At 43.5% G+C, this 68,733-nt stretch overlaps 1 protein-coding gene across 1 annotated transcript; it reads left to right on the top strand.

The window, feature by feature from the left end:
* Positions 1–47,188: 47,188 nt before the first annotated feature.
* LOC141156626 (eukaryotic translation initiation factor 3 subunit L-like) lies at positions 47,189–65,010 on the top strand. Its single transcript, XM_073642819.1, has 15 exons — positions 47,189–47,208; positions 48,265–48,373; positions 48,524–48,572; positions 56,444–56,624; positions 56,784–56,863; positions 57,503–57,564; positions 57,657–57,726; positions 59,013–59,086; positions 59,205–59,376; positions 60,519–60,673; positions 61,578–61,748; positions 61,843–61,976; positions 64,094–64,267; positions 64,586–64,775; positions 64,930–65,010. Exons 1-15 carry the CDS (start codon positions 47,189–47,191, stop codon positions 64,963–64,965), a joined length of 1,677 nt encoding a protein of 558 aa, XP_073498920.1. The 3' UTR covers positions 64,966–65,010.
* Positions 65,011–68,733: the final 3,723 nt, after the last annotated feature.

Raw genomic sequence — 68,733 nt, 5'->3', positions numbered from 1 at the left:
CTCTCTCAATGCCCTGCACACATGGGCAAATTCTCTTCTCTTTGCCAGGGTAGCCGCAGAAATATCTGGAAAGACCTGCAGATTTTGAAATTCCTCAGGCAGCCTGGGGGTTTTCCTTAATTGGTATAGGAACATGTCCTTCGTAGTGAAGAAATGAATGCGTGCCAAGGTATCTCTAGGCAGGGTAGGATCTACGTGTCTGGGCTTCGGTGTTCTGTGAATCCTGTCCACCATTAATTCATTAGGGGCAACCTCAGGTAATACAGCCACCAGGAAGCGTCGCATGAACTCAGAGAGATCCTTATCTGGCACTTCTTCAGGGATTCCCCTAAGCCTCACATTGTTACGTCTGGATCTATCTTCTAAGTCATAAACTTTATCAGTGACTCGAGACATCTCTTCCCTGAGGGCCTCATTTTCATCTACCAAGGCATTGATCGTTCTGGCATATTCTTCCATCTTGTTTTCAATGTGGGAAGTGCGATCCCCTATGGAAGTAATCTCCCATTTTATCTCCTGCAACATTGCCTGCATATCTTCCCTCATGGAGGAGCGAATTGCAGCCAGAAATTCTTGCATATCTGCCCTTGTCATTGGTGCTGTGGGCTCATTATCCCTGCTGCTGTGTTTCACATTCTCTGCTTCCTCTCCCCCTGAGGAGTGTGAAGAAGTTGCAGGAGAGGCAGGTGACATCTTACTCACTGTTCTTGTTGTTTGTCCCCTCTGGAAGAAAGCCTCCAATCTTGCCGGGGATCCTCTTTTTTGAGACCTTCCCCTGGTCATCATGGGCCCTGGGTGTTCTGCCGCCACTGGCTGTTAGGTAATAGGCTGTAGGACGATGCTGTGTGCTGCTTTTTGCTGGTTTTAATCCTGGCTGGCTGGAGCTATGCAGTTAAGCTGCTGCCACCTTGTCTTGCAGGCCACACCCCCTGGTAATCTAATCTTGACATCCCATCGACTCTGTTGCAAATATTTTAAGATTTTTATGTAGCAGTACTGAGCGTTTATTACTAGTGTTGAGCTATACCTTCCGATATCGAGAAATATCGGATCGGATTAGATCAGCCCGATACCCAAAAAATATCGGATATCGCCGATTCCGATACCGGAAACCAATGCAAGTCAATGGAACACAAATATCGGAATGAAAATAAACCCTTTCTTTCCTTGTAGGTTAATTCTACATGAAGGAAAACAACTAAGAATAATGTAGAATGTATTGGGGGAGGTGGAGGAGACATTAAAGGCATAGAGGTTTAGCCCAATCAAATGGAATAGCAGGAATTAATATTTTTTTTAAGACGTTCGGAATTACAAAGATATTGACTATGTTAAGCTTTTTTATATTTTGTCAGATATTTATGTTTCATTACTTCCATACTCTTCACCTTCTTTTTTACTTCTCCCACACTTTCTCCTTCATCATCCTCAGCAGCAGCATCTTTTTCATCAACTTCTTCTTCACCTTATTCATCTTCTTCTTCTTCACCTTCTTCCTATTATTCTTTTTTTTCACATTCTTCATATTCTTCTTATTCAACTATTCTTCTTCTTCATATTCTACTTCTTCATCATATTCTTATTTGTGACCGGCATTGCTGTAATTGTTATCTATGAAAGTTTGAAGATTACACCTTCCGTTCTGCCTGTCACAAAAGATTTACAACAGGATTTGTCCGCGTTCAGTTTGGCCTGCAGCAGCAGGTCTTTTCCAGGGGCACCATGAGGAGGAACAAACTCACCCCATACACTGCTTAGTCTTCTTCTGCTTATAATTTAGATAATATCTTTTGCTCTGATTTTTAGTCTTATGCTTAATGTTCTGCTTTTTGTTCTGCAGCTTCTTGTTCTTCTGCTTCTTGGTCTTCTGTCTCTTGTTCTTCTGTATCTTGGTGGTTGTCTTCTTGTTCTTTGTCCTCTTGGTCATCTTCTTCAGGGTCATCTTCTTGGTCTTCTTTGGGGTGGTCTTCAGGGTCGCCATCTTCGGGGTCCTCATATTCGGGGTGGTCTTCAGGGTCGTCGTCTTCAGGGTCGTCGTCTTCAGGGTGGTCTTCGGGGTCGTCTTGGGGATCCTCGTCGTCTTCGGGGTGGTCTTCAGGGTCCTCGTCTTCGGGGTCCTCGTCAGGGAGATCCAGAGTGATTACCAAAAACCATTTCAAAAAGCTTGAACTTGGAAATGTAGCAGAAGGTACAAGAAGGCTGAGGCACTGCCTGGAACCAGCTGACGGTACTGGAACCTGGATGGGTAGCAGAAGGTACAAGAGCCAATGGAACTACCGAGGACCAGCTGACGGTACTGGAACCTGGTTACTAAGCAGGATGTACCTGTGCCAGAAACCACTACCAAGGACCAGCAGACGTTGGTGGAACTCGGATACCGAGAAGGAGGCACCTAAGCCAAAGGCACTGCCGAGAACCAGCTGATGGTACTGGAACTCGGATGGGCAGCGGAAGGTACCCATGAAAAAAAAAGTTGCAAGGCCGTGAGCCGGCCGGAGTTACCGAAACCCACAGTCCTACAGGGGGTGCTTGTCCTATTGGCACTATGGAACCAGCCTTCATTGCCAGATCCAGCAGCTCACATAGGAGTCACCTAAACTGCAGGCACCATAGAGTCGGCTAACCCAACCGCAACACGACAGGACAACGTATTGGAGGCAAAGTGACGTTGACACTACCTGGAAACAACTGGCATGCTGGAACCAGGATGGGCTGGAGGGAGTACCGGTGCCAAAGACACTGCAGGGAAACAGCTGGCGGTGCTGGAACCCAGGGTAAATACTGAAAACAGAGAGGAGCCAGACAGAGGCCTAATTGGAGCAACTTTAAAATCAGTGTTAGTGACAATGTGGACAGAGCAGGAGAAATTGCCGGACACACAGCAGGGGATCAGCTGACGTTACTGAACCCCAATAATACTGGAGAAATGTTGGCTATGCAGACAGCACTTCTGAGCAGCAACTAGCGGTGTTGGAGCCCAGGGATTACATTTCAGGTGGTAGAAACATGAACACAACAGGAGACCTGGATACTGTTGACAACCAATTATTTAATCTGGAAGAGGACTGGCAAAGTCATGCGAGATCCAGGCCTTGTTCATTTTCAGAAAAGTAAGCCGGTCAACGTTATCGGAGGATAGTCGCATGCGACGGTCTGTTAGTACACCACCTGCGGCACTAAAGACGCGTTCCGATAATACACTAGCAGCAGGGCAAGCCACCACCTCCAATGCATACTGGCTAAGCTCTGGCCATGTATCCAGCTTAGAGACCCAAAACTTGAAGGGGGAAGAGCCATCTGGGAGTACACTGAGAGGGCAAGACATGTAGTCTGTCACCATCTGACGGAAACGTTGCCTCCTGCTGACTGGAGCCGTCTGTGATGGTGTAGACATTTGTGGCGGGGACACAAAACTTTGCCACATTTGGGCCATACTGGTCTTGCCTTGTGCTGAGGCGCTGCTTCTGCTCCCTCTTTGTGCAGAGCTTCCTCCACTGCCTCGACGCACTGAGCTGCTTTGTAAAGCACTAGCAGCACTGCTCTCAGGTGGAATGGAGAACATGATGGAATGCACCAGTGTGTCTTGGTACTCCCGCATTTTACGCTCCCGGTTCAACGGTGTTATGAGGCTTTGTAAGTTGTCCCGGTAGCGAGGATCTAGGAGGGTGGACACCTAATAATCAGCCGTGTTGAGATTGTGGGCGATGCGGCGGTCGTTTCTCAGGCACTACAGCATGAAATCAACCATGTGCTGCAGACTGCCAACTGGCCAAGAAACGCTGTCCCCTGCTTGAGGCGTGATCTCTGCCTGCTCTGCATCACCCCACCCTCGCTCTAGATACTGACTACTAGAGCATTGTGTACCTCCATTCCTCTGGAGAGATGTCTTCCTCCTCCATTGACTCCTCCTCATCCTCCTCACAAAGTGTCCCCTGCCTAGGCCTTTGTGAGGAACCACGTTGCGCAGACTGTAGAGAAGCAGATGGCATTTGTGACTCCTCATCCTGCACCTCTTCCAAAACCTTCTCCCTTAGTGCTTGCAGTGTTTTTTCAAGCAGGCAGATAAGGAGGATAGTCACGCTGACTAGTGCATCATCTGCATGGAATAATCGAAGGCACGTAAAACGTGGCAGATGTCCTTCATAGAGGCCCACTCAGTGGTGGTGAAGTGTGAACGGCGCGCAGTGCGACTTGTTTGCGCCTGCTGCAGCTGGTACTCCATTACTGCTGCCTGCTGCTCACACAACCTCTCCAACATATGTAATGTTGAATTCCACCTGGTGGGTAGGTCACATATGATACGATGTTCTGGAAGGCGTAATCGGCGCTGCAGAGCTGCAATGCACGATCTTGCGATGCTGGAACGCCGCAAGTGAGCGCACTCTATGCGGACCTTGTGCAGCAGTGCATCAAGATCCAGATAGTCCCTCAAAAAACTCTGCACGACCAAGTTGAGCACATGTGCCAGACATGGGATGTGAGTGAGGTTGCCTAGGCCCAGAGCTGCCACCAGATTTCGGCCATTGTCACATACTACCATGCCTGGCTGGAGATTCGCTGGCACAAACCACACGTCGCTCGGCTGCTTGATGGCATTCAAGAGCTCCTGCGCTGTGTGGCTTCGATTCCCCAAAGAAATTAATTTCAATACGGCCTGTTGACGTTTGGCCACGGCTGTGCTCATATCGGTCGTAACAGGTGTTCACGGGTCGATGTGGAGGTAGACCGTGACGGCTCCTGCAGCGCTGATTCAGAGTAACTGGAGTACGAGGAGGAGTCAATGTCTACAGACTGGATTCCTGCAATCCTTGGAGTTGGCAGAACACGTACAGCGCCACTCTCAAGATCAGTACCCGGCTCCACAACATTTACCCAATGGGCAGTGAGGGATAGGTATCGTCCCTGTCCACGCATCGGTGGTCAGGTGGACCTTGCTACTGACAGTGTTTTGTAGCGCATGTTTAATTTTTCCCTCCACATGCTGTTGCAGGGCAGGGACGGCTTGCCTGCTGAAATAAAAGCGGCTGGGCACGTTGTATTGTGGGACTGCCAATGCCATCAAGTTACGGAAGGTGTCAGTCTCCACCAGCCTGAATGATAGCATTTCAAGGGACAGTAGTTTTGCAATGCCAGCATTCAGAGCCTGTGCTATGTGGTGGTTTGCCGAGTATGGGCGCCTTTTCTCCCATGCCTGTGCTAACGATGGCTGTAGACTGGCCTGGGAGTGTGAGGATGACAGGGAACGTGGTGCTGTGTGTGGAATGACACTGTGTCTCTGTACAACAGTGCCAGAGGTTCTTCCATGGCGATCCTGTGAGGAAGCCGAACCAGCTGTGTGTGAGCTGGAGGAAGAGGCTACAACACTAGCTGAAGAGGTGGTAGGTGGCGCTGTAGGTTGGCCTAGGTCTTCAGTGTATTTTTGTAACTCCACCACGTGCTTGGTCCGCACATGTTTCCACATATTTGTGGTATTGAGGTTGCTGACACTTTTCCCTCTTTTCACTTTCTGATTACACAGCTTGCAATTGACAAAGCAAATGTCATCTGCAACTGTGTCAAAAAAGGACCAGGCACTGCAAGTGTTGGGAGCGCCAGTTTTGGGTTTTGGAAGATGCATGCTCCTAATGGGTGCCGAAGTGGAGGCTATAGGCAACCAAGTCTGCCCCCTCCCTCTCCCTCCTTTCTGGGCCGTTCGGGGAATCTCTTCCTCAGAGCTGCTCCCACCACCTTCCTGTACCTCACGCCATGATGGGTCAAGGACCTCATCATCTACACAACCCTCTTGAAACAACTGCTTCTCCTGGGTAGTCTCGAGAGCACAGTACGTACCAGAAAGTGGCACCTGAGTCTCATCATCAGATGCGTACTGAGGTGTGCTGACCATAGGCACTGGCCCTCCCGCCTCTTCAGATTCAGAGAGACAAAGCAGTTGCGCATCACTGCATACTACCTCTTCTTCTAATTCTAGAATTTTGCTTGGCTGGCCCCCTCTTTCCAAGCCAAGAGATTCAGAGAACAGAAGTAGAGATGGCTCCTGTCCAGGGCTCTCTGACTGCCTGGGCAATTTGGCAGGTGGTGAAGAGACAGATGGGTGCTCTTCAGTGCTCAGGACCTGAGAGGATCTGGAACTAATTGAAGTCGATGCGTTAGCTGCCATCCAACCGACAACGGCTTCAATTTGGTCCTCCCGCAGCAGTGGGGTAGAGCGACCTCCTACAAAGCTGCGCATAAAGGACTGTTGCCTGGTAAAACTGGGGGATGCTGAGTCACTGGTGCCCGCAGCAGGCACAGAATCCCCACGCTCATGCGCCTTACTCCTTGCCTTCTTCATCTTGGTAGACTGATAAAGATAGGCAGAAAAGTACTAAGGGCTTAGTGTGCTTATACCTGAACAGCTGCTAACAGGTATAAGAAACACTAATTTTCTAAAGTGTGGACTAGACTTTAATATGAGCTAATGTGGCCTACACAACTGTAAAGTGGAGTGTTTGGTGAACTTTATTTACATTTTTTTTCACAAAAAGACACTGGATGTGCCCAAAGATGTAAAACCGATAGTATCACAGACTTTTTGTAGCTATTACAATGCAGGAAGGTAACCCACAATTCAATAGATGAGGCTACAAAAAATATGCTAATACTAATCTGGCTGGGGCTGCAGGGCACAAGGCTGCAGAAAGGCTCCTCTATCTACTCCTATATAGTGTTTTTGGAAGCAATCTAGCTGGATACGGATGGAACCACACTAATAGGAGAAATCAAGAAAAATGAGCAATGTATGAGACAGTGACGCACGCTGAGCGGACTACAACCGGACGTGGCTGCAGAACACACTACAGCGTGAGCTCCACTCACACACAGAGACCTCGCAGACAGCCGTGAACAGTGCAGAGAACTGTGCACTAGCACTGAAAATATAGAAAAATCTTTAAATGAGAAGGTGTGTCCAAACTTTTGGCCTGTACTGTATGTATGTTATATATATATAACACTTAAAGGGGTTGTGCCACCACACACTTTGCTGCTAAAAGCTCCTTAACAGGTATAAATGTTCACAGAAAATGTTTAGTTTGGATAACTCAAATAATTAACACTATACGACATTACAACTTGACAGAAAACCTTTTTATCTCCCTAAAAACGGTGTTTGCGCTCATTATTTCCCCTCCCGAAAACTCTCTATGCGTCTCTCTCTATACATGAGCAAAAAGGATGATAGGACTCTGGTCCAGTGGCCAGGTTGGTAGTCCAACAATAAAATAAGTGCCATCATGTAGTGACACACACAGTCCCAGGTTACGAATTAGATTGCTTCTGTGGGTTTGTTCATAACACCAATTTGTAGAAGTTAGAATATGGCCGGCAAAAAAAAAAAAAAAATTCCAAAATCACCTGAGCGCTGACTTCTCCAGTCACCCCGCTGTCCGGTCCTCTTCTATTCACCATTGTGCACCGTACCTCTGGTTTCTTCACTATAGGTCAGGACTTACAGCCGCATCCAGTCCTCGGAGATCACTGCGTGTTGTAAGGTTGGGAATGCAAGACGCGCGCCAACATCTTATGTTGTGCCGTGATCTCTGATGTCTGGAGATGGACAAAGTCCTGACCTATAGTAAAGAGACCGGAGATGAGATGCTCAACAGCGGAAAGAAAAGGACTGGACGGTGGGAAGCGGGGTGGCATAGGGATGGTGAGCAATGAGTTATTTTTTTATGTTTCCTATCATAAAGACGAGTTGCGTGTAAGCCAAATGTTCGTTAAGTAGAGGACTGCCTACATATTATGTACCAGAAAAATATATATACACATTTACATTATATATACATACATACTCACACTTCTATAAACTCATATCAATTTCTAATACATTTTTACTTACTTTATTGTGTAGTCTCGTGGGACTTGAACCTATAAATCTCCAGTCTGCTTGTACTATATACACTGCAATTTCAACAGTATCGCACTATATAGGTGAAATCATGATCTCTGACTGGGCGTCATCATTTGTCAGGGGATAGTCAGGAGGCCCCATACACATTAGCCTGATGGATAATCCTGCCAATATTAGTGGGTTTGGATGACCCTACTCTAGTGTGCTAGTGTGTATAGGGGCTTCAACCCTATCTATATCCCTAATCCAAACCCTAAATCCTAGTCCTAATCCTAGTCTTAATCCTAGTCCCAATCAAAACCCTAAATCCTAACTCTAGTTCGGGTTAGAAAATGTTTGTAAAAATGTAACATTTTTTAGGATAGTGATTCTTTTTTGTTTTAATGGACATTTTTTTTTATTACACTGGGGAAACCCTCACAGCAAGTCTGTCTCCCCTCTCACAAAACTGCAAGGGAAAGAGGAGGCAGCCGCTGTGGGAGGACTGGCAGGGATTGTGGAAGAGTTGTGGAGGCAGTGAAACCCTCTGGCTTACTTGTCTTCTGAGTGCAGAAGCTGTGCTGAGTTTGTCCTCATACACAGGCAGAGCAAACTCTGCGATCTCGGTCTCTGCTTCAGCATAGCACAGCAGTCAGATGACAAACTCATCACAACTGCTGCACTCCGCACTGTCAGTAAGGAAAGAAGCTGCTGCCTATTCACTGCCTCTGCTCCTGGCTCCAAGAAAAGGGTGAAGAAGAGGCTAGAACTTGTGAGGAACGGAGGACATATTGGAGGAGAGCCAGGAGCATCAGGAAGACCGATAGTAACGACCATTGGGAGAGGTGTGAAAGGAGAGGTAGGGACCTGCGGAGCTGATTCAGTGCAGCAGGCAGCGCCTTTCTTGTCGTCTCACTCGCTGCTGACAGTGCAGAGCTCGGTAGTTGTGAGGAGTTTGTGCACTGGCAGCTGTGTTCTTCATAGTGCAGCCAAGATCTCTGTCACTGCCTGGGCAGAGTGCAGCAATCAGAGGACAAACTCTTCACAACTGCTGCGCTATGCACAGACAGCAGAAGAAGACAAGGAAGCCGCTGCCTTTACTGATCATTTCCCACTGCAAAAAAAAAAGCCGGGCATGAGGGTGCAATACTGGTCATCATAACTGCTGTGGTAGGTGAGAAGGGGCGACTCTCCTGCCCGTGTGTGCTGGGAACGTCACTCTATAGGCACTTCAGACGTTCCCAGCACACATCGGCTTTCAGTCAGTTGTATGAGATCCAGCTGGCTGACTTGTCGAGGGATCCTACTGCATAGCACAGGCCGCCATTTCAAAGAGAGAGAGGGATCTGCGCATGCCTGGCCAGTAGAAGAGGGTTAGATGGATGGACAAAGCAGATAGTACTTCTAACACTAGAGGGCGCCATATTGAACATCATAAGTACATATCTTTTAAATGGAGCATCATTTTTAATACATTTAAATTACAAAAATATTTATTTACAAGATGTCTGCAGTATTAACAGCATGTTGTATCGTGGCACAACCCCTGTAAAGCTTTATTTATTCCCTTAAGGATATGAGGAGTTAAACTTCTGGGAACTGTGACAACACTTACCCTAGACGATACATGGCTGCGTATATCAGTCAGGCTGCAGCAGCTGATCGCATCAGAATGAATATATATATACACCCCCAATTCGTATACATTGAAGCAATGTCTGGCCTGATCATGTGGTATGAAACAGGAGGATTTTATACATTTAATGTTGGCCTGGCCACCCCAAGTGCAGTACATTAATGTATTAGTGAGATAAAACCTACCTTGGAGCAGCCCTTTAAACAAGAATATGTGACAAAGATCTATTTTCTTCAGCGATTTAGTGCCGCTTCATTACAATAGAATTATGATCAGTGTGTGAACCATGGCAGGACTCTCTGACAGCCACCTGATGGAGTTTGCCATCCACCATGTCATCAGTGGCTCGCTGTACTTAGTCACTGTTTAATACTACTCATTGCAGCTCTACCGGATTATCACAGCGGTAACTAAGCCGGAGCATAGCCAGAAATCAGAGGGACAGAAGGCCACAAATACACAGAGGAAGCAGATGTGCTGTAATGATGCACATATATAGTATATAGATGATTGAGGTAAAGGAGTACCTGTGTCCAGATCATTTCCATTGACGGCTTCTCGGAACTTGCGAAGAGCTGTTAGGAGATAAATACATTTTTTAACAAAGTATGAAACTGTTAATGGGTGGTGGAAATATATACTTATATTCACTCTGTGTCTCTAGATTTAAAGAGGATCTCTCAGCAGGTTTAAAGTAACCAGGTTTTTTTTCTTCTAAATTATAATATTTCTGCAGCTCCTTTGAGTATTTTGGCTTTAGGGATTATTTTTATTTATTTTTTTTAAATCTTCCATACAGTTCCAGAAATGTGAACCTCTTTATTAGTGCGGATATGCTTGGTCTTCACCAATGGAACGTGGCGGACATGACTCTGGAGGGGCGAGGCGGGAGGTTAGGCTGTTCTGTATAATCACCGAGCACCGCCTCCTTGGAAAAACAGAAAAAGCAGCAATAGAACTGTGGGAAATAGACTACCGAGTACTCAGGGGAGCAGTGAGAATAAAAAGTGCAAAAACTGGTTACTTTTCATCTGGTAACAGGTCCCTCCAAAAATCAAAAACAAGCGGATTGCCATAAATGGAGCATTTTGTATTTGGGACCTTCCCTGATCTTATAAATAGACGGGCTGCAGCACTGGCTGATTACATACAGCCTCACATGAGAGAATATAAAGAAAAAAAGCAATTGTCAATCCACAGCAAAACCTGAATATATTACAGCAGGTCTGGTCACCTCAAGTGCAGGGCGTTCCCCCTGCACAGGGCGGCTGACAGGCGGCGTTCCCCCTGCACAGGGCGGCTGACGGGCGGCGTCCCCCCTGCACAGGGCGGCTGACGGGCGGTGTCCCCCCCTGCACAGGGCGGCTGACGGGCGGCGCCCCCCCTGCACAGGGCGGCTGACGGGCGGTGTCCCCCCCTGCACAGGGCGGCTGACGGGCGGCGCCCCCCCTGCACAGGGCGGCTGACAGTCGGCGTCCCCCCCTGCACAGGGCGGCTGACGGGCGGCGTCCCCCCCTGCACAGTGCGGCTGACGGGCGGCATCCCCCCTGCACAGGGCGGCTGACAGTCGGCGTACCCCCCTGCACAGGGCGGCTGACAGTCGGCATACCCCCCTGCACAGGGCGGCTGACAGTCGGCATACCCCCCTGCACAGGGCGGCTGACGGGCGGCGTCCCCCCCTGCACAGTGCGGCTGACGGGCGGCGTCCCCCCTGCATAGGGCGGCTGACGGGCGGCGTCCCCCCCTGCACAGGGCGGCTGACAGGCGGCTTCCCACCTGCACAGGGCGGCTGACAGGCGGCGTCCCCCCACTCCACAGGGTAATTGTTTGCAGTACACTGACTAGTGCCCCATACACGTCCTGTATATATAGTGTAAGCTCCTGTGAGCAACCTGCACAGTGTATAGGAGGGATTCTCTGCACCTCCAGCAGTGACAGCTGCAGCAGCTTACCATAGCTCTCCCTGGCCAGTGGGCACAGCCTGTACCGATGCTGCCGGTGGGACTTGACGCGGCCTCCGGGACTCCTCCAGGGTTTCTCGGGCTCTTCCCACAGCACTCTCAGCAGCTCGGGCACCCCCAACGCCAGCTCTCCGGGAAGAGACGACTTCCCCTGCTCTTCAAGCTCCATTCGCTCCACGGGTTCCCGTCAGTCCACCAGGCCACAATCACCATGACGACTAGCGACCCCAGCCAATCAGCACCGAGGAAACGTGACGTTGAACGTTCTACGCACAGAAAAGCCCTGTTTGCAGAAACAACCAATAGGAAGGCGTTACGTCAGACTTATTTACATACTGTGTGTGTGAGTGCTGAGACTAGACGAAGAGTTACACCACCCAACCGCTAGGGGGAGCCTTCCTTAAGACCGAGCTGCTTTATTCATGTACATTCCCGGATGTCACCTTATCCTTTTAGGCTATGTGCCCACGATGCAGAAATGAAGTAGAAAATTTCTGCAGCGTTTCTGCATCTCCCTGGCAGAAAAAACGCATGCGGATTGTACATGCGGATTGTACATGCGGATTGTACATGTGTTTTTCCTGCCAGGGACATGCGGATGTGAAGCGTTCTTCACTTGCATTTCTGCATGCGGGTTGTCAATCGCTTTCCAAGCGATTTTAGCATCACTTGGAAAGTGCTTGACAACTTGGTCACACTATATAAATTCATGCAACCGGCATGGATTTATATAGTGTGACCGTAAAGAATGGTAAAAAATAAAAAAATCTATACTTACCTTCTGATGGCCCCCGGTGTCTTGCTGCGCTCCTGTGCTGGCTGTCGGGAGATCTCTACTGAAAGACCTGCCGTCACATGACTGTGAGGTCACCGCAGATCCTTCAGTCCTTCGCGATCTGCCGGCAAAGGAGAACAAGCACACTGCGGGCCGCCAGAAGGTGAATATAATCTTTATTTTTTATTTTATTCTTTTTTCCACAGGTACAATGGTACCCAGGTCTGGATGAGAATCTTCTCTCCTCCAGACCTGGGTACCATAGAACCTGTTAAAAAAAAGAATTAAAATAAAAAATAAAGATTATACTTACCTTCCGATGGCCCCCGGTCTCCTCAACGATGTGTCCGGTCTGTTGTATGGTTCTCGGTGGTGTGAAAGGACCTGCCATAACGTCATTTAGTCATGTGACAGGTCACGTGACTGCTGACGTCGGCGGTCTCGTGACCTGTCACATGAGTCAATGACGTCATGGCAGGTCCTTTCACACCACTGCGACCAATACAACAGACCGGACGGAGCGGAGAAGACACTGGGGGCCATCAGAAGGTAACTATAATCTTTATTTTTTTACCATTTTTATTTTTTTTTTAACTATTACTTGGTCACACTATATAAATCCATGCCGGTTGCATGGATTTATATAGTGTGACGAAGTTGTCAAGCACTTTTCCAAGTGATGCTAAAATCGCTTGGAAAAGCGCTTGATAACCCGCATGCAGAAATTCATGCAAAAACGCTTGACAAACGCTTCTACCTGGCAGGAAAAACGCATATAAAATCCACATGCGCTTTTCCTGCCAGGGAGAAGCTGAACAAATATGCAGCATTTCTGCATCGTGGGCACATAGCCTTAGGCTATGTGCCCATGATGCAGAAATGCTCCGGATTTTTCCTGAGCGTTTCTGCATCTCCCTGGCAGAAACAACGCATGCGAATTGTACATGCGAATTGTACATGCGAATTGTACATGCGGATTGTACATGTGTTTTTGACGCGCCCCCTGGGACATATTCCTTTTTGAGGGGAATACCCGGCACCGGATCAGATGGGGGGTTGTAGTCTCCGAGCGGCTGTGACCCGGCCCCGTGCCCAGGGCGTCAAGCTCAGTGTTATGTGGCAGTCCTACAGATGTTATTAAGAGTTCTTTTGTGTCGACTACGCCACCCGTTGTGATGCGGTCACTGTGGCCGCCGCTGCAGCAGGGTCCGCTGAGGCTGATGGTGGGTGCGCAGCTTGGTGGGATAACCCCCAACGGGAGGGGTATAGCCTCAGGGAGGACAGGTGCAGAGGATGGGGGTTGTGGTGGTGCAGTGCAGACGGCAATGAAGACAGAGTCGGGTTGTGCAGTTAAGGGTGTTTACTTACTGCAGATGTTGTACTGGTCACTCCAGCTGCTAGTGACCACCCGAGCCGTGCTGCGTCCACCAGGTCCTGGATCCAGCCAACCCCCAAACAAGTCCGGAGCGTGGCCCTGAGCTCTCTTTCTGTCCCGTTCTCTGGCCGTCCCCACCAGTGATCCACCTAGGTCCAGCTCCCTCGGGCCTTCTGTTGGGACACCCTTGGCCTTGGGTTCCCTGACCCTTCATGTGGTGTGCCTTCGGGGTGGATGTGATGGGTGGCCGTGGCAGATGCTGCCCACGGCCTCCGGTCTCTGGCTAGGGTGTGTTTTCTGCCCCCACCAGCTTGGGTTCCGGTACCCTGTGCCGACTCCTCACCCGGTGCTTTAATTTGGGTTCTTGGGTTCTCTCTGTTCTCCCCTCTGGGTACTCCTTCTCTGCTCCTCTCTCACTCAGGGTCTCTCTTCTCCCTTGCTGCAGGCTGACTTCCTCTCTGCTTGCTGTCTGCTCCTCTGCAGCTGTCTTGCTGTCTCCAACTGACTTGTTCTCTGCATCTGACCCTGATCTTAGTTGGTGCCCACCTTATATACACCCTCTATGTGTGAGCTCAGGTGACCAGCACCCAATGAGCTCCTATCTTTACCCAGGCTGCTCCCCCTATCTGCCCCTACACTACATGGGATGTACCACCCCCCTCCCACTCCAGCCAGGAACAGACTCGGTCGTACCTGCACATTTCTAAGTGGGAGTACCGTCGGCCTGTTCCTCGGAAATGGGATGTGTGTAGTGCATGCAGCCTACCGAGCTCAGATCCACACTCCATCCTTACCCGGGAGTGGAATATCACACCTCTGGGTTGAGGTGCAATACCCCTGTAGCAGCCAGGGACATGCGGATGTGAAGCGTTCTTCACTTGCATTTCTGCATGCGGGTTGTCAAGCGCTTTTCCAAGCAATTTTAGCATCACTTGGAAAGTGCTTGACAACTTGGTCACACTATATAAATCCATGCAACCGGCATGGATTTTATATAGTGTGATAAAGTTAGTTAAAAAAAAGAATAAAAATGGTAAAAAAATCGCCGATGTCAGCGGTAGTGTGACCTGTCACATGACTGAATGACGTCATGGAAGGTCCTTTTACACCATCGCGAGCCACCGGTGAGCCAAGACGTACGGATAAAAGACCGCGAGCCATCAGAAGGTGAGTATAATGTTTTTTTTTTATTTTAAATTCTTTTTTTTTTTTACAGGTACTATGGTACCCGGGTCTGGAGGAGAGTCTCCTCTTCTCCAGACCCGGGTACCGTCCGCATATTGAACCGCTTAATATCCGCATGTGCACATCTAGTCATGCGGATATTAAGCAATTTAATGCAAGTCAATAGCGGCAATTGCGCCGCGTGTCCGCAAAATAATTGGTAGTGATGCAGATGTCATGCGTTCCAATGCAAGTCAATGGCGGCAAAAACACTGTGCTTACGCAAAATAATTGGTAGTGCTGCAGATTTTTCTGCAATGATAATCCGCAGCGGAAATTTCCGCAGCATGTGCACAGCACATGCGGATTATCATTGGGGAACATGGCAGGCCTTCTACCATGCGGTTTTTAAGCATTTCTGCGGCGGAATTGCCGCTGCGTAAACGCTTAAAAAACGCATAGTGGGCACACGGCCTTATAGACTTATTATTGAAGGGGGCTGTCTCACTTCTGAAAGGAATAAAATTGAAAATGCTTGTAAAAATAAGGAACGTTACTATTTATTTATTATTAAAAATCCTCTCCGTTCTCAAGAAAGTAGGGATTTTTTATTGTATACTGCTGGTTACCTAGATTACCGGCTACCTCTGCAGTCTATCAGAAGAGGCCGGTTTCCTAGGAACTGCAAGCACTGCTCTGTCGCTGTCCACAACCAGCTGGCTCCTCCTGGAAAATGGACGTGTGCAGAATAACAGCACGTTTCGCCCTGCATCTCAAGGCTGTGTTCACACATAACATACTGGCAGTAAATTTTCTGCTGTGTTCCTCAATGCAACCACAGTGGATGTGATTTCATGAAGCCTCATACCCGCTGTGCTGCGGAACTGTCCACTTTTGGGGGCGTTTTATTATCCCTACAGAATTCTATGGGAAGTCAGAAAAAAACACATGGAAAACCACAATTGCATTTTTTAAATGTGAAATATCAATGTTTCTGCACCCAAAAAAAATAATTTAAAAAGTGCTGTCAAATCTGCACCCAAAAAAATGGGAAAACGCACTAAAAAAAGCAAGAAAACGACAATAAATAGAGCAGATTGAAATTATGTTGTAGCATAGGCGTCTCTGCCCCCTGCCAGGCTGAGACGCCGTCCCCCCTACCGCCGCGGTTCTGCTCCGACGTCTTCCGGCCTCCCTGCTGCTGCTGCTGCTACAGGTGCACGCAGCTTCCCTGGCACTGTGCTTAGGGCACGCGCTCCCTCCCTCATAAAGGGGCCGCGCGCGCCGTCCTAAAAAGTCCCCGACCAATGGCCGGATGACTTTCTCTATAAAAGGTACCTCCTCCAATATGGAGGTGCCCGTGCAACGTTGTTGTCTGTTATACTTACTTTGCTTCAGTCCTCAGGACCTCTGCAAGTCAGTCCAGTCCGCCAGTCTGTTCTTCAGTCCAGTCCGCCAGTCTGACTACTTTCCAGCCCGACAGTCTGCCTTCAGTCCAGTCCACCAGTCTGTCTATGGGCTCTGTCCGCCTGCTTACCTGGAAGCACCTGCCTGTTACCTGCCGTGCCGGCTTGCCTGCTTACCTGGAAGCACCTGCCCTTACCTGCCGTGCTCGCTTGCCTGCTTACCTGGAAGCACCTGCCTGTTACCTGTTGTGCCCGCCAGCTTGCCTACCTGTCTGGCTATCAGCCGAATCAGCCTGCCTGTCTACCCGGACCACCCGTCAGCCTGCCTGCCGTGCTCTTCCGCTGTACCCGTCAGCTCCTGCCTTCTGACCCGTGGGAGTCACCTGCTCTCATACAAGGTCGGTCCCAGAGTGGCACCTGGTCCCTCTGCTCGGTCCCTCCCTGGTTCACGGAGTCGACTGAGCCGCCGTGCGACCTTGGTCAGGCCGAGTAGATACTTAGTCACGCCCCTCTGGTCCCTCCTTGCACCGCAGCACAGAGGTTCCACCACCCGGATCCGTAACATATGTATTTTGGTTTGGACCCTTGTGGAAGCAATGCAGGAAAAATTCAGCGTTCCTGCAAGTGTGAGCACAGCTCAAAGGCTACGACAGCATGTTGTGGCCGCGGTGTGGTTTTATTTTTTTATTTTTATCCCTTTAAGGACTGAGCAACTTTGTACACTAAGGAACGAGCCTCATTTTTACAATTCTGACCACTGTCACTTTATGCGGTAATAACTCTGGAAGGCTTCAACGGATCCCACTGATTCGGAGACTGTTTTTTCGTGACATATTGTACTTCATGATAGTGGTAAAAAAATTTCGATATGAATCACGTTTATTCATGAAAAAAATCTGAAAGTTGGTGAAAATTTTCAATATTTTGCAATTTTCAAACTTTTAATTTTGATGCCTTTAAATCAGAGACATGTCACACAAAATAGTCCAAATAACATTTCCCACATGTCTACTTTACATCAGCACAATTTTTGAAACATAATTATTTTTTGTTAAGAAATTATAAGGGTTAAAAGTTGATCAGCAATTTCTCATTTTTCCAACAAAATTTACAAATCCATTTTTTTTAGGACCACATCACATTTGAAGTGACTCTGAGGGGTCTACATGCCAGAATATATCCAAAAGTGACACCATTCTAAAAACTGCACCTCTCAAGGTGCTCAAAACCACATTCAAGAAGTTTATTAACACTTCAGGTGTTTCACAGTAAGGGTATGTGCCCACGATGCGTTTTTCATGCGGAATTTCCGCAGCGTAAACGCTTGCAAAACGCTTGGTAATCCGTGCCCCATGATCCCCAATGAAAATCTGCATGTTCTGTGCCCATGCTGCGCAATTTTCCGCAGCGGATTATCCTTGTGGAAAAATCCGCAGCATGTCCATTATTTGTGCGTTTCTGCATGCGGATTTGAGGTCCCAATGCACTTGAAAAACGCAAGTCAAATCCGCATGTAAAAACGCTGCAAAAATGCGTCTAAAATCCGCAAGCGTTTTTGACTGCCAAGAACATGCAGAAACGCTGCAGAAATTTTCTGCTTCATTTCTGCATCGTGGGCACATAGCCTAACTGAAGCAATGTGGAAGGAAAAAAATTAACATTTAACTTTTTTTCACAAAAATTTTACTTTAGACCTAAGTTTTTTATTTTCACAAGGGTAACAGGAGAAAATGGACTCTAAAATTTGTTGAGCAATTTATTCTGAGCATTTCGATACCCCATATGTAGGGCGAAATTACTGTTGGGCGCACAGCAGGGCTCGGAAGGGAAGGAGCGTTATTAGAGTTTTTGAACTGAAAAATTTGCTGAAATCGAGAGCAGACGCCATGTCACATTTGGGGAGCCCCTGATGTATCTAACAGTGGAAACCCCCCACAAGTGACACAATTTAGAAACTGACCCCCCCCCCCCCAAGGAATGTATCTAGATGTGTGGTGAGCACTTTGAACCCAGGGCTATGGAGTTGGAGGCGGAGTCGTGGAGTCGGTGTCCATTTTGGTGGATTCTTACTCGGTATAAAATGGACCGACTCCTAAAATATATAATAAATTGAGTGCAGTAGTACAATGCAGAATGTGCTGTAAATGTTTTCATAAGAATTTGGGAAAATTATGAAATGTCCTAAAAATGTCCTTTCTATTCCTGATCTAAGGATCTTTGCTTTTAGTTGAGATGAATCTGTGCTGCACTTTATGCACATGCTCAGTAGTGAGGCCGTGCTGTGGGGTCGGAGTCGTGGAGTTGGAGTCAAGAGTCAGGGAAATTGAGAAGTCAGAGGTCTGGCTTACCGACTCCATAGCCCTGCCTGAGCCCCCAGGTGCTTCACAGAAGTTTATAATGTAATGCCGTGAAAATAAAAAATCACATTTATCCAACAAAAATATTCATTTAGCCTCAATGTTTTTATTTTCACAAGGGTAACAGGAGAAAATGGACCCCAAAATTTGTTGCGCAATTTCTCCTGAGTACGCCAGTGCTACTGATTTGGGCGCACAGCAGGATTCGGAAGGGAAGGAGCATCAGTTGACTTTTTGAACCCAAAAATGTATGAAATCGAGAACAAAAACATCATGTTGCATTTGGAAAGCCTCTGATGTGCCTAAACAGTGGAAACACCCCACAAGTGACCCCATTTTGGAAACTATACCCTCCGCCCATGGAATGTATCTAAATGTGTGGTGAGCACCTTGAACCCCCAGGTGCTTCACAGAAATTTATAGAAACAGAAAAAACTGTCCGTCACTTCCAAAACAAGAGATAGGTGTGTACAGGTGCTTACTAGGAGCAGCTACTTCCATATACAACTAATAAACAAAGTAGCACACTGCAACGCTAAGTATGCGAACAAGAAATATATGAAATTTGAATAGCATTACTGCTGTAAAAAATAGAAATAAATGGGAAATCTTAGCGCATAAATTGACCAATTCATGTGTACCTGGTAGACACGGTAAGGTGTTTCTCGTCATACCAGGAACCTGCCTGTGTGAACTCCTCTCTAAGAGACATAAGTCTGCTTGTGTATGGGAAAGCAAGAACCTGCTGCAATTGAAACCGCCTGTGGCCTAGAGGTGGAGTGCTCAGTCAAAGCTTATACATGACGAGAAACGCCTTAATGTGGCTACCAGGTACACATGAATTGGCCAATTTATGCACTAAGATTTCTCATTTATTTCTATTTTCTAGAGCGGTAATGCTATTCAAATTTCACATATTTCATGTTCGTATACTTAGCCTTACAGTGTGCTACTTTGTTTGTTAGTAATATATGAAGGTAGCTGCTCCTAGTAAGCACCTGTACACACCTATTTCTTGTTTTGGAAGTGCCGGTCAGTTTTTTCTGTTTCTATGTATAAGCTTTGAGTGAGCACTAAGCCTCTAGGCCACAGGTGGTTTTAATTGCAGCAGGATCTTGCTTTCCCATACACAAGCAGGCTTATGTCTCTTAGAAAGGAGTTCACACAGGGAGGTTCCTGATATGACGAGAAAAGCCTTAACGTGGCTACCAGGTACACATGAATTGGCCATAGTCCCAGAAATTTATAACGTAGAGCCATGAAAATAAAAAAATCAAATTTTTCTCACAAAAATGTTCTTTTAGCTCCAATTTTTTTATTTTCACAAGGGTAACAGGGGAAAATACAATTTTTTGTGCAATTTCTCCTGAGTGCGTCAATACCCCATATGTAGTCAAAAACTACTTTTGAGGCTCAGTGGAAAGCTCAAAAGGGAAGAAGCGCCATATTGGAATTCAGATTTTGCTGGAATGTTTTTAGGGTGGATGTCACATTGGTAGAGCTCCTGAGGTGCCAGAACAGCAGAACCCCCTCCCCCATGAGTGACTTAATTTTACAAACTACAACTCTCAATGAATGAATCTAGGGGTGCAAGGAGGATGTTAACATCTTATGTACCTCACAGAAATTTATACCATTGGGTGGTGGAGAAAGAATAATTACATTTTTACCGCTATGTTTTAGCCCCAAATGTTGTTTTATCCCCAAATTTTTAACTTTTATAATAAGCTAATAGGAAAAAATTGACCTCAGTGTGTTGCACCAATACCATACATGTAATCTGGAAATACTTTTCAGGCACAGTGCAAAACTCAGAAGGGAAGGACCGCCTTATTATAGTCCAGATTTTACTGTTATGGTTTGATGGTGCCATGACCCAGTGGGAGAATCACTAAGGTGCCAGAACAGCAGAATCACCCAAAAGTGACCCATTTTGCAAACGACACATCTCAATTAATTCATCTAGGGGTGCAGTGATCATAATGACACCACAGGTGCCTCACAGAATTTTATACCATTGGGCAGTAAAGAAAAAATAATTACATTTTTGCCACAAAAAAAATATTTTAGCCCCAGATTTTACATATATAGAGAGAGAGTGGCCACCATATTATTACACTGTCTGTTTTCAGAGTACACCCCCCCCCCAAAAAAAAACATACACAAAATCAGTGCTAGCTACCCTACCCCCTTCACCCCTGACTCTACCACCTACACCGCCACGTCCACCTCCACCTCCTCCTTCATTTGGCCCTCCGCTTCCTGGTTCAAGATTATTTTCTATTTTTTCTTTATTCTCAGTAATTTTAAGTCATTTTCTTATCCACTTGTTTTCTGGCAATTGTCCTGCTCTTACCCCCATTTAGCTTCCTTTTGCAGCCCCCTAGCCCTTACTATGACCATTTTACAGACATTTTAGCCCCTTCACAACAAGTGCCGTATATATACGGCATATGTGTGTTGTCTCCCCCTTTGATGCGGGCTCCAGGGCTGAGCCCGCATCTTTCCCAGCACATGACAGCTGATCTGATCAGCTGTCATGTGCCCCTAACAGCCTGTAAGGTGGAATCAGGATTACCCGAGGCTGTATACATGTTGAATGCCGCTGTCAATCTCTGAAGCGCGTCACTAATCTCACCCATCGGCGTGCCTGTTACATGATGAGGGGCGCCGATGGGTTGGCATGACAACCCGGGGTCTGCAGGAGACCCCTGAGGTTGTCATAGCCGATCTGCTATGAGCGCTGCCCAGTGGTAGGCGCTCATAACAGATGAGCATTCTTGTTACAGGACTGAAGCCCTGCTACGTGTAAAACAAGCAATCGGATGATCGAAGCTTCAAGTCTCACATGTAGACTACTGAAGCAAGTAAAAAGTGTAAAAATGTTTTTAAAAATATTTTAAAAATTGTAAAAATATAAAAGTTCAAATCACCCCCCTTTCGCCCCATTCAAAATAAAACAATAAAAAAAATGCACACATTTGTATCGCTGCTTTCAGGAACATACCTGATCTATTAATATATAAAAATAATTAATCCAATTGCTAAAAGGCGTAAAGATAAAAAAATAAAAAAGCCAGAATTACGTTTTTATGGTAGATGTAACATTGCGATAAAATGCAATATCAGGTGATTAAAAGATCGTATCTACCCCAAAATGGTATCAATAAAAATGTTAGCTCGGTGCACAAAAAAATAAGCCCTCACCCAGCCCCAGATCCCAAAAAATGGAGACGCTATGGGTCTCGGAATATTTTTTATATTTAATTTTTTTTTTTACAAAGTTTGAATTTTTTTTCACCACTTAAATAAAAAAGACCCTACACATGTTTGGTATCTGCAAACTCGTAATGACCTGGAGAATCATAATGGCAGGTCGGTTTTACCATATAGTGAACATGGTTTAAAAAAAAAAACAATTGTGGAATTGCACTTTTTTTTTCTTTTTTTTTGCAATTTTGCTGCACTTAGAATTTTTTCCCTATTTTCTGGTACACAATATAGTAAAATCAATGGTGTTGTTCAAAAGTACAACTAGCCCCGCAAAAAAACAAGCCCTCACACGGCCATATTGACAGAGAAATAAAAAAGTTATGGCTCTGTGAAGAAAGGGAGCAAAAAAACGGAAAATGGTCCAGGGGTTAAAGCACTGAAGTTCAGGTCCCCATTGACTTCTATTTGGTTCGAGTTCAGAGTCAAGTTCGGGTCAAGTTCTGGTACCTGGACCGAACTTCCAGCTCAAGTTCGGCCAAACCCGACAAACCTGAACCCTAATAACAGGATGACTAAACACTGCTACAGTGGGGCACGTTCTCCCACTTAAAAAGATGAGAGGCCGGTAATTGACATCATAGGTAGACCTCAACTATGAGAGACAAAATGAGAAAACAAATCCTGAAAATCACATTGTCTGATTTGAAAACAATTTTTTTTCACATTTTGGTGGAAAATAAGTTTTTGGTCAATTACAAACAAGCAAGATTTCTGGCTCTCACAGACCTGTAACTTCTTCTTTAAGAGGCTCCTCTGTTCTCCACTCATTACCTGTAGTACTGGCACCTGTTTGAACTTGTTATCAGTATAAAAGACACCTGTCCGCAACCTCAAACAGTCACACTTCAAACTCCACTATGGTGAACACCAAAGAGCTGTCAAAGGACACCAGAAACAAAATTGTAGCCCTGCACCAGGCTGGGAAGACTGAATCTGTAATAGGCAAGGAGCTTGGTGTGAAGAAATCAACTGTGGGAGAAATAATTAGAAAATGGAAGACATACAAAACCACTGATAATCTCCCTCGATCTGGGGCTCCAAACAAGATCTCACCTTGTGGGGTCAAAATGATCTCAAGAACGGTGAGCAAAAATCCTAGACCCACACGTGGGGCCTAGTGAATGACCTGCAGAAAGCTGGGACCAACGATACACAGGCTACCATCAGTAACACACTATGCCACCAGGGACTCAGATCCTGCAGTGCCAGACGTGTCCCCCTGCTTAAGCCATTACATGTCTGGGCCCGTCTGAAGTTTTCTAGAGAGCAATTGGATGATCCAGAAGAGTATTGGGAGAATGTCATATGGTCAGATGAAACCAAAGTAGAACTGTTTGGTAGAAACACAACTCGTCGTGTTTGGAGGGGAAAGAATGCTGAGTTGCATCCAAAGAACACCATACCTACAGTGAAGCATGGGGGTGGCAATATCATGCTTTGGCACTGTTTCTCTGCCAAGGGACCAGGACAACTGATCCGCGTACATGAAAGAATGAATGGGGCCATGTATAGTGAGATTTTGAGTGCAAACCTCCTTCCATCAGCAAGGGCATTGAAGATGAAATGTGGCTGGATCTTTCAGCATGACAATGATCCCAAGCACACCACCAGGGCAACGAAGGAGTGGCTTCATAAGAAGCATTTCAAGGTCCTGGAGTGGCCTAGCCAGTCTCCAGATCTAAACCCTATAGAAAACCTTTGGAGGAAGTTGAAAGTCCGTGTTGCCCAGCGATAGCCCCAAAACATCACTGCTCTAGAGGACATCTGCAAGGAGGACTGGGCCAACGTACCAGCAACAGTGTGTGCCAACCTTGTGAAGACTTACAGAAAACGTTTGACCTCTGTCATTGCCAACAAAGGATATACAACAAAGTATTAAGATGAACTTTTGTAATTAACCAAATACTTATTTTCCACCAAAAGTTGAAAAAAAATTCTTTCCAAATCAGACAATGTGATTTTCAGGATTTGTTTTCTCATTTTGTCTGTCATAGTTGAGGTCTACCTATGATGTCAATTACAGGCCTCTCATCTATTTAAGTGGGAGAACTTGCACAATTGGTGGCTGACTAAATACTTTTTTTCCCCACTGTATAACATCAGGAATGGTGTGACCAATCACAACCTTTCTAGACATTTCCTATTCGAACATCAGAAGGACCCCACTAACCTCACATTAATTATAATAGAGCAAATATCAGAAAATACTCTCAACAGATTACAGAAACTTATCAACAGAGCATCATATTGGATTTTTAAATGAGCCACGTTCGCCCCCGATGGACTAAATGAATGCATTGAAAAGACAATGATTCCTATGTCTCGTCCTCCTTCCCTCCCCATCTCCTTTCCCTTTCTCTTAATATGCGTTATTGGCCTTTCAACTGGCTATTAAAACAATATATTATTATTACATCAGATTCAGACAAATCTACATGTTCTATCACCTTATAGTACTAATACAGTATATTTTATTGTCGGACACTTTTTTACTACATTTGGGCATGATAAAAAATTCTTATTATATGCAAATTTAATTAATTCTTTCTGATGTATTTTGTTTCATCGCCAAGGTCGGAGCTCGTTATCCAGCAGCTGGGGCTTTCCTTCACACAGGGACTACAACCAGCAACATTGTCTCATGTGGAATCCTATCATTCGGAACTGAATCTGTGATGCACCCTATACTCACTTTTAACAGGACTTTTTTGGGGGGATCGTAAGATAATCCTTTAGAATTTTATATTTCTACATTTATTGTTTGTATTTGTGAATGTAGTTTTTTATCTGTATTAGTAATACAGTTCAGGTCCTTATTACAACTTTTTGTTTCAATCAACAAGCTTCACATTGTGCAATAAGGCACAACCAAGCAAGCAGCTTTACTATCAACATGGAATTTTGTGATAAAAGGAGTGTCATTAGGGATAAATTAATGAAACAAACAATAGGTGATTGTGCACCTGAGATACAACTGGCTGACTACTCACAAGTTAGGCAACTGTCGGTGATCAAATCCTTGACAACCCTATTTACCGAATTAGAGGACTTATGCAAAGTAGAAATACAACATACTATAGATGCAATCTTTCTTAGATTATATATGAAAGAGAATATTATTTGAGATTTCCCTTCTCATCCACTTTTCAGGATGATCCCATATTCACCAAGGATTGGGATCATTTTATGAATAAGTGCTGCCAAAGTATGATAAATAGACTCACTATTAAACGTGGATGCATTGCTCCTGGGGCGACTAGCACAATTAAATCCATCAAAGATCAACTGAGTGCGTTCATTGGCTCAATTGACTATCTGCGTTTAGATAGATCAGTGACTCTTCGGTTGGTTAAACTAGACAATTACTGAGAAATCATGAAGATTTTAATTGGGTCGCAACTATCACTGGCAATCTGATCGAAACAACAGATTACCCAAGAATATGATTAATATCTCTGAGTCTAATAGATGAATGTTCCCTAACACCAAAAATACTTCTGACCCCTTGAAAATAAATTTTTTGGTAATGTCAATATCCCTAGAGTCATTCCTATGAGTCCTCTTAGGGGTTTTCATCCCAAAGATCATAACACTTACAGGTCTGACAAATCTCATTCAATCCCTAACTAAAGTTGGGATGGATTGCACAGCACATTACAGATTATAACCAGTAATCGTTTCAAAACTTACCTTTCTTGTTCTAGAGTTTTTTTCAATTCCAAACATATATCTCATGGTGCATCAGGCTATCAGAAGTATCCTTGTGTCACGGGTGTGTCAGATGTGACAGACAGTCGCTCTGCAGTTGGCTGCAGAAGATCTCTTAGTTTGGCATTGCAGACACCTTCTTAAATCTGTCTTACTTTAGGTCCCAGTGGCTACCTCCCTCCTGTTCTGATTGACACCTGGGCCTGGGTGTTTAAAGACTTTCAGTTTGCTACAGGGAGGTGTCGGTGATATTCACATGTTCCCTTGTGAAGGCTTGGAGCTATTGCAGTCTGCTTACTTCCTCGCTGGTGCTTGGAGGATGTTTGGTGTAATCTCTCTGAAGTTGGCTCAAGCTAAGTTGCATCCCCCTGTTTGTCTCCTTTGTTGTTTTTAGATGTTAGTGGGGACTGACCAGTGCTCATTCCCCCTTCCCTATCCAGTGCCAAGCTCTAGGGAGATACAGAGCTTAGGTTTTCTCTTGGGCGATTGGTGAGGAATCAATATAGGGATGGTAGGGGAGACAGGGTGAGATTAGATCAGCCTAGGAGGTCTCCACTTCCCCTTTCCTTAGTGTCTGGGCACCCTTCCCCTCATCCCTTTGTATTGCACTTTGTCTTTCCTACACTGTGCATGACAACTTGCAATAATGCAATTCCCTCTTCCTCTTGTAATATCACTAAGAATGAGGAATTATTAGGGAGACAACCTCTGTCCCCTTCATCATCGGAATCCACAGCAACGTAGATCTTACTGTCACTATGGGGGATAAAGTATTAACACCAGATTCTTACCCAGCCCCCTCCCATTAGGTGGTTCCCCTCCTGAAACGAACAAGTCACAAGGTGCACCTAAAACTATCTGTTTAGAATCTGCCTTTCAATCCTCCATACATAGTGTCTCTGCATGTAGAGAAGTTACACCTTCTCTCTATTCTCTCAATAGTTTACCACCTATATCAGCATCTCAATTAGCTCCTAAAGTGGATGGTGATTCCCACAGAAATCCAGGCAAAGCTCCTAATACCCTTATCATCCTTCCCTCCACATCAGCTCCAAGTGACCCATTTTCCCTTTCCGATTGGCAAGGTAAAATACCCACTTTTTTTTTCACTTGCTATCAACCTCGAATCCCAACAGGTCGTTAAAAGAAAGGAACATTTAGAGGCAATTGAGGGGGTGAAGGAAGAGAAAGCCCCTTAATGGACCCTCCATCCAACAAAATCAAAAGCAACAAAATAGAGAATATTCAATTTACCCCAATACTATTAAAACCGGAGTAAGTAGATTTATAGAACAAGGGACTTTACTATTGTCCCACCACAAAAGCAGATACCGTACCTTTGCATTATTCTTGGATATGAATAACTTCGTCAGAAAACTCTTACTAAACAGACATTTTCTTATCCAAAATAACAAAAAAAAATTGCCACTAATTTTGATTTGGAACCCTGTGTAGATGTATAAATCTAACTTATCTACAATCGGGGAAGTCATAAAGAAACTTTCCATCATTTAATATTAACCCCTTAACCCCCGAGGGTGGTTTGCAATTTAATGACCAGGCCAATTTTCACAATTCTGACCACTGTCACTTTATGAAGTAATTACTCTGGAACGCTTCAACGGATCCCCCTGATTCTGAGAATGTTTTTTCGTGACATATTGAACTTCATGATTGTGGTAAAATTTCTTCGATATCACTTGCGTTTATTTGTGAAAAAAATGGAAATTTGGCGAAAATTTTGAAAATATTGCAATTTTCAAACTTTTAATTTTTATGCCCTTAAATCAGAGAGATATGTCACACAAAATAGTTAATAAATAACATTTCCCACATGTCTACTTTACATCAGCACAATTTTGGAACCAAAATTTTTTTTTGTTAGGGACCACATCACATTTGAAGTCACTTTGAGAGGTCTTTATGACAGAAAATACCATTCTAAAAACTGCACCCCTCAAGGTGCTCAAAACCACATTCAAGAACTTTATTAACCCTTCAGGAGCTTCACAGGAATTTTTGGAATGTGGAAGAAAAAAATGAACATTTAACTTTTTTCACAAAAATGTTACTTTAGACCCAATTTTTTTTATTTTCACAGGGGTAACAAGAAAAAATGGACCCCAAAATTTGTTGTGCAATTTCCCCTGGGCACGCAGATACCCCATATGTGGGGAAAAAACACTGTTTGGGTGCACGGCAGGGCTCGGAAGGGAAGAAGCGCCATTTGACTTTTTGATTGTAAAATTTGCTTGAATAATTAGCGGACGCCATGTTGCGTTTGGAGAGTCCCTCATGTGCCTAAACATTGGAGCTCCCCGACAAGTGACCCCATTTTGGAAGCTAGCCCCCCCAAGGCACCTATCTAGATGCATAGTGAGCACTTGGAACCCCCAGGTGCTTCACAAATTGATTCGTAAACATGAAAAAGTGTTTTTTTTTTCACTTTTTCATTTTTACGAATCAATTTGTGAAGCACCTGGGGGTTCCAAGTGCTCACTGTGCATCTAGATAGGTGCCTTGGGGGGTCTACTTTCCAAAATGGGGTCACTTGTGGGGGAGCTCCAATGTTTGGGCACACATGGACTCTCCAAATGTAACATGGTGTCCGCTAACAAATTGAATGGAAAATCGGCTCAAATTGTTAGCGGACACCATGTTGCATTTGGAGAGCCCCTGTGTGCCCAAACATTGGAGCTCCCCCACAAGTGACCCCATTTTGGAAACTAGACCCCCCCCAAGGCACCTATCTAGATGCATAGTGAGCACTTGGAACCCCCAGGTGCTTCACAAATTGATTTGCAAAAATAAAAAGTGAAAAACAACAACACTTTTTCATTTTTATGAATCAATTTGTTAAGCACCTGGGGGTTCCAAGTGCTCACTATGGATCTAGATAGGTGCCTTGTGGGGTCTAGTTTCCAAAATGGGGTCACTTGTGGGGGAGCTCCAATGTTTAGGCACGCAGGGGCTCTCCGAACGCAACATGGCGTCCGCTAACAATTTGAGCCGATTTTCCATTCAATTTGTTAGCGGACACCATGTCGCGTTTGGAGAGCCCCTGATGTGCCTAAACAGTGGAGCTCCCCCACAAGTGACCCCATTTTGGAAACTATACCCCTCAAGGATTTTATTAAGGTGTATAGTGAACATTTTGAACCCAGAGGTACGACACAGAATTTGATAACATTAGGTCATCATATTGAATAAGTTGTCATTAGTCTTAAGCGCAAGTGCTCGCTACTTGAGTTTGCATCGGGTACTCAGGTATGCACCATGTACTGCGTGTGCTCCAGTGACATGCCCAAGTCCCTGCCCCGCATGTTTCACGGTTATTAGACACCCAAAAAAAAACATGCGGGGATCGCTCGTGCATGGCAGGCAATCCCCGTAAAGTTTTTTTGGCCGCGAAGCATATGGGGCGGAGACTCGAGCATGTCACTCAAACACCCACGATACTCAATGCATACCCGAGCACCCGATGCAAACTCAAGTAGCGAGCACTTGCGCTCAATACTAGTCGCCATATCGTCATCTTTTTTTCTTACTTTTGAAAAAAATCCCAACCCCATCACAACCCTAACCCCAAACTCAGCCCAACCCTAACCCGAGAGTTAATTTTTTACGCCGTTCCTCGTGCGGTATAAGTGATTAGACGACTTTATTCTTCGGGTCGGTGAGATTACAGTGATACCAGAATCATATGTGGTTTTTATGACTGACAGCTGTCACACACTAAAAGACGCATTTTTTGTAAAATCTAGTTTTTGCATCGCCATATTTTGAGAGCTATAATATTTCCAGATTTTGGCAGACAGTCATGTGACGGCTTGTTTTTTGCGGGATGAGTTGACGTTGTTATTGGTGCCATTTTTAGGCACGTGACATTTTTTGATCGCTTTCTATTCCATTTTTTGGGAGGCAGAATAAACAAAAAACAACAATTCAGGAATTGTTTTTTTTGTTTTTTAATTCTGTTCCGCGTGTGGTAAAATTGATAAGGCAGCTTTATTCTTCGGGTCAGTACGTTTACAGCGGTACCACATTTATATCGCTTTTCTATGTTTTGCACTTTTACATAATAAAAGCAATTTTATAGAAAAAAATATTTTTTAGCATAGCTTTATTCTGAGAGCTATAACTTTTTTATTTTTCGGCTGATGGAGCTGTATGGCAGCTTGTTTTTTGCGGGACGAGATGACGTTTTCAGTGGTACCATTTTTATTTATATTCGTCTTTTTGATCGCATGTTATTCCATTTTTTGTTTGGCGGTATGATGATAAATCATTGGTTTTTGCTTCGTTTTTTTTTTTTTTTTTTACCGTGTTCACTGAAGGGGTTAACTAGTGAGACAGCTTGATAGGTCAGGTAGTTCCGGATGCGGTGATACCAAATATGTGTACTTTTATTGCTTTTTTTTTTTTTTTTTTTTTTTTTTTTTTATAATATTTATTGATGGGTACATTATATTTTTATTTTTGACGGATTATTTTTTTTTTATATTTTTACAATTTTTTTTTTAGTTTTTTGCTTCGATCGCAGCATTGCGGGGGTTAATGTGCTGGGAGCGGTGCAGGACCGCTCCCTGCACATAGTACCGGGTGTCAGCTGTGACAATCAGCTGACACTCGGCGGCGATCGCGCCCGCACAGCCTGTGTGCGCGCGCGATCGCCATGACGTACTAATACGGGTCTGGCTCTTAAGTCCCAGGGCACAGACGCGTATTAGTACATCTAATGTTGTTAAGGGGTTAATGGAAATTAGATCTTTCTCTCAAAATATAGGCAAGGATAACCTCAATCCTAGAGAACGGTTGGCTCTTAAAAATCTTAAATCCAATGAACAAATTGTGATACGAGCTGCCGATAAGGTGGGAGCGTGGTCATCATGGACCGGTCAGCTTATATTAATGAAGCATTAAGAATTCTGGGTGACTCATTATCTTCAACTTTCTCAACATCCTTCTTATTTGTACTATCAGGAATATCTTAAATTGATAGAGACAGCTAATCAATGGGGAGTATTCAATAAAAAGAAAAGGATATTCTCTTTATTAAACAATATCAAATATCCCATTCTTATTTCTTACCCAACGTCCATAAAAGTCTCTCGCATCCGCCTGGTTGTCCAATCATATCAGGCATTGATTCCATTACAGCTAATTTGTCACATTACATAGATATATTTTTACAGCCTTATGTTATGGATCTAGCATCTGTGTCACCCCAGGTCTGGATGCCACAAATATTAAAGGCAGTGTCTGAGAGCAGGAGGGAGGTTCCCTGGTCAGGGACCATTAGCATGCAGCACCTCCGGTCCCAGGCCAGTAGGGGGAGCAGGCTGCCCCTATAAAAGCTGGAACTGGGGCAGGGTTAGAGAGACCAGAACCCACTTCTGAGGTGTCCAGAAGGGTTCTCAGTGAAGAGGGACAAGTCAGCAGCAGCTGAGGAGTCCGGGAGGCAGAGGAGAAGCTGCGAGCCAGGGACAGAGGCGACGAGAGCCGGTGCTGGCTGAGAGAGGCACACAACCGGACATTGGGGTCCGAGGCTGTCAGGGTTGCAAGCCCGGCAGCAGAGAACCAACCCGCGAGGGATTTCAGGTCCCTTGGCCTAAGAAGCCTGGAAGCTCCGCCACACAGAGGGACCGGTACAGCACAGAAAAGCAAAAGGTACCTAAGGCCCGAGTTGCAAGCTATACAGGCGAAGTACACGGCCAGCTCAGGGACGTGGGCTATCACACCACGAAAAGGGGGATAGTCAGCAAGGGCAGAGAGGGAACGGTAGGCCTACCCACTCACCCTGACCAGTAGGGCTAGCCCGAATGCTGTCAGACACCCAGGCCCATTACTACCCGGTACTCCTGTTGGGTCATTAGTTCTACCTACAATAAAGACCCTGGACTGTTTGAAGCAGACTCTGAACCCTTATTATTGCGGCCTGCACTATCACCCCCAGCATCCACATGTGCTGCCCTGAGGCTACACTCTTCCCGTGGGGAGTCATCCTATCCCTGTGCTGCACACCAACATCAGCCTCAGCGGTCTGCCTAGCAGCGGCTGTCATCCCTGACCGCAATCCACTGGTGGCGTAGTCGGACATTCATAACTCTCCAAATAGACTGCCATAGCATTTGGTCTGACCACCCTGAGCCACGGGATCGGGTTGCCACTACTACCCCCATCATCGCACTGAAGCCCGGTTCCGGGTGCCCCACGGCCCAGGGGGCGAGTCACATCCTATTTACGTGATTTGTCCCATTTAATAATGGAACATAATCAACGTAATCTTCCCTCCAATTACTACTTTTTCACACCAAATGTTACTTCTTTATATACCAATATTAAACACGAATTCGGATTATCAGCCATTGAGTAGTATCTCAAACAAGATATTTCCCAATCTGATACACAAGTTCAATTTATTCTGCAAAGCATATTATTCATATTGAAACATAATACTTTTACTTTTGAGGGTGTGTCCTATCAGCAGTTGAGGGGCTGTGCAATGGGCACTCGGTCCGCCCCGTTATTCCAATTTATTCATGGATCATTTTGAGTCTCTACGCATCGCCCAGTCTCCCTTGCTGGTGGGCCACATCCTATTTGAGATTGACTTAGTTCCTCCCAAATTTGATCCATAAAGATCAGGTCGATTTTGTGTTACATAGGCAGGCAGGAGACAATACCATGCGTACTGTAGACTTGGTTGATGATCTTGGAAGAAGTAATCGGTCTAGTCTTTTGCTTAGTCTCGATGCCGAGAAGGCATTTGATCGGCTAAATTGGCCTTTCTTATTTGCCTCTTTGGAAAGATACGGCTTCTCAGGCCCATTCCTTCAAGCTATACATGCTCTTTATTCGTCGCCTAGTGCCGTTCTTAAACTTCCCCATGTTTCCTCCTCACGTTTTAATACTTTCAAGCAGGGATGTCCCTTATCCACCCTCCTGTTAGTGCTTTGCATAGAGCCATTGGCATCTAATATAAGAAATAACCCTAATATTCAGGGTATTTCAATAAAACAAAAAGAGTTTAAGTTGTCTCTTTTTGCAGGAGATATCTTACTCATTTTCTGCAACGTACAAATTTCCTTACCTAATCTACATACTACTTTGATGGAATATGGTGCACTTTCGGGATATAAGATAAACACTACAAAAACTGAAGCTCTCCCCATTAACCTAAGTTCCTCAACAGTAAATATCTTACGCAAAATGTTCAAATTTGCCTGGAAGGACACAAAGTTTAAATATCTTGGTGTCTTTATAACTGGGTCCTATGATTCCTTATATAAACATAACTTTCCAGGCTTTTTCAAGATATCAAGCTTTTACTCTCCAAATGGGCAAAGCTTCTCCTCTCAATTTTTGGGAGAGCAGCTGCTGTAAAAATGACCATTTTGCCTAAATTTCTATATATGTTAGAAACTCTGCCTATACCAATTCCATGTCTGGTTTTAAAGAAATTTAAAACACATCTCCTGAATTTCTTTTGGGGAAACAAGCGTCATTGCATTGCAAAAACGGTCCTCTTTTCCCCTTTTATAGTTGCATTGCTTGAGTTACTGACTATTGATGTTTGAGGTTAATTTGGAAAACTTGGAAAATATTTTATTCACTATATATCAGAGACTTTCGTACTGGTTTTTGCTAAAACTCTTCACTGATGAGTCTGACTCCTTGTCCAACATGATATCCCAAATTTATAACATGTATTAAATAGATGCATTATTGTTTGGCTATGCTAAAATAAACAAATGTTAAATAAACAGTTAAAAAAAATGAATCCTCAAAAATACAAATTGCCTAAAATTGTGCACAAAGTATATAGTGGAATAGAAAAATAGTCTATAACTACGACATATAAAAAGTGGCATCTTATAATGAGATGAAAAGAAGAAAAAAGATCTGGAATATAAAAGGATTACTTTGATAAGGGGAAGAGCTAGTAAATTCATAAAAAAATTATATAAAAAATTATACTATTATTATTCCTGATGTATATGGGAATAAATTTAAAAAATCACTAGAAGTCGCCATGAAGTTCTCTGCCGTTTCTCTTGACTCTAAACGGTCACCCATGATGCCCACATCAGTGTATAGAGCAGAGCAGGTCTATGAGCCGCCGCCAGGCAGATGCAACCAAAGGGTTCCGTCACCTCTGGAATCACCTGCACACGACCAACTGCCGTTTACTTTCAACTGTCGACTGAAGCACTCGGACGAAGTCTACAGACGGGAAGATATTTATGAGAATGGCGTCTACTGGACATGGACAACAGAGCCAAGAGAAGCGGAAGAGAGAAGATGACAGCGTGACCGGATTCAAGAAGATCACTAACAAGAGGAGACGTGTCAACGGATTGGAGGAGGCAACACCGGGATCCAGCCCCTATGCCAGGCTTAACATCAGCCGCTTCAACATCCACCAGGTCCTGGGTAGGGGCGCCTTTGGCAAAGTAAGTCCTACATCTATTTTTATTTATTTGAAATCTGAAGTTGTTATTATATCCCCATCTATTGTTTTCTGTTATCAGCCATGTCATACTTTGTTGTTGCTTATTGTACTGTTCTTCTGTGAGATGACGTATAAGACATCACCATAGTTAGGTCTGGTGCTTATATAACGTGGTATTCTTCTAGTTTGGATGGTTGATCTCAGTTGTAACAGATGTAGGGGGCGAGGGGACATTGTTTTATTTCCATGTCATTGTCAATATCGGCTCCTATCAGGCTGCCATATTGTATATACATTGGTCTCTGTGTTTTATTAAATCTAGATAGACAAGGATATTTGTACCACACTAATGCCAACTCAAAGCATGACAGTTGGTGCTGATAGTATTCTATGTAGAGGGGAGGGAGGAAGAGGGAGAACCTAAATACAGAACTCCTCCCTCCACTTTCCCCCTCCTCTCCCATCAATCTTACATAGAATATTATCAGCACCAACTGTCACCTCCTATGTCAGTATTGTAAAAATCTGTCTTCACGGAATATAGTTTTTACCAAGAAATATAGAATTTTGAAAACTGAAAATCAGTCCTGGTGGAGAAAGAAGCAGATTTCTCTGAAAATTGCTTATTTTCATGTGTATTATTGATTTATGAAATAAAAATGATGATTAATTATTAAGACCTTTCCGTAGCCCATTTGTGGAGCAGACAGTGCATTATGCTGATACATACATTTGCTCCTCTACATGGTCCTGATCACTTACATTCTGAGCGACCACTCAGTTTACTCATGTGCCTTGTGTGCTATAAAATCCAGATCCCTTCCACCCACTGCAGACACCTTCTAAGTCTTCTCCATTTGTCTTTCTCAGGTGGTCCTGGCATCAGTCCCCAGCCGTAACATCCAAATGGCTGTCAAAATGATCACCAAAAAGGAGGACAATGAGAGCACCATCATGAGAGAGCGGCAGATACTCCTGGCGGCCAGAGACTGCCCATTCCTATGCCACCTTTATGCCGCACACCAGTCTCAGCACATGGCATATTTCATCACGGAGTATCTGTCCGGTGGCAGCCTGGAGGATTTGATCAGGATGTGCGGCTGCCTGAACATCGGCAATGTCAGGTGAGAAAAAAAATCTGAGGTCAGGGTGCAGCTAAGCGAGTGCTGGAAGGGCATAAATTTAGGGTGCTGGATGCAGGCGGTGGGGTGCCATGGTATTTAGGGATTGTTAGAGAAGGGTTTGATGACATTGATACTACACTCTGTTCTCTCCATCAGATTCTACACAGCAGAGATTGTATGTGGCCTCCAGTTCCTCCATGGACACAACATCGTCCACCGGTAAGCAGAACTCTCCTCCTTCTCTCTGTCCCCTTTACATTCTGGAGATATGGCCCTCAGCTTTCCTGGTGTCCTGCCCCCTATTCTACCTGATATTGCAGGGACCCATTTTCCATCTCTTCTATCACTGAACAGAATTCTTATTTTCTTTTTTTATTGCAGAGATATCAAGCCAGATAACATCATGTTGGATGCAGATGGCCACATCCGTATTATCGACCTTGGGCTCGCCCAAGATGGCGTCACCTCCTCCAAAAACATCTCTGGAGTGACGGGCACTTTCCATTACATGGCCCCTGAGGTGCATCGTAGAAAACGATACGGCGCAGCAGTGGACTGGTGGAGCCTGGGGATTGTGGTGTCCAGGATGGCAGCAGGACGATCCCCATTTTACAACGGCCCCGTCAAGCAAATGGCTTTTAAAGCTATCATCAACGAAAAGCCAAAATTTCCATCTTGGCTTGATGCTGACGTGAAACATCTCATCAAGAAGCTGCTGCGCAAAGACCCTAAGACGCGCCTGGGTGTGAGCGGGAACATCCGAAAGCATCGATTCTTTACGACCATTGGCTGGGAGGATCTGGAGGAAAGGAGAGCAGAGCCACCATTTTTACCATTCAGGCCAGTTCTGGAGAACCATCATCTGCAGTGGCCGGAGCATGCAGTCCTTAACCCCGTGGCCGGATTTACGTACGTGTCACCTAGCTGGGCCCGGTAAGGATCTCCTGATCTGGGGATAACTCCCATCATAACTCACATTGTGGTAATCATCATCATCCATCTTGTCTTTTTTCACTTTTTCTGCCAGTGACTCGATGTCTCTGTTTTTCTTAGGTGGCTGAAAAGATCTGGACTGTGAAAGAATCCACGACCATCTGGTGAGTGACCGCTATACACACAGGACACCTATTATATGATGACATTGTAGCTGATGTTACATTGTGGTATGGTCCATTATAAAGACCTAATATAACAGAAGATCCGGTTGATAGAATATTTCACGTCTTCCTCTTATGTTTTGCAGGATGAGCCCGAGGCAACTGCCCAGAACTTCATGCCTCCTGTCTCTGCTGCTGTACGTCACCTCGGCTGCCCTTCAACATCAACTCTCTCTCTACCATCTTCATGTCGGACCACGGCCATTGTTTTGCTGCCCCAGACCCTTGACTGGGCCTCCTCCAATCCTGGGCTGGCATCTGACACCCTTCCAGCCCAAAGATCTTCTACCCCCAGGAGCGGCCTGTGCTAAGTTTCCATCTGTTGAGTTCAGGAAAAATAGCCCTGGGGCAGCCGAGCAGCAGAATGTACGGAGCGACCATTATCCCTGAACTCACCTTAGCACAGGCCTGGTAAGTACCGCACCCATCACACATCACATCACCCACACTACATGATCAGTACAGGCCCCCACACTACATAATCAGTACAGTCCCCCACACTACATAATCAGTACAGGCCCCCACACTACATAATCAGTACAGGCCCCCACACTACATAATCAGTACAGGAACACATAGCACACAGTAGATTTCGGCACATAGATATAGGACACAGATCGGCTTTTGATCCTGGGATTTAATCTGATCGCCATATTTGGGGTCAGGAAGGAATTTTCCCCCCTGATATGAGGACAATTGGCCTATTCCTCACAGGGGGTTTTCGCCTTCCTCTGGATCTACACGGCCTTAAATAGGTTTAGTATAATAAATTAATAAGTAGATTCACACACTAGTAGCATAAGAAAAAAAAGTTATAAATAATAAAATTTTCTTTGTTTATAAGAAAAATTAGTTCCCATGAATATAAATGATAATTAGTCCAAGTAAATAAAAATTATTTACATTTTTTTATTTCACACTTACATTACACAGGTTAGGTATCGGCCTTTGATCTTGGGATTCATTCTGATCGCCATATTTGGGGTCAGGAAGGAATTTTCCCCCCTGATATGAGGACAATTGGCTTATTCCTCACAGGGGGTTTTCGCCTTCCTCTGGATCAACACGGCCCATAAATAGGTTTAGTCTAATAAATGAATAATTTACACATATACATGATACTAAAATATAAATTAACTCCATCTTTAAATAAAATCTTTTAACCCCCTATATCTTTGTGTTTGTCGTTATTTCATTGGACGTCCTTGTTGTTATTATTATACTGCCCCCTATGTCTTGTGACCGCATACACATTAGGATGAATTTGGTTGAACCCCCCGATATCGTAACTATCCTATGATGATAAATAAGCTAATTGCTCTGATTCCTGGGAGTGTCGGCTCCGGAGCAGGAGATGCTGCTGCCCCTCTCATTACAGCTAATAAATGAGAACAGTGATCGGGGTGCCCCCTCTAATTACTCAGAATTTCCTATTAGGACATTGGAAAGAATAGGTTTCCTAAAGCAGACAACAATTGCTGTATAATAGTGGACAGGCTATGTTACAGTGTGAAAAGGAGGCAGGAATTCGGCAGAACCATCCAGCGATAAAACCTCGATTTATTCAAAACCCATTAAAAACAGAAGCATCTAAGGAAACCATGTTAAAACCTGACGCGTTTCTGGCACAACACAGGCGCCCTTGGGCATAGTCGCCCTATGTCACTGAGTGTCAGGGCAGCTGGGAACTATTCAGCTCACAGAGCATTGCTTGGACTGGAAACACTGGATGCAGCACAGCGGGGATGGTGGATCTGCTGCAATGCTGCCCCCTGCAGTCAGGACCCCCATATCATGGTCGCTCCTTCGATCAGATCCTTCATAGAACCTGCATGCAGAAGGAGAATCCCCTGTAAAGAGGTGTCCACAGCGAGAAACGTGATAGGAGCAGTTATTGTGTCATTTCCTAGTGATCGGTATTTGGGAATGCAGGATAACAAGCAATATGGCCGCCTTTACCGATCGTACAGGGGGCATCACTAAGCTCTGATACACCCTGCATAGTACATGGTGTAATGACACGTCCCTTCACATTACTGACTTAGTTGAGTAGATTTCATATTACAGAGTCTGGGAAAGGTGAGTGACAGGAGCTGTAATGGCGGCCATATTGTGTGCCGCAAAGGATGAGATTCCCCAGTGCCATGTAGCATTTATGTCCGGAGACTGCCACCTACTGTCTAAGCAGAACCCTGCGGAACCAACATGAAGAGGAAGAGTTTTAGGGAGGAAGAGTCTGGACAGAGCACCGGTGTAACAAGCCAGAGTATACCCCGAGTGCAGACTATACCCGGGGTTTAAAGGAGTTGTCCACTACTTTTACATTGATGCCCTATCCTATCCCATTCAATTGAATAGGAGGCTGATGTGCAGTACACCGCGGCGGCCACTACCACTTGACAGCGGAGCCCCGCAGGTGAGCACTTCCGGCCAGAGCCTCCGATAACAGCTGATCGGCGGGGGTGCCGCATGCGGGACCCCGGCCGATCATACATTGATGCCCTATCCTACGGATAGGGCATCAATGTAAAAGTAGTGGATAACTTCTTTAAGAGGCCTAGGCCATTTCGTATCCCCTCAGGCCGGATTACACCCCATGTATATCAGCAGCGGTGAGTGATATACACAAGAATTACTTAATTTTTCAACATCTTAATGGGGGTTCAGGTTTGTCAGGTAAGTTATGTGAGAAGGTAACTGACTTAAATCCTAAAGTTCTAAACACATAGAGGAGGAACTCTAACATCTGAGTCACTACAACCAACAGGACACATCTCAGATGATAGACTTCTCAGTCACATTGTATTGTAAGATCAATCTTCATCATGTGATTAACAACACAAATACCTACATGGAAGTCAGTATTAAGTGATTAAAAAATGGCACCTAAAATCTCATTTACAAGGGCTCATAAAATAGAGGGGTATATTCTGGAGGGATTATAGTTTGGCCTAGGCTATTTTATACCCCCCGGTATAGTTTGGCCTAGGACAGTTTATCCCCTGGGGGGTATATTGTAGCCTGGGGGGTATAGTTTGGCCTAGGCTATTTTATACCCCCAGGTATAGTTTGGCCTAGGACAGTTTATCCCCTGGGAGGTATATTGTAGCCTGGGGGGTATAGTTTGGCCTAGGCTATTTTATACCCCCAGGTATAGTTTGGCCTAGGACAGTTTATCCCCTGGGAGGTATATTGTAGCCTGGCGGGTATAGTTTGGCTTAGGCTATTTTATACCCCCAGGTATAGTTTGGCCTAGGACAGTTTCTCCCCTGGGGGGTATATTGTAGCCTGGGGGGTATAGTTTGGCCTAGGCTATTTTATACCCCCAGGTATAGTTTGGCCTAGGACAGTTTATCCCCTGGGAGGTATATTGTAGCCTGGGGGGTATAGTTTGGCCTAGGCTATTTTATACCCCCAGGTATAGTTTGGCCTAGGACAGTTGATCCCCTGAGAGGTATATTGTAGCCTGGGGGGTATAGTTCGGCCTAGGCTATTTTATACCCCCAGGTATAGTTTGGCCTAGGACAGTTTATCCCCTGGGAGGTATATTGTAGCCTGGGGGGTATAGTTTGGCCTAGGCTATTTTATACCCCCAGGTATAGTTTGGCCTAGGACAGTTTATTCCCCAGGGTATACTCTGACCTGGACCAAACTATACCCGGGTTTAATCTGGATGGAGTATACTGTGGCCTGTTACACCAGGATCGGAGGTTATGTATGCGTTAATAATACTCCCTGCCAAGGACACAACAAGAACAAAGATGTATGTAAAGACCGGGATCACCAATAAAGTAAAAAATATATTTGCGGAATTTTATTAATATTGACTGAACAATCAAAAGTTAAAAAAAATTAAAAAGCATAACGCTTTAGCATTATATCAAGCCACAATATAATATTGTTCTTCAGGCTATTTTTGGGAATTGTGCCAACAGCATATTATATTTATATAATTTGTGAGGATCACGTTATATTATGTGATTTTTGAGTTCTAATATTTATGGGATGTGTTTTATATGGATATATAGTTGTATTTACTGGTGACATTTATTGGAGGATTGGCTGAACAATATTATGTTGTGGCTTGATATAACGCTAAAGCGTTATGCTTTTTAATTGTTTTTAACTTTTGATTGTTTGTTCAGTCTATATGAATAAAATTACGCAAACATATTTTTTACCTTATTGATGATCCCTATCTTTACATACATCTTTGTTGTTGTTGTGTCCTTGGTAATTTTTTTTGTATATGTCGGGTTGAGCACCAGATCATAATATTTGGGTGCTGCGCTCCATTTCTCAAACTCGTAATACTCCCTGCCAGTGGCCGCGGCCTCGCTTCCATACACTTGTATGTAGAGAGGCCGTGCCCACTAGACGGCCTCGTCACTACACGGGGTGTGGTACATACTAGTGTATGGAGCGACACCGCACACACCAGGCCAGGATATGTATAACTCATACGTACCCTCCGGTCCCGGGTCTGAAACGGGGCAAATGCCCACAGCGCACAGTGCGAGCTCTGGGGGATTCATAAGTCTGCAGTCACACAGAGTAACTGCAGACTTATGGGTTTTGACTGGACAATGCCTTTAACATATCTCCCAACTTCTGAACAACGGAAAGAGGGATTGATCATGAGGCGCTCATAGCGAATTTTGGCCTCACCCCAATCCACGCCCATTTACCTTTTCTTTCTCCCCTGGCAGTAGGAGTTGTCAGAGGGGCGGTGGTAGTGAGGGAAATTCAGCAGACGCCCGAGACTGCAGGGCGGAGACCCAAAATCAGGACTGTCCGCTGTATCCAGGACTGTTGGGACTTGAGATGAGTGGATGGATTCACGGCTCTCCAGTCCAGTGTCCAGATCAGTGGTACCTGGCGGCTGGACAGGAGGCCGTGAATCTCTAACCATCCGGCGTCCCCGGCGGCTTTTGATCACTCAGGGCAGCGCAACGTCATCTGTGCGACCTGCTCATCTCTAGTTGGGACCTATGGATTATTTTTTGTTCATTCATTCACAGTCGGAGCCACCAGAACTTTCTCATCTTTATGTAGCTTCACTATACGACATCCGGCTTTTTTTGTGTCTGTAAGGCCGTGTGCACACGTTGCAGAAATATTGTGATATTTGTTTTCAGCAGATGTCCGCACCAAACTCCGCAATAACAATCTTTTCCCCACTTATCTAATCCGTTTTTGGTGCAGATGTGAAGCCGCGTTTTTATTCTGTTTTTTATAGTACAGAAAAGCTTTCATTCTGCACTTAAAAACTTATCTGCGTTTTTTTACAGGCGTTTTTTATGTGCTCCACATAGAATCATCTAGAGAAATAAAAGCACCAAAACCACACAGCGGACGCCTTTTTTTGTTAAAGTAGTTTTTATTAAGGACTTTTTTACATAAATGGGGTAAAGAAAAAGGGAAGAGACATATTATATATACACAGTAATAAAGAAGCAAACAAGAACAAAATAAAAGGAAAAAAAAGTCAAATGTAAAGAGATGAAAGATATAGGTAAAATAAAGGGTGGAAAGGGTTAAGGATGAGAAGGGGGAAGGAAAAATATATTTTATTAACCCCTTTAAAGCCCAAGACGTACTAATACGTATCTGTGAACTGGACTTAAGAGCCTGATACGTATTAGCACGTCTTTGCGATCGCGCCCACACAGCCTGATTGTCATAGCTGACACCCAGTGCTATATGCTGGGAGCGGTCCCGCACCACTCCTGGCACATTAACCCCCGCAATGCTGTGATCGAAGTCGATCGCAGCATTGCGGGGGCAAGGAGAGGTGATCGGGATACTCACCTCTCCTGCCAGCATCCAGCGATGTCACCCAATGTCGTCATGACAACATCCGGGTCACCAGACGGCAGGAAGATATTTTGGTCAAGCGCAGTGCATGACCAAAGTATCTTCTGCATCTGCAGCGCTGACAGCATGTATAGTCGAGGGATGGTGCTGCATTCCTGTGCTATACAGGCGATCAGAAAAAAAAAAAGAGAAAGTCCCATAGTGGGACAAAGAATAAAAGTAAAAAAAAAGTGTTAGAAAGTGAAAAAAACAATTGTAAAAATATAAAAAAAAATAATCCACCAAAAATAAAAATGTAATGTACCCATGAAGAAATATTATTATGAAAATAAAACAAAAAACAATAAAAGTACACATATTTGTATCGCCGCATCCGGAACGACCTGACCTATAAAACTGTCCCACTAGTTAGCCCCTTCAGTGAACACGGTAAAAAAAATAAATAAAATAAGAATAAATAAAAAACGAAGCAAAAAAACTATGCTTTATCATCATACCACCAAACAAAAAATGGAATAACACGTGATCAAAAAGACGAATATAAATAAAGATGGTACAGCTGAAAACATCATCTTGTCCCGCAAAAAACAAGCCGCCATACAGCTCCATCAGCCGAAAAATAAAAAAGTTATAGCTCTCAAAATAAAGAGAAGCAAAAAAATATTTTTTTCTATAAAATAGCTTTTATTGTGTAAAAGCACCAAAACATAGAAAAACTATATAAATGTGGTACCGCTGTAAATGTACTGACCCGAAGAATAAAGCTGCCTTATCAATTTTACCACACGCGAAACAGCATAAATTTAAAAAAAAAAAAAAAGTCCTGAATTGTTGTTTTTTGTTTATTCTGCCTCCCAAAAATCGGAATAGAAAGAGAGCAAAAAAAGTCACGTGCCTGAAAATGTCACTAATAAAAACGTCAACTCGTCCCACAAAAAACAAGCCGTCACCTGACACTGTCGGCCAAAATATGGAAAAATTATAGCTCTCAAAATATGGCGATGTAAAAACTAGTCTTTGCAAAAAAAGCGTCTTTTAGCGTGTGTCAGCTGTCAATCATAAAAACCTGATATGATTCTGGTATCACTGTAATCGCACCGACCCGAAGAATAAAGTCGTCTAATCACTTATATCGCAAGAGGAACGGCGTAAAAAATAAACTCTTGGGTTAGGGTTGTGCTAGGGTTAGGGTTGGGGTTAGGGTTTAGCTAGGGTTAGGGTTGAGCTAGGGTTGTGCTAGGGTTAGGGTTGGGGTTAGGGTTGGGCTAGGGATGTGCTAGGGTTAGGGTTGGGCTAGGGTTAGGTTTGGGGTTAAGGTTGGGCTAAGGTTGGGGTTGGGCTAGGGTTAGGGTTGGGATTTTTTTTTTTCAAAAGTAAAAAAAAAAAGATGACGATATGGCGACCAGTGTTGAGTGCAAGTGCTCGCTACTTGAGTTTGCATCGGGTGGCGGGTATGCACTGAGTATCGTGGGTGTTCGAGTGACATGCTTGAGTCTCCACCCCATATGCTTCGCGGCCAAAAAAACCTTGCGGGGATTGCCTGCCATGTACGAGCGATCCTCGCATGTTTTTTTTGGGAGTCTAATAACCGTGAAACATGCGGAGCGGGGACTCGAGCATGTCACTCGAGCACCCGTGATACATGGTGCATACCTGAGTACCCGATGCAAACTCAAGAAGCGAGCACTTGCGCTCAAGACTAATGACAACTTATTCAATATGATGACCTAATGGTATCAAATTCTGTGTCGTACCTCTGCGTTCAAAATGTTCACTATACCCCTTGATAAAATTTGTGAGGGGTGTAGTTTCCAAAATGGGGTCACTTGTGGGGGGTTTCCACTATTTAGGCATATCAGGGGCTCTCCAAACGCAACATGGCGTCTTCTCTCGATTCCAGCCAATTTTGCGTTCAAAAAGTCACACAGTGCTCCTTCCCTTCTGAACTCTGCCGTGTGCCCAAACACTGTATTTTCCCCACATATGGGGTATTGGCGTACTCAGGAGAAATTGCAGAACAGTTTTTGGGGTTCATTTTTACCTCTTATCCTTGTGAAAATAAAAAAATTGGGGCTAAAACATTTTTGTGGAAAAAGTTATTTTTTTTTATTTTCACGGCTCCATGTTATAAACTTCTGTAAAGCACTTGGGGGTTCAGGGTGCTCACCACACATCTAGATAAGTTCCCTGAGGGGTCTAGTTTCCAAAATGGTGTCACTTGTGGGGGGTTTCCACTGTTTAGGCACATCAGGGGCTCTCCAAATGCAACATGGCGTCCGCTAATTATTCAAGCAAATTTTACAATCAAAAAGTCAAATGGCGCTCCTTCCCTTACGAACCCTGCCGTGCGCCCAAACCATGGTTTTCCTCCATATATGGGGTATCTGCTAACTCAGGAGAAATTGCATAACAAACTGTTTGGTGCAATTTCTCCTGTTACCCTTATGAAAATGCAAAATTGGGGGCTGAAAAACATTTTTGTGGGAAAAATGTGAAAATTTTATTTTTACGGCTCAATGTTATAAACTTCTGTGAAGCCCCTGGGGGTTCAAGGTGCTCACCACACATCTAGATAAGTTCCCTGAGGGGTCATGTTTCCAAGATGCTGTCATTTGTGGGGGGTTTCCACTGTTTAGGCACATGAGGGGCTCCCCAAACGCAACATGGCATCCGCTAATTATTCAAGCAAATTTTACATTCAAAAAGTCAAATGGTGCTCCTTCCCTTCCGAGCCCTGCCATGCGCCCAAACAGTGGTTTTCCCCCACATATGGGGTATCTGCATGCTCAGGGGAAATTGCACAACAAATTTTGGGGTCCAATTTTTCCTGTTACCCCTGCAAAAATAAAAAAAATGGGCCTAAAGTAACATTTTTGTGAAAAAAGTTAAATGTTAATTATTTTCTTCCACATTCCAAAAATTCCTGTGAAGCACCTGAAGGGTTAATAAACTTCTTGAATGTGGTTTTGAGCACCTTGAGGGGTGCAGTTTTTAGAATGGTGTCACTTTTGGGTATTTTCTGTCATAAAGACCCCTCAAAGTGACTTCAAATGTGATGTGGTCCCTAAAAAAATGTTTTGTAAATTTTGTTGGAAAAATGAGAAATCGCTGGTCAACTTTTAACCCTTATAGCTCCCTAATAAAAAAAAATGATAGTTCCAAAATTGTGCTGATGTAAAGTAGACATGTGGAAAATGTTATTTATTAACTATTTTGTGTGACATATCTCTCTGATTTAAGGGCATAAAAATTCAAATGTTGAAAATTGCAAAATTTTTGAAATTTTCACCAAATTTCAATTTTTTCACAAATAAACGCAAGTGATATCGAAGAAATTTTACCACTATCATGAAGTACAATATGTCACGAAAAAACATTCTCAGAATCAGGGGGATCCGTTGAAGCGTTCCAGAGTAATTACTTCATAAAGTGACAGAGGTCAGAATTGTAAAAATTGGCCCGGTCATTAATATGCAAACCACCTTGGGTTGTAAAGGGGTTAAGGAAAATGGGAAAAAGGGAAAAGAAAAAATTAAAGGGATAGAAGGAAAATGAAAAAGATTGATATGTACAGGATAGGCAAAGGAAAGGGGTTATGATACACATATACGATACCTTATATATAAAACATTTAATAGGGGGGAAGAAAAGGAACGGGAAAGGCAAGGAAAGAAAAGGGGAAGGAAGAACGCCTGTAAAACAGGTGGAGAGACAGGAATATAGAGAAATACTAACTTCTAAATAATGTAAAATACTGTTTGAATTCTAAGAGCGGGCGCTGTTCTCATGAAATCACATCCACTTTGCTTGGACAGTTAAACACAGCAAAATTTGTATGCAAAAAAAGCAGCATTTACTCTACAAGTGAACACGGTCTAAATTTTAAAGCAAAGTGGACATGATTCCATGAAATCTCCGCTCTGTGGTCTGAAGAAGCTGCTGAACTCTGCGGTTTTGGAGCATTTTTTCTCTATAATCTCCTTCTGAAAAAAAAATAAAGAACGAAGAAAAAAATGCCGCTGTATTTTTAAGTGTAGAATCAAAACTTTTCTGTACTATTAAAAAGCGTTAAAAACTCTGCTTCATATCTGTACCGTAATCGCATCAAATAAGAGGGAAAACGCATAGAAGAAAAGCAGCAAACACACAATAATCAGAGAAGATTGTTACTGCGTTGTGTGGTGCGAACACCTACAGACAAAAAGCAGCAGAAAGAACGCAGCATTTACGCTACTTATGAACACGGCCTCAGCATTACAGTTTTATTATATTTTTTATGGGTTTAATAGAGAAAAAAAAATCAATCACGCCAATTTTTTACGTCATTTACTGATCCCGTAAATAATCTGATCACTGTGTTGTGAGGGTCGTTACGATTACAGGGACATCAAATATGTCCGTGTTATGTGCTGATTTGTGATGCTCATTATTTTAAAAAATATGCATTAAAATGACAATATGTCTTTCATTATCATGTGTTTTTCATTATTTTTTAACAATTTTATAGGATGAAAAAAATCTCTTATTCTCCCTGTAGAATAAAAATACATACCGTCCATTGTACACAGCAGTGTATTTCAATCAGTATCATCTGCCTGAAGGCCGAGCCTGCAATACAGATCAGTGACATCATTAGAACTTGTGGTTCAGCAGCTTAAAGCCCCTTATCTGTAATGTAAAGGTTGTGAGCACAAGACCTGGAATGAGTCGCAGAATTTTTTTTTTTGTATTTGCTAATTAATTTTAATACTTATATAGGAACAAAAAAAAGTTTTCTTCACCTCAGGATACAGGCAACATAAAAATATATTGTTATATATACAATGTATTTCTAAGAATATTTATACTCTGCTTCTGGGTGCATTGCCTGCAATAGAGGTCAAGATAACCAAGTTCTCCTATCTATAACATTGTGGGGTATGCCTTGTTGGTAGAGCACCAGCCGATGAACACTAAGATGAACATAGAGATGTGAGTTTGATTCCCACCAGATCACAGGAGGCAGAAGAAGTAAATATACCATTTAATTTATGCAGCGAGCAACCCCGCCCCTGAGAAGAATGTAATTTATGCACCGAGAAGCCCCGCCCCGGGAAAAGCTACAGGAGCGATGAAAACGTCGTCGGAGAGGTGAGTATAAAAGTCTGGAGAACAGCTGAGATGTGATGGAATGGGATGCGGGATTGAGCCCTCAAATCGGGACAGTCCCGCTGAATCCGGGACAGTTGTGAGTTATACCTTTAATAACACCACATACTAAAGTTTAAAGACAATCAGATGTGTTTTCAGTTTCTGGAGTTAAAAAAGAGATGGGTCAGTATAAGACTACGTTCCAGAGATCAGCTTTTGGTGCATTTTTGATGCTGCATATTTTGCTGCATCAAAAACGAAGCATCTTACAAATCCAGCAAAGTGGATGGGATTTATAGAAATCTCCTGCCCACTGTGCTTTTATTTTACTCAATGTAACCTCACCTGTGGTGCGTGTTTGAAATAAGCAGCCGGACATTTTCTCTTGCAGGTACGCTGAGTTTTGTGTGTAAATATTTCCTATAAAGTTGCATTACATGCAGAAAATCAGGTAAAATCACACATGCGTCTTTAGTGCGTGTCCGCGGCAGAAATGCATCAATCACATATGTAATCCGCACATAAGAATCTCAACCAGGAAGTATCAAAAACAATGCAGCTTTATTTAAAATATGACCCAGTAAGAAGGGACAAAAAACTCAGCGTACCCGCAAGAGAAATTGATCTTTGTGGATTTGAGGAAATTTCTGCTTCATTTCTGCATCCTGGGCACATAGCCTAAGAGTGAAACAGCTCTGAAAACCCGCTAAAAAACTTCAGTATGAACACAACCTAAAAAAGTATATGTCACCCCCTTACGCCTGATAGTTGAATAGTGTGTAGAAATGACCAGACCTTGGATCACTTATCAGCAGTACAACAGATCCTAATGTTAAGCCTGAGGAGCTCTGCAGTAATCAGAGCTGTGATCCAGGAGCTGCCACAGAAGGTCTGCTACTAGATAACAACCATCTCCATGTGGTAGAGCCAGCTACACGCGAGAGCGGCCTGCAACACACGTGACCAAGAAAAGCCAATCAGCCACAAGGTCGCAAAGAATCGTGCTGAAGCAGAAATGTAAAAGCGGCCCTAATTGGGTGCCCGTGACACCGGCAGTGCGGTCATAGGAAGTCGCCGGAAGTTGGTCTCTCCTTTCCCCCCTGTTCGCGCTGCAGCTGCCGGTGGCCGCTCTGCAGACTTCATCATGTCGTACGAGGATTACGATGTGAGTGGCTGTGGAATAGATGATGAATCAATCACAGTAGTGGTGTGGGGGCGAGTCCCGTGTGATTGCTCTCTTTACGGCTGTCGTTATCCCAGTGTGGATGGGTTATTATTGCTTGTGCTCATTTCCCTCTGATCTGTTTTTCTGCAGACCCCATATGATCCCTATAGCTGCCAGGCGGACTATGACACGCACACAGGTAGGATTATTGCTCCTGTCTCCTATGTGCACACTGGGAATCACCTACCATTACAGGGGTTGTCCCCTTAAGAAAACTGCAATCCTCCTGCTGCAGTTTTATAACATTCACCCTCCTCAGATCCAGCACAGAGTCTCTGCTGCTGCTCCTGGTGTCTGTGATTGTCTGCAGCGCTGACATCATGGTGAATTTTCTGTAGCCTGAGATCTACGTAGGCGCCACTGTAGCCAACCTGTGAGCTTAGTGGCTTTTCTCAGATTGACTGTACAAACTACTCAGCTCACTGATTGGCTGCAGCGTTGTCATTGTGACGTCAGCGTGTTAGGCACTGGAGCAGCTGCAGAGACTCTGTGCCAGGACCTGAAGACAGTGAGGAAAGAGGGGTCTGTTATAATAAACTGCAGCTGGAGGAAGATGATTTTCTGAACGCGATCACCCATTTAGTTCAACACCTTTTAGTTTGTGGTGTTTTCCAGTTCTCAGTGCTACTAACTTTTCATATATTTCTATATTGATCTTTTGTCAGTGGAGGTTCACAAGGCCACTTTTTTTTCTCCACGTCTCACCAGATGTGACTAATTAGCATTGGCTACAAAGTCCCTCTGCTCAGATGCCTTGGCTGGGGCACCCGGCACTCTGCATGCGCAGTTTGTGTCTGCAGGGTCTCTGCTGTTAGAAACCTTTTCCTAAATGTCGCTGTATCATTAGAAATTGTTGATGACTTTCCTATGGTCTGTCCCTTCCCCACATAGGATCTACCTCGTCCTATGTCAGATGTGGGTAAAGTGTGAGTGGTCTCTATACAAGGCAGGTGCCAGATTGTTATTGGAGCAGCGAGAATTAAATAAAAGCAAAAATTGGCCACTTTTGACATAGTGGTTGGTCCTCCTTAACCACATAAATGCTGTTGTCAATCACTGGGCTTCAGAAGTGATCATCATGTCTTCTATATACTGTAGATCAGATTCATGCCCTTGAAGGGGACTAAAAATACAGTAGATATGATTTTTTTATTTATTTTTTTAAAGTGACGTTCGTTATCGCTGCGTCTGTAAAAGTTCAGTAAATGAAAATATAAGTTGCTGTAATTAACCCATATGGTCAGCACCGTACAGAGAAAATAATTGCTGTTTTTTGGTTGATGCACCTCCCTAACAATATGTATACTTTTGTAATCGTTCTGACGTGAAGTATCATATTGCCAGGTCAATTTTTTTTTTTTTAACCATACAATGAACGCTGTAAAAACAAGCCCCAGAATACAATGGCGGATTTGCATTTTTGTTCTTACCATTTTACCCCGTTGGAATTTTCACCCTACAAAAAGCAAGCCCTCATACTGCTATGCCAACAGAAAAATGAGAAAGATAAGGTTCTTGGAAGAAGGGGAGGAAATTCTTCTTGCTATTTCTTCTGACCACACACAAACGTGCCCACGTGGTCCTGTAACCGTCACCTTGTGCTCTTATTTAGTTGACCTCTTTCTCCTCTGATACAACGAACAAACCAGCACACTAGCTGTGATTTTACCCTGTTGATTTTGCATTACATATTCCACCAGCCTCATTAAAGGGAATCTATCAGGTCAGATAACACTATTAACCTGCAGATATAGGGATATTTATGAAAGTGCCTGGACGTTGTACTTAATTTTCTCCCAATTGGTTTTAACTTTATTTCTCCCTGGAGCCGCCGCTTTCAGTCATACCGCCATGTCCTGAGCAATTACAGTCAGTGTTCACAGCGCAGAGAGTGGCAGCTCTACACTGATGCACTTCTGAGCCGACAGTCAGTCAGTGCCGGTCCGTACTTACAGCCGCTGCTCTCAGTGCTGTGAACGGTGACTAATTTCTCCGGAGACGCCGGTATGACTGAAAGCAGCGGCTACAGGGAGAAGTAAAGTTCACTTTCTGCCAGGTGTTGCATTTTCAGTACGACGACTGGGCACCTTCATAACATTATTAATCTGCAGATTATCCCTGTATTTGCATGTTAATAGCGTGATCAGGTACACTTCAGACTGATAGAATCTCATATTGCCCTAAATGTAAGACTTGCAAAACAGACTATGGCAGTGTAGTATAGTCCAAACGTTCTTGAGCATAATCCAATCAAGTGTAGAACATATTTGGAATATAATATTGTAGGTAAGCCCTATGTTAGCAATATTTCATAAAGAAGGAGGAGTGCATGGGAGCACAAGCTCTGGTCGCTTTCCTATTCTCATACACTCCATTTTTCTGATCTCTAGAAAAGGCCATTTTAAAAGATTGGTTATCGCAATCAGTACCTTCATAACACTTGATTTGAGACAAACTAAGATGTTTGCTGAACATAGAGCGGATAGAAACAGAACGCGATAAAAGAAAAACTAAGCTTTTCCTTGATAATTGAATAAAGTTTATTTTGACGTATTATAGTGCTGTAGAGATAAAACATTTAGTACAAGCTTTTATACACACTGAAAGGAAGGTATCGAAGAATTAGACGGTAAATTGGGAAGGCTGAAGGTGTCACAAAGATTCCAAATGCTGTTACTGTCTTGAGGACTTAAAGGGAACCTGAGTCATTCCATGTCAAGTGGACCAGTGGTCCCCATTCGACCTTCTGCGATTTTGCTGAAAATTTATAAGGATGTACATGTATGTTTGAAAAGAGGTTCTGTAAATTTTTAGGGCCAGTTCTCAAATACATTGGGCACTGTTGACCTTTCACTGGAGGTTCCACCAAGCCTGCGGCTTCAGCTAATAGGATTTTGCAAACTTTGGCACATAGCCATTAGGGTTCTATACTGGCTATGATGCTGAAATTTGGAATACTAGCTCAACTTTTGCTGCTAAACACGATAAAATTATTACCGGCTATGACAAAACAGTATTTCGGCCGCAATTTTGTGTCAAAGTAGCTTGTAAAACGCGTCGCATAAAATTTATGCCAAACTTTGCCCATATATAACTCAAGACCAAAAACCAATAGTAACCTGTGCTTTGCCCTGTACACCAAACATTGACATGACTTTGCATTGCTGCAATATCACGGTCAAATCATATGTATTTGTGGAAATATTCACACCCACATATGATGAAAAACTTGAAAAAAACGAATTTTACCTATTTTTAGGTCAAATTTCTCAAAAAGGGTACCCCTAAAATATATTAATTCTGATATCATTAGAAAGAGCACATTTTTCTCTACAAGGATCATTGGTTTTTTTTTGGAGTCTCTCAGTTTAAGAAAAGAAAAATGCCACTGAACATGGTGTTATTTATTAATAAGCAATGAATGGTAACTGCACTATTCAAACCCTTGCGTTGGTCCATGGTGGTTATACCACAACCAATTCCCTAAGAATTGGTATTCTAATCCTTTTAAGAATTGTAATAATGCTGTCTTTCGAGAATTGGCAGCCCCATCGCCTAGGAGCCATGGCCGATAGCCGTGCAAGGCCAGCCGCGGGCGGTCTCTTTATCGCAGGTTCCAAAGCCTGAGGGTGGGTGTCTTTGCCTAGGATCCCAAGCCTAATATTGGGTATCTTTTCTTGGTTCCCAAGCCATAATGTTCAGTCTAAGTGGTCTGGAATTGTTGCTGAATTTGCAACATAATCGGTTCAGAGAAGCTGTATTGTCGGCCCATTGCTGTTGCAGCTGGTGCTGGAATTATTGCAATGATTGACTGCTCGGGAATCCAGCATGTATCATTTCTCACAGGCCAGTGAAAGAAGCTAGCTGGTCCATGAGGATGCATAGAATTTATTAATGCATCATGGTCGTCGACTAAAATTTCAGAAATATTTCCAATCCACCAGTTCCTATCGTAAATGCAGGCAACGTATTGCCCTGGCTGGAGGTTTGCAATTGGCACAAAAGGCATTTCTGATCTGACAGATCTATCTACATGGGCAATGAAAGATGATGGGTCATTTGACACCCTTGAAATGCGAATCTTTTTGTCATCAATTGGCACAAACTGGTGATTTTCTCTTGTTCCAGCAATTGTATGTCCTTCTTTGAACCTTTCCTCTTGAACTACCCGTATTTCGTAAATTTTTTCTTTTGGAACAAAAAAAATTTGATTCCATGCAGTTGCTCGTTGCAAAAGTTGAATAAATCCACCGGGGTCAGTATTTGGTTTTCAGTTGGGAGTTGAAGACTGGCACGAGCTGCCAACCTCTTTGCTGTCCCTCCAATCCCATCACAGGGCGACTTTCCATGACTGGTACCAAAAAAATTCCATTCAGCGCTGATATTGAAATCAGCATTGTGGTGGCACAAGTTGAGAAAATTTTTGAAATTTTTGTACTGGGCTGCAGATCCATCGCTGAAGTAGTGGATATGACGAATCCCATAGATGAGAGTCTTGAGATACTCCACAATTACTGTTAAGAAAGTGTGGACTGCAACTGTGTCATGTCGTGAGCAATCACTGAGTATGCACAAGCTGATGTTCTGCGCAGCTTCACCATTTAACTCCTTGAAGTAAATTACAAATGGGTGTACTGTAGCTTGACTATTTTCCCAGTGGAAACCTTGAATGGCATCTTGAACAATAAATGAGTAATTTTCAGCAAAGTCCATAAGGATCACAAGCTCTCCTTCAACGATTTCAAATAGCTACTTTGATGCTTGGCGATGTAGTGATGGCTACAAAGTTTAGAAATTTTCAAAACCAATTCTTCAATGAAATCTTCTATAGTCAGTTGTTTGGTATCAAGCGTGTCTCGATCAGTGTGAATCCATTGTTTGAACTCAATAATATCTTCAGGGTCACTGTTGACAAACACATTGACTAGAAATTCTTTTAAAACTTCAGGACCCGGGCATTTATCACAACGGCCAAGCATACAGTCCTTGGATTCAATTCCACAGACCATTTTGCATATGAGCTCTTTGTAGTCATCATTGATTGGGCATGCTGCAAGCATTAGTTTGACATTTTGGTGAATGGTACACACACAAACAGAATGTGTTCCAGCAGATCCAACGGTTACGGACCACTTTGGCCGAAGCTCACAAAACTTGGAAAATCCAATTTCAGGGCCATTCCCATCCCGATAGGCAACAAACATTTCCCTCATATTGCTCAGTAATAGTCGCTTTTGCATCTGCTTTTTTTTTTTCTCCTGCTATTCGCACTGATACATAGTCTTTTTTACCAGGGCACATTCGACTAAATTCATCATCCTCAAAAAATGCCTGCACCTTTTTCTTCACTTCCTCAGAAACTTTCTTGCCACACTTGATTCTAGGTAAGGCTAAGATCCCATGTTCACATTTAAGCTTTCGTGCTTGCTTGACCATTCGTTCAGAGACACCGAATTCGTCTGATATAGCCTTAATGGACCAACTTTTAGGTGCCAATGTCAAGATTTGGACCTTTTCTGCCCGACTGAACACCTGCAGCTTTTGCTTCAAATCTGCCAAAAGGTGATTGTAATCCAGACACATTTTGCACTGTGCTGTTTTTGTTTGCTCAATGTCTTTCGGCTCAAAACCTCCAATTGAAGCAATCTTGCTAGAAAATGCGTTTTGTACCTGGCTTATCTTTCTCCTTGCATATCCAAGTGAATCCCGCTGGCTTACCCGTGGATATTTCAGAGGAGAGATGCCAATGGATGTTAAGCTTGACTTTAGACTTTCAGGAGAACATTCCATTCCATCTGGATCTGATTCAGAGGAAACTGGATCAGCTGATTTTTTCCTGTTAGCAAATTCTTTTCGACATGATGCACACATCTTCTGGCCAGGCTTCACATCATTCTTTGTAAATTTGTTCAATTGGTCAGCTGCTAACAAATTGATAGCTCGCAAATTGTTTTTGGTGTTATGACCTTTCTTCCCAAAAGGATTGCAACACGATTTTTGCAAATGCTCATATTTGGTCAAGAATGAAGCTTCATGGTGTAAACAGATTTGTGAATGTTCGTCAAAATTTAGTCCCACTCGTCGACGCAGCAATTTCTGTTCATCCAATCCAAAGCTTGTAAACAATTTCAACTCATCCTTGCTATGGGTGAATGTCTTAAGGTGGCACTTCGAATTGTTCGCAAGGCCGATAGAGCACTGGGCCGATTCTTCATCAATTTCATTTTCCATCGCTAAAAAATAAATAATATATGCATTAAAACGTAACAATAGTCAATAACTTTTCATAAACAAAAAGGTTTATAGGTTTTTGATTATAATAGACATTGCTAGCAACAATACAACTCTGTAACATGTGATAATAATCTGAAAATCAAACACAAAATCAATGCATTACGCGCATAAATAACACCATGTTCAGTGGCATTTTTCTTTTCTTAAACTGAGAGACTCCAAAAAAAAAAAAACAATGATCCTTGTAGAGAAAAATGTGCCCTTTCTAATGATATCAGAATTAATATATTTTAGGGGTACCCTTTTTGAGAAATTTGACCTAAAAATAGGTAAAATTCAGTTTTTTTAAGTTTTTCATCATATGTGGGTGTGAATATTTCCACAAATACATATGGTTTGACCGTGATATTGCAGCAATGCAAAGTCATGTAGATGTTTGGTGTACAGGGCAAAGCACCAGTTACTATTGGCTTTTGGTCTTGAGTTATATATGGGCAAAGTTTGGCATAAATTTTATGCGATGCTTTTTACAAGCTACTTTGACACAAAATTGCGGCCGAAATATTGTTTTGTCATAGCCAGTAATAATTTTATCGTGTTTAGAAGCAAAAGTTGAGCTAGTATGCCAAATTTCAGCATCATAGCCAGCATAGAACTCTAATGGCTATGTGCCAAAGTTTGCAAAATCCTCTTAGCTGAAGCCGCAGGCTTGGTGGAACCTCCAGTGAAAGGTCAACAGTGCCCAATGTATTTGAGATCTGGCCCTAAAAATTTACAGAACCTCTTTTCAAACATACATGTACATCCTTATAAATTTTCAACAAAATCGCAGAAGGTCGAGTTGGGACGATTTTTAAAACTGGTCCACTTGATGTGGAATGACCCACCTGTCACGTGAAAAAAAAACGCTATTAACCTGCAGATATGGGGTTAATATGCAGGTTAATAGCGTTCTGAACCTGCCTGGTGCTGGCACTTAGACCCACGCTGTCAGGAGGAAATTAACATTATACCTCCCAATAGTGTACTGGTTTCAGGCACGGGGGCAGCGCCGGCACGGGTTCAGTCACCGTTCTGTGTATAGAGATCAGCGGCTGTAACTGCACCCCGACACTGACTGACAGCAGCTCAGCATTAGGTCCAGCTGTCAGGGCCGGGGGCAAAGTTAGAGCCATCGCTCTACATTCACAGAGCGGTGACTGAACCGGCGCTGCCCCCGTGCCTGAAACCCGAATGCTGCCGAATAAATAAAGTTCCTTTCCTCTTGGTACCAGGCAGGTTCAGAACGCTATTAATCTGCAGGTTAATAGCATTTTTCACATGACCGATTCCCTTTAAAAGTCTAACAGTTATATAGGATTTTTTAAGTGTGATATATGAAGTGCGCTCATGAATGTAAACATGATGTCTTTTGTAACATGTTATATTATTTCTCTTTTTGATTTGTAAAACTAAATGAAAAAGCAATAAATTTACTTAAAAAAAATATCTGACATGACTGGTTCCCTTTAGAAACATAACATGCTTCGTATGTCTCTTGTATATTACACGTCAGCCGATGAGATGAGGCAGAATTGTATTGGTGATTTCCATTATGTCCATTGAGCCTAACCATGCTCCTGTAAAAACATCAGCAGCAAATTGTGGATATTACATCACCAATCGCTCAATATTTCTTGGAGCCTCGTTCACTTATCCCACCAAAACGTCGAACTAGTATGTGTGAGTTATTCTATATTATTTAGTATTGATAAGCATTTTCACTTTTTATCACAGGTGACCCCAAGCAGGACCTGGCATATGAACGCCAGTATGAGCAGCAAACCTATCAGGTCATCCCTGAAGTGATAAAGAACTTTATTCAGTACTTCCACAAGACAGTGTCTGACCTGATAGATCAGAAGGTGTACGAGCTGCAGGCCAGCCGAGTGTCCAACGATGTCATCGACCAGAAGGTGTACGAGATACAAGATACAGTATCTATGAGAACAGGTAAAGAGGTTCTGCAGCATGGAGGTTCATATGACAGTGTGATCAGTTTTTTGCAGCTGCTACTCTCATGACTGACTCTACCATCGTTATTTCTCACTGACTTACTGCTTTCTTCTCATTGCAGCTGGACAAAGTTAACTGAACGTTTCTTCAAGAATTCCCCATGGCCTGAAGCAGAAGCAATCGCTCCGCAAGTTGGGAATGGTAGGTGTGGGCATTTACGTTACTGATGGCTGTATGACTTGGGGAAGGTGCACATGACATCTCTTATTCGCCGGTGTACCTGCTAAGTTATCAAAGGCTAAGACTGTGCAGGAAAATTACGGCGGTGTTTTTCCCAAAGCGTCTTCATTGGCATTTTTGCACCAGTTTTACTGTCGGCTTTTTTTTTTCCCGTCCTTTTAATAGCTAGCAGCTTCCAAGCAGAAGCCACCCAAATATTGAACGTGCGTCCACATCCCGGTTTTCAAACTTGCAGTGGTTAAAAGAATTAACAGAAGTTTTAACATTGCTGTGCATTTTTTTATAGTGCTTCTTTAGGCTGAATCTGTCTGAAAGACGTTGTGTGCCCATACCCTCATGAGTTATTATTTGCACCCTTTTTTATAGGCTGAGATGCTTTTGCAGTCAAAAGAGTCAATTAAATTTAGTGCAATAGAAAAGGAAGCAGTTTTCCATTTTAGAAAAATAAATGCTGACCACTTCTTACTTGCTAATGCTACTTTATCCACTTTTGCTCTTGTGGTTTTGATAACTGTTTCTTTTTCTGACTTTGTTAGAAATCTAAAACAACCATCTAAACTTAATGTGTGGGTGTTTATAACCAGTTCCCTTCTCTTTCAGATGCGGTGTTCTTAATCCTCTATAAGGAGCTATATTACAGACACATCTACGCCAAAGTTAGAGTAAGTATTCGTTCTGCCGCTTTAATTTGGACACCGGTGCATAAGTTGTATTTGGGGGGATGCAATAACACGGATTCTTGTCCTTTCTTTAGGGAGGACCCACATTGGAGCAGCGTTTTGAATCTTACTACAACTACTGCAATCTCTTCAACTACATTTTGAGTAAGTTTGACTGTTAGGCCACATTCACACGTTGAGTATTTGGTCAGTATATCATATCAGTATCTGTAAGCCAAAACCAGGAGTGGGTGATAAATACAGAAGTGGTGACGTGTTTCTATTATACTTTTCCTCTGATTGTTCCACTCCTGGTTTTGGCTTACAAATACTGAGGTAAAAAACTGAACATGGCCTTAGGTTGTAAATGTTAAGGTTTTTTTGGCCTTCGGACCATCCTTTTTTTTTATCGGATTCCCTATCTATTTAGTACCGTAATCCAAACTAGTTTCTAATATGCTTGCACTAAAAATTCCTTAACGTCCCCTAGCTTCACTATCTAACTGCAATTGTATTTTTTTTTCCCTACTTGCTTTTTGATGACGCTATGTGCATGCTGGGATACTGAAATGAAGCTTCATTAGGGGGAGAGGCTGCCACAGCCCCTGCTTCCTCCCTGAACTGAAGCTTCATCAGTGACGCTTATTTCAGGGGCTGGGCTAGTCCCTGATCGCTGTGTCACTTGTGGGGACGGTGCTGTTCTCTGCACGCCGCCGGGTATTCTGACGTCGTGCTCTGACAGTGCACTCTCCTCTGTGGTGTTGGCTCATTATTACTGATCTGAGCTGACAACACAGAGCACATGCTATGACTGCACATCGCACAATGACAGCGTGCACGGACTAGCCCATGCCCTGAAATGGACATCACTGATGACTCTTGGTTGCAGGGAGGGGGGCTGCGACTGCAGCAGTGATCGCAGCCTCTAACCTCTTATGACTCTTTGTTTGAGTATCTCATCATGCACTGGGATTCTCACACGAAGCGTCAGCGCATGGGAAGTAGGGAAAAAAGATGTAATAGCAGTTAGTGTAGTTAGGGGACAGTAGGGAATTTTTAATGTAAGCCTAATTGAAATGGGTTTAAATTACAGCACTAGATAGGGAGTTAGATGAAAATTTCTTTGGCCTTCGGACTACCTCTTTTAAAGGTGTTTTCACAAAAGCATTTATGTATCAACAGGTGAGATCAGTGGGGGGGGTATAACCACTGCAAACCCCCTCCCACCCACTGAAGACACAAAGCTAATCCTGTGTGCTGAGTGTGGATAGATCAGTAGTGCACATGCATGATCACATATGGCAGTAATGGACATGCATGTGAATCCTGTGACTATATGATCATTGTTTGTGCGATAACCCCTCTAAGAATGACATGACAGTTTGGTCTGTGGCTTGTGTTGTGTTGCTGGTGCGATATTATTTGCATTGACACTGATGACTTCCTTGTAGATGCTGATGGTCCTGCGCCCTTGGAGCTGCCTAACCAGTGGCTGTGGGATATTATTGATGAATTCATTTACCAGGTACAGATATTTTCCTGTAGACTTTCTCCCGCTGCGCTCTGCTCACGCGTCTCTCTTTGAACATGCAGACCTAATATTTTCACTCTTGGTTAAATCTGTCTATTTCTGCACTATGCAGTTTCAGTCATTCAGCCAGTATCGGTGTAAGACCGCAAAGAAATCAGAGGAAGAAATTGAATTCCTGCGTTCCAACCCCAAGATCTGGAACGTTCACAGCGTCCTTAATGTGTTACATTCTCTAATGGATAAATCCAATATTAACCGGCAGCTGGAGATTTACACCAGTGGAGGTGAGGGATAGAGCTGTACTTGATGCCTGGTGTCTTTGGCTCATGTTCCTGTCGTGTTCTCAACACAGAATCTGCCTGGGTTTTTATGCCACTGACAGTTGTTTATTTTTATCAATGGTGATGTCCAGGCTCGGTGCTCAATTTTGCAGCCATTCTATGTGACTGCAGACTTGTGAATCCTCTCACTGCCCACTGTCAGGATCTACAGCGGGCTTGTGAATGCAAGTATGCAATTTGCATATTTCCAGCCACATTCCAACTAGACATGTCCGGCCTCCCTTAATTGACTTGAATTAAGCCAGGCCACACACATCTAGTCGGTACGTGACCACATTATGCAAATTGCATTCACGAGCCCGCTCGCTTCGTGCACCAGAATCCAGCGCGCACTCTGCAGATTCACAAATCTGCAGTCACGGAGTGACTGCACAGTTGCACTCCAAGTCTGGATAATTAATTTCAGTGAGGTACCTGCCTATTTATTCTGGGAAACGTTTAATTCTTTCTGTGCAGTGTCTGCTAGATCTCTACAAATATTTAGTAATTAGAAGCAGGGCTGTGGAGTTGGTAAGCCAAAGCTCCGACTCCTCAATTTCCATGACACCGACTCCACGATTCCGACTCCCTCATACATGGCTCATGTTTAAGTGATAAATTTACAGCAGCACAGATTCATCTCAGCTAAAAGTCTAGACCCTTAGATCAGGAATAGGTCAGACATTTATAGGACATTTCATAACTTTCCCAAATCCTTATGAAAAAATATTCCCCACAAACTGCATTGAACTACTGAACCCAATTTATTATATAGTTTAGGAGTCTGAGTCGGTCCATTTTATTCCGACTCCACCAAAATGAACACCGACTCCATGACTCCGACTGCACAGCCCTGATTAGAAGTACTCATTTACTTTTGCTTAATTGCTCTTCAGTGGATCTAAATATGTCAGATGACTCTCTGCACTCGGTTGACGTTCCTTCATAGAGGAGAAATATCAGTGTAATGAATGTCCCCTTGTTAACTCACTTTTAAGCCCCACTAACTAGCAGTATTTGATGGTCTGCTGTAGTACATAGTTACTTATGCAATACATAGCATAGTTTTAGTTTCTTTTTATAAATTCTCTTTCTCTCTTCCCCAGGTGACCCTGAAAGTGTAGCTGGACAATACGGCAGACATTCCCTATACAAGATGCTTGGATACTTCAGCTTGGTTGGACTGCTTCATCTGCACTCGCTTCTTGGAGATTATTATCAGGCTATTAAAGTGTTGGAAAACATTGAGCTCAATAAGAAGGTACCATCTACCATTACTATTAATAAGCACGTACAACTATTGGTTGCTGCGATGGTAAAGCAGAAGTCTGGTTTGGCACCAAACCAGTTGTTACCTATGAATGTGGAAGTATCTTTGATCATAGACGAGATCATAGACCTGCACAAAGCTGGAATGGGCTACAAAACCATAAGTAAGATGCTGGGTGAGAAGGAGACAACTGTTGGTGCAATAGTAAGAAAATGGAAGAAATACAAAATGACTGTCAATCGACATTGATCTGGGGCACCATGCAAAATCTCACCTCGTGGGGTATCCTTGATCATGAGGAAGATGAGAGATCAGTCTAAAACTACACGGGGGGGAAGTTGTTAATTATCTCAAGGCAGCTGGGACCACAGTCACCAAGAAAACCATTGGTAACACATTACGCCTTAAAGGTTGAAAATCCTGCAGTGCCCACAAGGTCCCCCCTGCTCAAGAAGGCACATGTGCAGGCCCGTCTGAAGTTTGCCAATGAACACCTGGATGATTCTGTGAGTTATTGGGAGAAGGTGCTGTGGTCAGATGAGACCAAAATTTAACTCTTTGGCATTAACTCAACTCGCCGTGTTTGGAGGAAGAGAAATGCTGCCTATGACACAAAGAATATCGTCCTCACTGTCAATCATTGAGGTGGAAACATTATGTTTTGGGGGTGTTTCTCTGCTAAGGGCACAGGACTAATTCACTGCATCAATGGGAGAATGGATGGATAACCCTTCTAATGGCTGCCAAGAACTTTTGGGACATCTGGATAAGAGAACTACTGCAGGTCTTGCTCGAACTTAGATTTCTGTTATCTGTACTGTCAACCATGTAATAATTTATTACTACTATTCAGTTGTTCTGGAAATATAGTGTATGTCTGATCTTCTGCTTGCAGAGTATGTACTCCCGAGTGCCGGAGTGTCAGGTGACCACGTACTATTATGTTGGCTTTGCCTACCTTATGATGCGAAGATATCAGGATGCCATTCGTGTGTTCGCTAACATCTTGCTATATATCCAGAGAACCAAGAGTATGTTCCAGAGAACCACATACAAGTATGAAATGGTAAGCCCCTTATGTGTTCTGCCATCTCTTATATTATTATTATCAAATTATAAATGATCGCTGGATTTACAAACCTTGTATTCCTTCTGCACAGATTAACAAGCAGAATGAGCAGATGCATGCACTGCTGGCCATCGCCCTCACCATGTACCCCATGCGCATTGATGAGAGTATTCACACTCAGCTGAGAGAGAAATATGGGGACAAAATGTTACGTATGCAGAAAGGGTAAGGAAGTCTTAAGCTGCATGACCGTGTTTTATATGGTGGGCGTCTGTTCTCCTTAAATCTATTGGAGTCTCTGTATTATTGATTCTGTTTCCAAATAGCTAAAAAATATATATATATATTTTCCTCTTTTTTGCATTGCAATTTGGAAATATTTGCTCAATTATTTTTTGGGGTTGCAGAATATTACGCATCTATAAAAAGCCCTCTATATGGACAGGTACAGCAGGGCCTCAGTTTTCTAACCATAAATATGGCATATCACTAGGGCTCCCATCTAAAGCTAGAATAAAAAGGTCATGGGCAATTTGGCATTTTCTCTCTTATAGCTCCTAGATAAGCATGGAATAGGGCAGAGAAAAAATACATGGTGGTTGCTGGGCTTGACCTAGGTTTTGCATTAGTGTAAATGAAGGTAGGTTTATTTCGCCACACCCCTAGTGACGTGGTACTGGGATAAGCGCTTGACATGTATAAATGGGAACATTTTCCATTTAAATGTCCAGGCTGGATTATTGGTGCTTCATAACCCATGCCACAAGCAAAGGAAAATAAACGGCCTTTCAGTGCAGGCAAAACAAAGTAAACTGTTCCAACACAGTCACTTTAGAGACAGTCCAGGACACACAGGCTGGATAGCATCCAGTATACCGGCTCAGACTGGAGACATCACACAGGAGGTCTTCTCAGTTCCAGACACAGACCACTTGTCAAACAGACTCTATTTTATTATGTGAAGCACACCCAGAGGTGGGGTATGTGGGCAGCCAGACCCACCCGTCTCTCAGGCTGCCCGTAAAACCTGCCCCAGATGCACCCAACAAGCCTCTTAGTACTATGTGTCCGTTAGCCACCTTGCAGTATTAATGTGGAGTTACAAGGAAAAGGCAGGCTGGTCGGCACTCCATATGGTTCTTCCTCTGGTCAAGGAAATGCATATCAAACCAAGTAGGATCCCGGCACTCACATGTGAAATAATTAGCCATTTATTGTTGTCTCAACATACAAGTCATTAGCCCCTTCTGGGCTTTTTTCAATTGAGAAAAAAAATTAGCCGTTTATTGTTAAGACTAATTATTTCACATGTGAGTGCCGGGATCCTACTTGGTTTGATTTAATATGGATTTGTTCCTACTTTGCAGCTATAACGGCTCCACTCTTCTGGGAAGGCTTACTGCACTATTTAGCCGGTATTTCTGTGTGAATTTTTGCTCATTCATCCAGAAAAGCATTTGTAAGATCAGATACTTATGCTGGCGAGAGGGCCTGAATCTCAATCTCCTTTCTACATCATCCCAGAGGTGTTCTATGTATTTGAGGCCGGGGCTCTGTGCAGTCCAGTTAATTTATTTCACACCAAACTCTCCCAACCATGCTTTTATGGACATTGCTTTCTGCACTGGGCACAGTCATTAGGAACAGAAAAGGGCCAACCCCCCCAAACTGTTAACACAAGGAGCTACAATCATACAAAATGCTGTGGTATGCTGAAGTATTATTATTTCTCTTCACTGGAATGAAGGGCCCAAGGCCGACCCCTGAAAAACAACTTTATAACGTTATCCCTCTTTTACCAATGTTACAGCTGAATCAGTGTAGTCAGTCAGGTAACGTTTTCCTGGCCACTCACCACCGCAGCGTTCTCTGCTCAACCAGAGCGTTTGCTGTGACCTGTGTCCTTATACACACAGCAATCTAACTGATGACGTCTAGGCCATGCAATGACCTTCTTTATTTTGGATTGCCTGCACACAATAAAATTATCTTCTGTCATCAATTACCTGAGCGCCAAGTTTTCTCCAAGACATGTTAGTAAAGGCTAAATGATAAACCTGTATTTCATACTTTTGTCCATACAGTTTGGTTTTCATTTATAAAATTTTAAAATAAAAATTACAGCTTTCTTCTGGGGAAACCTTTTCCAGTTCCCCCTTGGAATTTCCTATAAGTGAAAAACGCCATTAAACTTGTGATTAGAGTAGATGGCTCAGTACACATTTCAGATAGAAATGTGTCCGAGGGTTTGGATGATCTACAACATTTGGGTATGTAATACAAGTAAATATTCTGCGTTTTTGTAATTTCTGACCACGTGTAAATTTTCTTCTACTCATCAGCGATGCACAGATTTATGAAGAGCTCTTTAATTACGACTGCCCCAAGTTCCTGTCACCAGTGGTCCCTAACTATGATAATGTTCACCCCAACTCTCACAAAGAACCTTATCTTCAGCAACTTAAAGTCTTTCTGGATGAAGTCCAGCAGCAGGCACAGCTGTCCACCATCCGCAGGTGCGTCTCCATTCTGGAACTGGTGTAAGATGCCACATCGCGCCTCTGCACGCAGCAGTATGCTGAATTATCCTGAATGTCCTGCTTATAGTATCCAATGAGCCCATGTTGTACCAATGCAGGATCATACGCAGGCACAATAATATATATTGTTTATTTTTTACAAAGCAAGAGTCAGCAAGACCTAAACGGCAAAGTGCTTGATCATATGTCGTCCTGGGGACATTCCTTCGAGCGGAGAATGTTGGGGTAGAAAGATGTCCAGAGACCTCACATAATTGCGTTTTCACCATGTTTGCTTTTTTTTTTCCCTCCCAGTTTCCTGAAGTTATATACCACTATGCCCGTGGCCAAGCTGGCAGGATTCTTGGATTTACCAGAACAGGAATTTCGCATTCAGCTTCTCGTTTTCAAGCATAAGATGAAGAACCTCGTGTGGACTAGCGGCATTTCTGCACTGGAGGGAGAATTTCAGTCCGCATCAGAAGTGGACTTCTACATAGATAAGGTACAGTATTCAGCTGTGTGATTATCCAAGTTTTACACATTTAATAATACATTGGATGGCATTCTGGTTTTTGTCTTATCCGCATAGTTGTTGTCGTTCCTATATTATGTGTAACTGACCTTCTTCAATTTATTTTGATTCCATTCTCCTTTAGGACATGATTCACATTGCAGATACTAAAGTCGCCTGACGCTACTGAGACTTCTTTATACGACAGATACACAAGTTTGAAGAGGTGAGGGTTTGCTATAATTATAAGGGCTCATGTTCTAGCGCTGTAAAGCAGTAAGGCGGTTCCGCTCACTGCTGTATCTGGAGGCGAGTGGGGCCGTTGATGTCACACCTTCAGATATCTTACAGCTTGTGGGCATCTGTGGCTGATATCGTTCTCCTCTCCTCACTTGCCTGCACAAGCTGAAATTCATCTCTGATGCCAACTGGAATTATTTCACTAGAATGGACATACAGGTAGTCCACATAAGGTTATTAGTTAGAATGGGACAGGTGCCCAATACCTGCCGCTCAGGCACGCCAGTCAGATATCTGCTCACCTACCGATACGGAAGTGAGCCAAACAAGATTACCCCTTTAAATCAAAGAAAAAAAAAAGCTCTAAATTTGACTCCTATGACCATGCTTTTTTTAGATTTAGCGTTCTTTTTAAAGGGAACCTGTCAAGTATGATACTTCTATTAACCTGCAGATATAGGTTTAATCTGCAGGTTAATAGCGTTATGAAGGTGCCCAGCCGTTGTACTGAAAGTGCTGCACTCGGGAGAAAATGAACTTTATTTCTCCATGGAACTGCTGGCTTTCCGTCAAGCCTGGAGCAATTACAGTTCCTGCTCACAGCACTGAGAGCAGCAGCTGTAAGCATGGACCGGCACTGACTAACAGCAGGCTCTGCGATTCATCAGTGACAGCTGTCAGTCAAAATGCTGCGTCGTGGTGACAGGTTCACAGTGCTGTGAGAGGTAACTGAAGCCATGCTAGCAAGCTGGTATGACTGAAAGCCGGCTGCTCCCGGGAGAAATAAAGTTAATTTTCTCCTGGGTGCTGCATTTTCAGTACTGCTGCCGGGCACCCTCATAAAGCTATTGCAGGTTAATAGCGTTATCTGACCTGACAGGTTCCCTTTAATCTTATGATTAATAGGTTAATTGTTATGTAGCTGTATTCGGAGATTTAAGCTCTTCTGGTTTCAGCTGCACATGTGTATAGTATATTATTGGAGTCTAATAATTGGAAATTATATCCTTATACTTTTTCATTTACTGCCAAGGTTCATTAAGGATTTTTTACTAGAGATATGCACAGATCCAAAAACTTAGACAAGAATGCCATATTGGACTAGTTTAATGCACGTTAAAGAGTGCAGGTGAGGCCTCTAAAGCCTCTTCAGTACGTCTGTATTATGTGATTGAAACTTAGATTTCTGTTTTACAGCTAGACAAAACTTTGCAGAAGATGAGCCAGAAACCTTGAAAGCAGTTCAAGTAGACAAGATATTTATAAGGACTGAAGGTCAACCTACATCTCCCCACACATTGCTGGCGCTATCAAGTGGACTTAAATGTTTTAATAAAAAATCTAAAAACTTTCAAAACCAGTTTACAGAGTAAATGTTTTTCTGCCTTTAGCCATGTTTTCTGCACCACGTAGTTTGTGTAGGCACGCTAATCTTAGGTAATCTAATCCTTTTTTTTTTTAAACAATGTGTTTATTGAATTTTGCACAAAAATCAGAACATACAATCTATAGGGCAAACATATGCCCAAAACTGTGCCCCAACCTCTGGGCTTACAAAATGTACAAAATGAACAGTATAAAAATAAAATAAAAGGAAAATACATATCCATAAAAGAAAAAAAATGGATTAATTACATTAAACTCCCCATATATTAGATGGTTGTGAGAAATAATTTATATCCGTAAGTGCTGTGAATGTCGCATGGCTCATATTTCTCTATCGCTTCATTGGGGGACACAGGACCATGGGTGTATGCTGCTGTCGCTAGGAGGTTGACACTATGCAAAAAAAGAAAATGGCTCCTCCTCCGCAGTATACACCCGCCTACAGGCACCAAGCTCACTGTGAGCTGTGAATGTCGCATGGCTCATATTTTCTCTATTGCAAGATCGGAGGTGCAAGGTAGGGAGAGGGGCCCAGAATCGTCCCGCGCGTCACCCAAACTCAGAACGGCGCACAAAATATCTCGCTTCCTCAACGTTCCCATGTATAAACAATGGGCTGTTTAACCAAGGTTCCCATATTTTATCAGTTTTCTTCTTTGCCTTGAGTGTGTGTGCCAGAGCCCTTTCATATTGACAGTTCGTGTTTAGTCTGGTCACTATCTCCCCCACCGTAGGGATGCCCATTTCTTTCCATTTAGCCGCGATAGCTGTTCTAACTGCGATCAGAATATGTGACAAAATTCCTCTAATTTCCCAGGGGACATCCATTAATCCTATATGAAGTATTCCCATACTAGGTGTTATCTCCAGGTGAGTCCCCAGTACATCCCATATCAAATTATCCAATGCCCCCCATAGTGATTGAAGTTTTGGACAAAACCATCACATGTGGCCCAACGAGCCTTCCCCATTGCATCCTCTCCAACATAAAGATGATGATTCAGACCCGAAGTGTACCATCTGTGCCGGGTAGTAGTACCACCTCATGTGCGTCTTTTTAAGCTGCTCTAGGTGGTTTAAACACGACGAAACTCGCTGGACCTCATCCAAACCATCCAGTCAGTCCTGAGGGTCCGTCGAAATTCTTAGATCCCGTTCCCAACGAGTCATATACGTCAATTTATCGTCCAGATCTGGGTCGTTTAGAGCCCTATAAAGTATAGAAACCCCCTTAGAACCGGTCTTAGAGTGGAGAAAATAACCCATAGCTCTTTTATCCTTAGGTAGAATAAAAAAGGGGGATGTCTGTGTAGAGTGAAGTAAATGCCTTATTTGGCAATACTGGTAAAACAAGGGCCGTAGGTCCGGGAATCTCATAACTAGTTTATCAAAAGGAATTATTACATTGTCCTCCAACAGGTCTGCTAGCGATTGAACTCCAGCTGTCACCCAACGTTGAAGGTTAATATATGGAATATGATATTCTAGAGCTCGTAAAGAGATCTTAGTCCTGGGGAGTAACAGCAGTTTGGATGCCAAATTCCTCCAACAATGCATAGTAGCCTCCGATGTTGGTAACACGGCGACCATAGTGCTTCGCTTCACTACTTCTGTCTCCAATATCAATCTGGTAGAATTGTTTCGGGCAAGTAAGTACTCTATTTGCAACCATTTGTGGCCACTGTCCATGTTCCACCAGTCCCTGATTCCCGTCAAGACCGCCGCTGTATAGTAGGCTATGAGATTGGGCATGCCCATCCCTCCCATGTCATATGGATAATACAAAAGTCTACCAGACACCCTCGGTCTCCTATTGTCCCAAACGTAATTATTAGCCAGTCTTTGAAGGGTATTTATGATTTTAGAAGGGATTTTAATTGGGATACACCTAAAATAGTATAACATTTTTGGAAGGACCTTCACTTTAAAAATATTTATCCTGGCTATCCACGATGCAACAACGTTTTGTAATACCGCCAGCTCCTCCCGCACCGTATTTATCAGTCTAGTAAAATTTACTTCCACTAATTGTTTTGAAAGGGTTAGGCTGATACTCAAATACGTCATTCCTTCCTGCGCCCACTGAAAAGGGTATGCCCCTTCCAATCTTTGCCTAAGTGACAACGGAACAAAAATCGGCAGGACAACCATCTTAGCTACATTCAGTTTATAATACGAGATGTTCGTAAACGTTTTGAGATCGGACATAATGGCAGAGAAGGACCTGTCCAGATCAGTGCATGGGATAACCACATCGTCTGCATAAAGACCAATTTTGTGGGAGGACCCCCCCCACCGAGATGCCCGAAATCTCTGAGTTATT

This window comes from Phyllobates terribilis, unplaced genomic scaffold, assembly GCF_046119375.1.
Source record: "Phyllobates terribilis strain yellow unplaced genomic scaffold, ASM4611937v1 Scaffold_8__6_contigs__length_399053987, whole genome shotgun sequence".
Taxonomy (NCBI): domain Eukaryota; kingdom Metazoa; phylum Chordata; class Amphibia; order Anura; family Dendrobatidae; genus Phyllobates; species Phyllobates terribilis.
The sequence above is the reverse complement of the archived record's forward strand: the minus strand, read 5'-3'. Positions and strand labels throughout refer to the sequence as shown.

Excerpts from the sequence above, each read along its gene's own strand:
- LOC141156626 (XM_073642819.1), top strand. The coding sequence starts at position 47,189 with ATGAAAACGTCGTCGGAGAG. Across the intron at positions 48,573-56,443 it reads GGACTATGACACGCACACAG|GTGACCCCAAGCAGGACCTG; the intron begins GTAGGATTATTG and ends TTTTTATCACAG. Across the intron at positions 64,776-64,929 it reads TGGACTTCTACATAGATAAG|GACATGATTCACATTGCAGA; the intron begins GTACAGTATTCA and ends ATTCTCCTTTAG.